General features: G+C 48.1%; 1 protein-coding gene across 5 annotated transcripts; it reads right to left on the bottom strand.

Moving 5' to 3' along the window:
• Nucleotides 1-12027: 12027 nt before the first annotated feature.
• LOC115394462 (collagen alpha-1(XI) chain-like) lies at nt 12028-71008 on the bottom strand. 5 transcript variants are annotated; one of them, XM_030099776.1, is made up of 67 exons: nt 70655-71008; nt 66127-66291; nt 65785-65998; nt 63694-63856; nt 57432-57557; nt 56110-56202; nt 54921-55016; nt 52964-53248; nt 52004-52069; nt 51850-51891; nt 51662-51724; nt 51035-51109; nt 50844-50927; nt 49951-50007; nt 48958-49011; nt 48825-48878; nt 47939-47992; nt 47797-47850; nt 47279-47332; nt 46905-46949; nt 46731-46784; nt 46612-46656; nt 45910-45963; nt 45363-45407; nt 44901-44954; nt 43755-43799; nt 43504-43557; nt 43374-43418; nt 42106-42159; nt 41913-42020; nt 41779-41832; nt 41104-41157; nt 40576-40620; nt 40415-40468; nt 40273-40317; nt 38294-38347; nt 37715-37768; nt 35624-35677; nt 35050-35157; nt 33171-33260; nt 32029-32082; nt 30282-30389; nt 30102-30209; nt 29613-29666; nt 29469-29522; nt 29144-29251; nt 25504-25557; nt 25368-25421; nt 25229-25282; nt 24994-25047; nt 23897-24004; nt 23740-23793; nt 23612-23665; nt 22322-22375; nt 20487-20540; nt 19275-19382; nt 18813-18866; nt 18491-18544; nt 17862-17969; nt 17378-17431; nt 17225-17260; nt 17087-17140; nt 16757-17003; nt 16321-16433; nt 15834-15902; nt 14783-15016; nt 12028-13439 (listed from the first exon to the last, which is right to left on the bottom strand). In XM_030099776.1, exons 1-67 carry the CDS (start codon nt 70767-70769, stop codon nt 13293-13295), a joined length of 5433 nt encoding a protein of 1810 aa, XP_029955636.1. In that variant the 5' UTR covers nt 70770-71008; the 3' UTR covers nt 12028-13292. The 5 variants fall into 5 exon arrangements, with proteins under 5 accessions (XP_029955636.1, XP_029955639.1, XP_029955637.1 ...); XM_030099779.1 differs by lacking the exon at nt 56110-56202 and adding an exon at nt 55222-55407; XM_030099777.1 differs by having other exon boundaries at nt 66127-66288.
• Nucleotides 71009-71320: the final 312 nt, after the last annotated feature.

Raw genomic sequence — 71320 nt, 5'->3', positions numbered from 1 at the left:
AAGCGATGTCCGCCTTTGTAGTAATTATGTCATTTATAAAAATTTTCCCAATACAAGCATTGTAAGTGTTTTCGTTTCTAATAGCTGCACTCTGGATGCTCCAGCTTCCCTCTTTCTCTCCCTCCAGCCTGGCAGCCCGGCTGACAGGCTGCTGATGGACGTGAGTTTTTCCATCCCCACCAGGAAAATGCAGACACGTGTTTTTCATGTCAGTCCTTCACAACGCTGGCAGACCAATATCCAATTTTTTATAAAAAATCTTTCCATTACTCCTTACCCTATTTCCCTTTTCTTCTTTTCTCGGTCTGTTTAGCATTTTGTTCCAAAATTGCATTCCTGGCCTTTCACGGCGCTCATCTGAAAACCCCATTTGCGATTACCGTGCCGTCCCTCCACTGTCATTCCCTCTCCTGCGTTATTCCCTTTTTCATTGCCTTCCTCGCTCCTTCCCTCCCAGCATTAGTTGCTCAGCAACATCAAGTGGTATTTGTTGGTCCTGAGACAGGAAAAGAGTAGAAGAAGAAACGGCACATTCAGCGCGGCGTCTTTTGTTATTCTGCGAAGCTGGTGGCTCTGAAAGCTACCGGAGCGCCGCTCAGGCTGCCGCTCGGCGATTAAACACTCCGCCTGTTAATTTCAAAATGCAATATCTTGAAATAAAAGACTAATTAAAGGCACCCTGTTGAGTTTTTACTTCTATACAGGAGCTGGCAGTTTCCTGCATTGCTTTTTGTTCCATTGTGCACGGATTTACACGCTGAGCTCAGGCGTGTTGCACATTTCTGAGAACGGCTGACGTCAGTCATGGGAACCAGTCAGTAGCAGTAATCCACTGTTAGAGAACAGAAATGCAGGACGGCCAGAGGTGCTGGTGTCATGAAATACTTTATATCAGAAAAGGAAAATAGTTTAAAGGAAAGCGCTTATGAGGAAATCATGTCCACACAGAGCCCCGGTGTGTTCGGTTCTGATGAGTCTCAGTTTGAAGGTGCGACTGGGAATATTCTGTAATTATGGTATACGACTCCTTCTGAACCGTCATTCATTCATCGCTTGCTCTGTGCAGCATCCGTCCAGGTTCATTAACAACACTGGCTGCTAAACAAACGCCGTTATCAGTTCACATTAATTCAGCGTTTCCGGCAGAATGGAGGGAAGGTCCGTCTGCGATCCTTCACAGCGGCCCCGCCCACCGGTGTGGGTTTGCCACGGGGACGCGTGTCCTTCAGCGATGAATACGGGGAGGACTCGCACATAAAACTGTCTTCACATGTCACAGGTGAGGAAGTACAGGTGCAGTAACAAATGACCGCTGAGTGGGAATCTGCCGCGGCGCATTCGGAGGCTCGTTACCGTGCACGCTTGCGGCGCAGAGCCATTCGTTTTATTGATGAAGCAGTGAATGGAGCAACATTTGTCACAGCGAAGCAGATGATCACAAAGCACTTCGATTCAAAATTAGACATTATATACCTCGCGTATACAGAACACACAATAAGCACACCCCTGCGTCTGCGGCGGATTATTCCCGTATCGGGAACTGTGTTCAGATTTGTAATCCTGGCTTCAGACGAGTTATCACTCAGCGTTATCATTTCTGAACCTCTGCACACGGAGTTATTTCTTGAAATGAAATTAGAGAACTTCCAGCAGCGGCACATTGATCCCCGGGTGCAGGTCTAATTACAACGTACAGCGCACCAATTAGCTCGTGCTTATATAATTGGGCCTTGAATCCTGAAAGCTGAGTGGCCTCCTGTGTGCGACTCCGCCTCTGTCTGAACCAAATATAGATCTCTTTATTATCCTCCATAATAAAATAAGCCTTTGCTTATTAGTAACATTTGATGTTTAGGAAAGTTAAGATCTGATTCTGTTTTTTAGATCTGGCACTTCTAAGATTATGCTAATTCAGATGAAGGATTAGAGCAATTAACTGAAAATCAATTCAGAAAGAAATACTTAATACCCGTCCTTTTCCTTGATGGCACTGTAATGATTCTCTCTGCATATATGTCTCGGGGGAATGCAAAGTACTCTTGCTGCTGTTAAAAAGGGATCTTTACAATAAAATAATTATCATAAATTACCGTCACATGCATGTTAAAAGGCTCGCTCTCCAAACAGCTACTCACACTTGTGTGTTAATTAATTTGCTTTTTGTACTCTGCTGCTGAGAAACCTGGCTCGTATTATTTTTCTGGTTCATGGCCACATATCAAAAGACCTCATTTGATGATTTTGTTATTCCATTTTGGGAATGAAAGTGGACCATTACAGTGATTTGAACCGGTTTCCCCAGTGCGCAGTAGAAATCCTGTTCTGTGTCCAGACCAGCAGGAGCGCTCACCAAATACATTTCACTTCTAAAGACTAAAACGATTTCACGATAAAATATAATGTCACCACCAATCAGAGCCCAGGACGAGGATCATGGCTGAAAACCGACAGTTTATTCAAGTCTTGGGAGCTTGAGTCTGAACCAGAGCAAGTCTTTAATACTTCAGTTTTAATGAAAGGCTTTCTTCACATTAATAGGATACGGTGTAAATCATGCATCTCGTGGCTCCGGCGGTTTCGAGGAGCTTTCACACCACTGCCTCGAAGATATTGTCATAACGTGAACTCGCGTTTCACGTTAATGACTGCTGAGATCGAAAGCCAATAAAAAATTCAACTGTTTTCTTGCCGGTTTGAGGCGGCCGAGTTGAAATCTCTGGTAAATCCTCATAAATAATCTGCCGCCGTTACACACACGGGTTTATAATGAAGACGGTTTCATAATTCTGTGTGTGTTCAAATGACGTAATTTCTTCAATTCTTGAGAAGAATCCGTGTCATGATAATTAGGATCCCCTGGTTTCTTGGACCAGGTTGGCTTCATTCGACGTCTAGACCGCCGTGACTCGCTCATTGTGCCACAGGCCGGCTTCATTCATAACAGTCTGCAAAACGACCGCAACAAGTACGAACGGCTCGTAACCCTTCTAATCTCTCCGCTGCTGCCCACCGTTATCTCAGAGGTTTTCTTATGTCAGACACGAAACCTGAGACGCAGAGAGAGAGAGAGAGAGAGAGAGAGAGAGAAAGAAACCCTCCCGAGGTGCCCAGACAAGTAATCTCACTACCTTCTTGCATGACTTTGCAAGTCTTAAGGAAATGTCAGCTTGCTCATGCTGAACCGGAGCAGAATCACAGCGCCTGTGCAGAATAATTCACTTTTTCTGTATCTGAGCTGCTTTCTTTGGTTGGTAGCAGTTAATGGTCCGTTCATATTAGTGTGACGCTGAACTTCCAGAGTAGATCCAGCTCTCGCCTCACATGCAAACTAACACTTCCCTGCTTCCTCCCCAAAACGTGTTTACGAGCCGGTCCTATCAGGCTCGTACCTGCTCCTCCAGCTTTGCTTTAATCGGCGGCTGTTTGCAGCAGATTGAGCCCCGGTTCTCTGGGGGCTGCTGAAAGGCCTTCTGGGAAAACTGAAGAATTAAATAAAGGTTTGAAACACTTTCACACATTTCAGCGCTGTGCCTGACTTCTCGGATGTATGTGTATATTCATACAGGTGATCAGTGGCGATCGATGCCTCGGGCGAGTCGAGGATGGATGTTCAATTAGGATGAATGTCTTTTCTTTTTTCTTTTTTTTTTTTCATCAGGATTACAGATTCACTTCCTTAATCATTGCGTGAGGATTCGGGATCATCACTGCTGAGGGTCAGCAAGGCGAACGCTGCTTGTAACAGCTCGTTATTTTAATCACAGCCGCCATCAGATGGAAATTCTTGGGTTTTTCTGTGACCTCTCTGGTTTGACAAGGAATATAATGAATCTCAAAAGATCGTTATCTTAAGCTGGAAAGCAGAAAGTAATTGAAGGCAGATCACTTGTTGACAACATATCACGAACGGGACGCCGAAGCGTCTCCGTCCGGAGTGGAAGACGCCCGGCTGAGTGAAGCAGTTCAGGAAATGTGTTCTGCCGTTTCTCCCAGTTCTCCCATCAGCAGTGTTTGTTCAATAGCTCATTTTTCTTCAGGAGTCGTTTGATGTAGAGTCCAGCGTTGTGAATAAATGATCCTCCTGGCGAAGCGGCCGAGGCTGACGTATGGGACAGACCTTGTGGCTCCGCCTCTGGTTGGACATACGGAGCGAGGAGCAGCACTCTTAACGTGAAAATGAAAATGGTTTGATTTGTGCAGTGGAGACCTGTTCGCGGGCTCGTTATCATCTCGCCGCTCATTTTAACCCCTACGAGCTCGCGCGATGTCTGAACTCAGCTTCAGAGGAGGAATTCTTCCTCCGGTTTTTAATTGTCTGTCCTAATGAGGCTGTCATAATAGTGTGTGTGTAGAGCTGTAACAGTGTGTAGTGTGTGTCACTGCCATTAGCTTCAGCTGGGTCACGTGGTGCAAACACGTTATTCTGGCCTGTTGATAGCAGCGAAGCATCGGTTGAAAGATAAGGTAAGGTAAAAAATAAAGTAACAGACTGATAACAATATCATATAGGACTAAAGTAATAAATAGTAAGCCCCAGTAGACTCATACCTTCCCTTAACCGTTTCATATTAGTAATCCGTCATTTGCTCATTACAGTAAAGTGTTTATTCCTAACTGGGTGACTGGATGTCCCATTTTTTTGGTTTTCACATCCTAAACTCATGAACTTGTCTGCTTTTCTTTGCTTTTCAAGGTACTGTCAGGCATTTGGTGAAGCTGAATGGCACTTTGCACATGAGAGAGCGCAGCTACTAAACTCCCGGCAAAATGATAAACTAGTATCCTTGTAGAGGAAGAAGATGTTTCATTAAAGCAAAACTTTCAAAAACAAAAATCTTTCAGTCATTTCTTATTTATTTATTTATTTATTTATTTATTTCTGTGTTCAGAAAGAAATCCAGGCCTTTCTGCATGGAGTTTGCATGTTCTACCATTGGGGTAGATGGGTTTTCTTCAGTTGCTCTGGGTTCATCAGACATTCAGGGGGCAGTGGGGGGCTGTTATGTTATTTCCTACAGTGTGTGTGAAGTGAGGTCCGGTTCGTGCGCTCAGTAGAAGCGTGCTGTGATTACTGCTGCGATACAAGCCAACCAGACGTAAAGTTTCCCCAGAATGTGTCATTAAAGCGTCAGTCTGGCTGGCTCACGTTCAACTCCTTCATAATAGTCCATTTATCTCCCTGCAATTGAAGCTTTCTGCTCACCGCAGTCCTTGAGTGTTTTAATTTTGAGCCTCAGTGGGAAATTTTGCTGATTTTAATTCAGAAATGTTCCCTTCCCCGGCCTGCCCTCCTCATTCACTCTGGAATTTATCGTCGATAAATACAGTTCTAGTGGTTTGTGGAAGCCTCTGCCTCTTTACAGCCGTCTTTAATCAACATAAGCAGAGCTGATGAGACTGTTAACTGAGATTCACAATGTGTGAGGAAGCTTGATGTCCCCACTTCTGAACTCGGGGTGGATCTTAAACGCAGGAACAAAGAAATGTTTTATATCCCGGAACATAAACGTCTCCCCGACTCGTTGCCGAGTTTCTGCTCGTCACACAGCGAGCTGCGTCGTACGCCGAACATTAGGTGCTGGGCGTGAGAAGGAGTGAGCCTGAATACGGATGACAGATTAGATTGCATCGCGCCGTTTAATTGTGTTTTGTGGGCTTTTCAAATCACACGAGCAGCCGCTGCGAGGAAATGTACGACACTGCAGTGGCTTAAGCTGGAAAACAACCAACACCGAAACCTTTATGACTACACACACACACACACACACACACACACAAATATGTTCCAGTGTGAGCAGACAGGTTTAGATACGATACACATCCTGCTTTTTCAGCCCCGAGGATTACACCGATGGCGTGAGACGTCGCTGGTTTCATTTCAAATAATAGATTCAGCTGAAATAAAGAAGTGAAATGCCCGGTCAAGTAGAAGTGCACAAAAGACGCCGCTGTGTCTGCTGTCCCCTCAGTCTTATGTAAATTTATGGATCTAAAATGTGTTTTTAATCGGCGGCAGCGGGAGACGGGCCGTCCGGACGCCACAGGTTTGTTATGGTATTTATTCAGAATTTGATTTGAAGGTCACCTATTCAACAAGCCGGCGCAATTTCAGGGACAATGAAAAATAGTAATAGGATCCAGAAATGCTAATAATTTCCACTAGTGTTGAAGATAGAAAAAAAAAAAAAAAAAAACGGAGCTGGCTGTAAAAGGACGGCGGCACTTTGGTGGCACGCCGTTTATTTCTGGATGGAAATGTCAGTCTTCCTGTGTGACATGACTGGAAATAGTGCGGCTGTGAAGGAGTGTGTGGAGGAGATATCATACCCATCACAGGCGGGGGGGGGGGAGAGTGTGTGTGACCTTGTGTAGCGCCGCCCTATCTGGAGAGGCCAAGGAGGAAACGAACCACTGTTACACCTTTAACCAGTTTGAGGGGGAAACACCCGGCCGTGCACCGCCGCGCTCGCTCCTCGCCTTCTGATGAATTATTCACATCAAGAGGAGATAAAATCTATCGGTGATTAAAGCTACCATCAGACTCGGTGGGGGGGGGGGGGGGGGGGGGGGGGGGGGGGGGGGGTGTAATTGTAGTGAAGTAGAGCTGCCAATTCAGAGGAGAATTTTTAAAGACTCTCTGGGGAGCAAGTTTCACTGTGGCACTGCTAGTTTGAAGTTTTTACTTCAACAGAGGAAGTAACTGTAATTTTCATGCTCACTATCCATTTCTTTTAATCATTCATATTTATTTTCATCACAATGAGACTAGAAAAACATGCCTTTAAATCCTACTTAGTTATGAATTTATCATGATTTTAAAAACACAAATCGCTCCAACTGGAGCGCCGCTATTTTAGAGTAAACACTCCTAAAACTCCTCACAGCAGCTCAAATAACACTGCAGAGTGAAAGTGGTCTAATCAGTGAGATGCTGACAGTGAAAGGAAACTTCCTGGCCTTGAGTGTGATGAGAGAAAACAAAGACATGGTGACGTTCTTGGAACCACAACGAGATTCTAGATCTACAAAATTAAGATTATGCATTTTTTGTCTGATTTTCACTGGCAATATATCATAACAGTCTCTGTTTTCCATGTTAAGACTGGATGCGTCAGCACAGAGGCTTGAGTTTTATGCATAAATCCTGACTTTCATCCTACTTTTTTCCTCCATTTCAACACCAACAGCTACGACCATTATTGGTACTGAACACTTTCAAAACACCGGTGACTTCTGCTGATCATTGCACCTGATTGTAGGAGGAATCATAGATTGCTAATGTTGTTTGTCTCGCAAAATCCACACAGAAGCCAGCAGTTGCATTGTGAACAACCCTGCTGTGGCGTGAGAGAACACACGCGCTGTCGGCTGCTGTACAGTGTATTAACTAATCATCTTGCCGCAGCATTTTCAGAAAATGAATAATTTATGGCATCAGTTGTGCAGTCACTCATGTGGAGACAAAGTCCTTTGATAGACTCACATTATTAAATTATTATTAAGACATGAAGTGTTGCTTTAAGATGCAACCCGTCTGCAGAGACTTGCCTTCTTTTGACTGTATTAATTATATATAAACACAGAGAGCCCTCCCTTCATCTTCCTTTACTTTCATTTCCCTCCAACCTGCTCTCCTCCTTTCGAGTGAAGAAATGGCTTTTGAAAAGTCTACCTGTTAAATGTTTTAACAGGTGCTGCCAAGATCTATTCCGCCCTGTCTTCCCCGCCCAGGGAGATTTGCTTCCCTTGTCCTTGGCTGGTAAACACAATCTTCACGCTTGTCCCCTTACCTGCTATTTAAGAGCGCATCGGCTCACTACTTCCCGGGAGATGCACTAAAATTTATTGATGGCGAGGTCAGAGCGCCGGTTGTCCTGTTAGAGATTCATGGCCATACCCGGGCACAATACCCGGCGCGCAGGAAGACAGCGAGCGCAGAGCGGGGGCTCATCTGAACTTATTCAAATGAGAGTGTGTCTTTGAAGCGTTGCACGGGGGGAGCTTTGTTATAGCTCCCGCGGGACCGGCTGTTGACAGTCTCTCAGGTTTTCTAACAAGGCCGGGCCTGGCGTGCGCCTTCGGGCCTTTTCACAATCGCTTGGCGCGCCGCTCTGATCACTCCCTCCGCTTCTGTCTCCCCCACCCCCCCCCCTTTTAATTGTGACCTTGAAGTTCACTCGAGGATTTTAAAAAGGCAAAACACGGAACGGGACCAAATACAGTAGCTCCTGAGTCGTTTTGTCCACTGAATCATTAAAAGTAGTCTGAGTCTGCTGATACCCAGAGTGCACCTGTGCTGCAGCAGCAGATCCAGAGAACTCTGTCCGTCGCTATCGATCACACGGCTGCAGTTTCTCCGCCTCTGGTTATAAATAAGCCACCTGATGATCTTTCTCGCTGATAATAAGCGAGCCCGCGGCTTTCCTGTTGGAGGAAAAGTACAACGCCTTGAGTAATACACACATTTGTTTCCGTGCCAAATGTTAGATGAGCCGATCGATACCACTCTCATTCACTGGTTGGATGGCTCCGACGCACAGACGACTGGAAAACTAAATCCTCCCAACGGCCACGGGAGCGATCTCCAAATACCAGAGAGCCAGCGCTTTGTTAGAAACATTTTAGGTCTCAGAATGAAGAAAAATGCGAAAAGGTCGTCAGAAACAAACAAACACACACTCAATATTCAAACCTATCAGCAAGTTTGAAGTCGCCAGTTAACCTAAGATGTGTGTGTGTGTGTGTGTGTGTGTGTGTGTGTGTGTGTGTGTGTGTTTTAGCCCGAACTGAACATCCCTGTTGTTTTCCATCCTTCTGCTCTCCCTTTGCTCAGCGGCGGCTCTCAGCTTCCTCCCGAAGACGAAAAAAATTCTTAAAACACCAGAGCGAATAAATGTCTGACAAGGGCTGCAAACTTTAAGCAAAATTGGAATTTAATGTGTCTTTAAACACTTCCTCGCCGCCGCACCCACGCTCGCTGTCATCCAGTAACCCTCCTTTCTCTCGTTTGAAATTCCACGGAGAACAAATACGCACTAATTAGTATTCCGCGCTCAAACAAGTGTTTGTGTCACTTCAAAGCACTGACCACCGCTAAGTCTTTTATTTTCTCCTTGAAAGGTGCAGAAGAAATCCTGGTAATAACACCCGACACGTCTGTGCGGAGCGGAGAGAGAGGCGGACGCTGTGTTTTCTTTTATCTCTCCCTCGTTTGAGTGTTGGTCTTTGTAGAGCGCCGGCCAAAGAGAATACTCGCGTGGAACCGCACACACGAGAAAAAAAATAACACAATCAAGTCGCGCGCAGTGACGCTTCCAGCCTGGCGTTGGAGCCCATTAAAAAAGTGGCGTGTTTGCCTCTTGAGATTACTTGAATTCTTAATGGGCGTCTTTAAATATTCAGGACACTCCGGTTATTTAAATGAGGCAATCAAACTTCCCTGAGCTGTTGTGAGAAATCATAGTAATAATCTCACACATTATCATACAAATGTCACTTTGGCTGCATTTGAGTTGGTGGATTTCTTCTGGAGGGTTGATGAGGGGTAGAGCTGTGGACCTGGCTCCTGAGGCGTGAGTTTGACACCCCGGCTGGAGGGAAGTTCTCACACTCTCACAGAGAAAAGCTCTCCGGTAACGACGGCGTTTCTTGTTTCTGCTGCGTCTCCACGTCGGGTCTCGCTCTCGGGGGTCACCTCGGGGGGAGGAGCACGGCCGGCCGTCCAGATTGCCCCTCCAGCGCTGAGGATCAGTGGATGCGAACAGATTACACAGCAATCCGAGGCTCACACGGCGACCCGAGAGCCACAGCGGGCTTTAAGTGGAGCCGAAATACTCATCTGAGACAAGAGAGCAGCAATCAGACTCACCTCACACGCTCCTCAGGGGCACTTTTCTCTTTCTTCTTGGTGTTTTTTTTCCCCTCTCAGGGCTCAAAATTCATTTTTACAGCCTCTTCTCATGTGGACGGCGTGGCATCTCGTCGCACGTGTATTTCAGGTCAGACATTCGGGGGTTTATTCCAGAGCGCTCTCTTCAGCAGGATTAGGTGATTTTCATGTAAAAGTATTTCCCAACTGCGGCTGACTGTGCGGGCAGAACTCCATCTGATTGCAGGAAATTACTTTTTGACCACATCTGACTGACTGCAGATCGACTCAAACCGTCCCCTCCCATTAAGCCATTAGCATTTCCCTTTTCTAATGTCACCTTTGCAAGAGGTAATTTTTGACTATTTGCAATTAGTGATAAAGAGCAGAAGAAAAAAGCCTGAATGTCAGCACACACACACACACACACACACACACACACACACACCACACACACACACACACACACACACACACACACACACACACACACACACACAGCTGGGGTTTAATGTTAGTGGTGGATGTCTGACTGAGTCACACCATGTTTTGTGTTGCTCAATTACCATAATTTTGTTTTCAAGTATAACAGGAATAATGTTCTCCATGATGTCCCGCAAATAAATGCAATTTAGTTGAAAGGGATTTAATTGAATACATTTCCAGGTCTGGGAGCTATCAGCGTCTGGACGGCGGGCTCCGATTGGCCGGCCGGCGGCGGCGGCGGCTCCTCTGGGTCAAATGAGGCGAACGGGCAGACGTGACGTTTAATTCAGCCAACTTTCCCCGCGGCCAGCGGCAATCAGTGTGAACAATGCCGCTGATTGGACGGCGGCTCAGAAACGCGTTTCGGGTGGACTGACCTCAGCCGTCCATAAGGTGTGTTTGTGGTTATGCTTTCAGTGAGATTTTAACTTCGACCGCAAACTCAAAGTTTCCTTTGTCAAAACTGTAAGAAGAAAGTGCCGACCGCGTTCCGCAAACTAAAAATAAACTCTGAGCTCTGATTTACAATTTGTGTATTCCCCAAATCGCAAATATACTTCAAAGATTGATGCCTCTACAAATTCTCTGCGCAGCACATCCAGCTGGGAGCGTCTCTATATGACAGATGGGTTATCGCCAGATGTACACTTCATTTTTACTATTCCTCGACGCCGCACAAACCCGAAGCGGAGCATTAGGCATGCAGGCGGAGTGCTCGGTCAGCACAACCCGCAACTGAGTGGCAATCATTTTAAAGAGCAAACCTGGAAGCAATCCTCCGAAAGGGACCGGGAAGCATCAGCACGCCGACCGGCCGGCCGGGAAGAGGCACGCCTCGCCGCTGTGACACCTACCGGTCAGGCCACGCCCCCTTTTGAGGTCCAGGTAGTTAACGGCGTTACTGTGTTGCCTTGAAAAAGAATGCAGAGATGATCAGGCTGGCGTCTAAAACAACCTGAAATCAGTCGAGATGTTATTATTCATGTGACGCTGTGGAGTAAAACAGTGGATAAATGTCTGTGGAACTCAGATATTTAGGATTTGCCAGGCTTTAAGTAGATTTCTGTTTTCCGTTCAAAGCATTTCTCGCTTGATAAACCTCTGTCCCGGTTTGTAATGTGACAAGTTTCAGCTTTATACGAGAAAAACCTTCAAAAGAAAAAACTATGAAGCAGTTATCTAGAAGAACAGCATCTGAACTGTTGTGTTTTATCTACTCTGCTGTGGAACAGAGAACACATTTTCAAAATTCAAGGACTGATTTACACACAGCTAATACGCCGTCACATGCACAGGCTGCTGCGGTTTCTGCCTCTCCTGGCTGCGACTGCATTGCCTCTCTGGATCTTTATATAACCGATGACAGCGTCAGTCTGGCTGCTGTGTTTCACATTTCAATATGAAGGCAGGTCGCTTATTTTCCCATACACACGATGCCCGAAAAAAAAAAAGAAATAAATCAAAGAAAGAGATGTCTAATTCAAGTTTGCATTCATGCACTCAGAATGAAAGGAAATTACTGTAAAATGGTACTTTATTGGTTTCAAAAGAGATGGAATTGCACCAGCCCAGAATCTTTGAACACATCCTTGATTTAAAGCATTTGACATGTACAGTAGGTCGAGCCGCTCAAACACTATCTTACACAAACCATTGAGACATTCAGTCCACCGTTGTTTAGAATCCAGTTTTTAATATTTAAATGAACTATAAAAAGCACATTAAAACATTTTCTCATTTTAGTTACAAAAATGGGTCACTGCGCGGGCTTCTCATTGCATTCACAGAAGGGTTTGAACAGTGGATGTCTAACAGTTAACATATTTGTCTCTTAAAAAATCCCCACCCAAAATATATAAACTTAATTGCTTGACCAAGGTATATACAGGGCAAAGCATCCTTGCATCTTTAAGGTTATCAAGAAAGTTTGAGGTATACAACCAAAAAAAAAAAAAGCCTGTCAGAAAATGGAACAGAAAAAAAAAAACAAAAAAACAAAAAACAAAACAAATAGAATTAAATAAAGGAAGAATGAATGCCAGGAATGCGTCCTGCCAGCACAGGATCACGACATTAGTGGGAGATGTTTCCGTGTTCGTGCTGATGTGATACTTCCAGCTGTTTCTTTTATGGTCACAAGGGCAAAACAGCAAATAACCTCGAGCTCTGGACTGTCAGTATATACAAAGGGCATCCAGTCTAATTTAGCGACAGAGAATCGTTTGAACGTTCACTTTTATTTGCTTCATGACATGTACACAGTGTGTGTTGGAGGAACACCGGGATTTTTAGATTCAATAATGCATTTCTTTTTTTTTTAACTTACACTGCAAATCTCTTTGAACCAACATTAAAATTAAAAAAAAAAGCCAAAAAGCAGAATCTGATACACATGCAAGTTTTGAAAGTGGATTCAGAAATAACAGTATTGTACAAAATAATAATTACAGTTTCTTTTTTTCTAAATAATTATCAAAATACACCTTCTTTCTTAGCACCTCTTTAGACTTTTTTGTGTGTTTTGAACAAGCACCATTGAAGTTGTTGTCATACAGCACCTGGAGGGTCCAGAGAGGGGATTCGTGCCCCCTTCGCGACCCCGACCCCCCCCTCCTGGCCTCCGATTCACCCTCCTCTGCCACGCCTTCCGATGTCCTTCGCCTCCGCTCCGCACCGTGGTTTAGTCATGTGGTTCGAGCCCCACAAGGGCAACAAGTATTCTCCTGGGTTACACGTACATACATGGACAGACATGGTTGCTACGCCGTCTCTTATTCAAAACTTGCATGTGGCATAGAAAAGGGTGGGGGGGCTAAAAACGGGGCTTGGTGGTACCCAGAACGTCTTAACTGGACTTTCTCTGCTTGGCCCCATCGAGTCCTTTTTTTCTTTTCTTTTCTTTTTTTTTTTTTTTTTTCAGATTCTTGTTTGTTTTTATTTAGCCGAGGAAGCAGACGGGCCCGACTTCAAATCCAAACTTCTGGTTCGGGTCCCCAAAGTCAGTCAACATGACGTCAACGATTGGAACCTGGTCGATTTTCGGAGTATTGATCTCCATCACAGTCTTCCCGTAGCCCTTCCGTGTCTGCGAGAGGGAAAAAAGAAGGAAACCATTAATACAAAAAATCACACTCGCTTGATTTATGACTATATAAACTGTGCTCAGTGCAGCTCCTGCTGAATATTTGGAGATAACTGAGAGAAATTGTGATTTTCAGTGACGTGACACCAGTTGGAATCGCTGCTTGACAGTCGCACTGGTACTTCACATCAGGAGTGGAAGGTCTATTAATAGAGTGCAGAATAATGAAGTACAGAGTGAACGTTTCTGACGTGTGGTGGGTGGAAGTGGGAAAAAAAAATAATACTGTCATTAAATTAATGATTAATGTGGGTAAAATCAACACGATAAAAATAAGTTGGAATGATAGGTTTATTAGGTTTGACAGCTGCAGACCTGACGTTTCTCAGAAAGTGAGATTACGCTGCTGTATGTGAGGATCATAATAACTAGAATAATGGTGAGTTTCACTTTCCATCTCCACTTAAATTCTAAAACACAATTATTTGACATCTAATGAACTCTAAGCAGGAGCTGCAGTTACATGAAACACTCATCTGATTAAGAGGAAGTCATGTAAACACTCATCTCTCATTAGACTGATTCCATCCTAATCAGACAACAATTGAACCGGTATTATATTTAAAATTATATCGAAAGGATTCCTTTTGTTTTTACCTTTGTGCATTCATTGTATTTATACATTTATAACATCCAACAAGCCGCCCTCTGCTTTAGCCTTCTGGCAGATAAATGTGTCTGATTCAGTCTCGGGGTCTGGTTTAAGGTGTCGGCTGTAACCTGCCAGGCGCTGCCTTGTTATTCAGCGGCAGCGATCTGCACTGAAACCGCCGCTGCAGAGATGAGACGCGTCTCAATGACAGCTTCATGTTATGCTCATGAATATCCTCAGTCTCTGGGCTGGACTGACTAAATGAATCTAATCTTCCGCACCGTTTCATTTCATTGATGGACGGCTGTTCGTCTGCTCAGCGAATACGTTTCAGTTTCTATTATCTATACTTCTTTGTTAGACATATTTTAATCCTGCATGTGAAATCCTCTCTCATACTATTAAAGATGAAATAATAGCTGTAAAACTGAAAATCTGCTCCAAAAACTAATCAAAATTATGTAAATAAAAACTAAAACCTAAATTCTTATTGCCTTTCTGCATGAATAAATATCCCAAAGCTGTGTGAACCTGAGATGCAACTTGACTTTTAATCAAATCTGGATTGAATCTGCTAATAATCATTAAATAAAAATCCCAAAGCATTATTTGATGGTTGGATAATTTGCATTTCTTTCACTGCTCTTCCTCTCTCAGCTCATGTGATGGAGCGATGCTGGTCGGCGGCGCTCACCGCGCATCCGTCGGAGATGGCGGCGATGTAGGGGTTGTTGTCGTACGACATCTCCTCGTCGTTGGCCCCCAGGAAGCGCAGCGCCTTGTCGTAGCCGTCGCTGGCGGCGTCGTGCCACGCCACGGACTGGTGGCAGCTGTAGGTGAAGTTTTGCCTGGCTGAGGCTGTCAGTAGTCTGAGGAAGGTCATCTGAACCATGTTGATCGAGTTTCCTTCGGCGTCAACGTAGGAAAACTGGGAGGGAACAGAGAGACGATTTCAGCTTCGTACCAACGAGACAGTTCATCAACATTTAATCCTCGTCAGAATGATGGATTTCCTGATAAATCCCAATAAATTCATTCATTTATGATTTTGTTTATTTTAATCCGTCACTGACTGGCAGTTCAAAGACATGAGATTTTTTAAAAAGGAGCTGCTGATGGATCTCCTCTCCTTCCTGTTGTGTAGAGATTACTGAGACACCTGCGCAGCGCACGGCGCTCCGACTGCAACATCAACTTTCCCTGAACCTCGTCTGAGCGTGTGCATTAAAGGCCGTCTGAGCCGCTGTAGTTCTAATCCCTGGCAGCGGCCTGTCGCCGCCGCGCCTTTGAAGGCGGATCCTCGGTGGGAACGTATACAGCGTGACGGCGTTCTGACGCGGCAGGACAAACGTGTTTCTTATCCCGACTATAGGCCCGATGTGATGTTTACGGGGAGGTTTCGGCGGTTGAAGGGCAGAGCGAGAACAAGTGGAATGCTAAAATCCTGAGGAGGTCTGCTGAGTGCTCTGTGATGTTTTATTGATACTTTCTTTTTTTCATATGTCACTTGAAGGATTTTAAAGTTTGAACAAAAGCCGAAAATGAGGCACTAATTCAGAAGTATGCATATATTGTCACTAAAAGCTGTTCTCAGCTCGGGCTTCGGCTAAAATATGAATAAGCTCCAACTTCTGGGTCATCTTGGATTTCTTTATGGGGAGCAGCTTCGACTCTAATTCTGAGCCGTTTCTCAGTGTGAGCAGCCACAGCGGACATGCACGATGACGGAAGAACATCAGACTTACTATTTTACCACGTTTGAATTCACTGAACCATGAGCCCGGCACTTCTTTGGGCCAGGAGGATATTCTGACCTACGGGAAACAAAACAAGACACGGCAAATTAGCAGCAGATAGTATCTCAGAATTCATGCACAGAACATGGAAAAAGGGTTTGTTGTGTGAAGCGGAGCCTCAAGGGTCGCGTCAAAGCTCTGCAGAAAGTAAACCTGTTTGTTATTTTAATGTCTTGGAAACATCACTTTCACAGACTTCATTGAGTTAAACCGTTCTGTAAGATTCGCCTTTCGGTGGTATTTCAGCTGTCTGCCGAAAAGTGGATATCAGATGCGTACAAGTTTAGTCCTGAGGCAAATCTAAAAGCTTCCTTTAACCGCCGCGGCGTCGGGCTGTGCTGCCTGTCGACGTGAAGCTCCGACATGATGGCTTCATTTTCGACGAGAGGCGCTGATTAGAAATGTGTCTGCAGGGCGGAAATCCAGAGTCACTTACTCCATTGGACTTCTTATCTGGGTAGATGCAGGTTTCACCCCCAGCGGTGAAGTTACAGTAGACTTTGAAAGAATCCCCCGAGCAGCCCTGGTTGGGATCGATCCAGTACTCGCCTGGGGGAAAACAGAGAAGACTCAAACGTCCTGCTGGAGTGACGTCCGTGGAAAATGACACAAAGCTCTGGCACTGATTTCAGTGTGCGGCGCTTCCCTGATGAAATTCTGCTGCTCATTTCACACGGCTGGATAAAGAGGTGCTAATGTGCCTGAAGGAAGGTTCAATTTGTTTCCTCCAAGGAAGCAAAATGTGGCAATTATGAACCCGAAGCAGTCCGTTCTCCACTGACAGCTCTGCCTGCCTGATTGATACACTGTGCCAGATGTTAATAATGAGACTGAAGGCCCACGGGTCACGTTCGAAGGGAACAGCGTCCTACCGTCAGGGAACTCGGGGTGGCAGAGCTGCAGGTCTTTGCAGGTCCTGGCCGGGTTGTTCTGCGTGCCCATGGGGTATTTCATGCGTTCGATGTCCTGCTTGAGGTTGTTGAGCGAGCCGAAGATGTCCTCCATGCCCTCGCCGTAGTCCATGAGGGTTCCGGCGGCGTCGGACTGCACGTCGCTGGAGCGCTTGGTCTTCTTGGGGGACTGGATGGGCAGCGGCTGGATGACCTCGCCCGGCGGGCCCTGCAGGGCATGATGGGAAAAACAGCTTTAGGCTCCGTATGAAGACTCTGACCACACTGTGGATCTGCTGACTGTGAACTCACAGGAGGACCAGGGGGACCAACGGTACCCGTGTCTCCTTTAGGACCAGCGGGACCCTGGAAAAGACGGAGACACACAGATTATCCAAGCTGGATTTGAAGAGGATCAAAACATCTTCAGAAAACTGATCTGTTCCTTACACTTGAACCCTTGGTTCCTTTAGGACCTTGAGGACCCTGGGAAGCACAGACCACAGAAAATCTAAATTATTTCCTAATCAGGGTATAAAACGGCCTTTTTTCTGTCAGCAAGCCTTAAAAACTTCAGTTTAATGGAACGAGTAGAATACTCACGGGCAGACCAGGGGGTCCTGGAGGACCGAGCGGACCTGAAGATCCACCGACACCCTGGAGAAGAAAGAGAGAGAGGAAAGAATCAGAAGTGAAACTCTGAGGAAGAAAGCAACAGGAGCACAGCTCTCTAAAGGAAACCAGCCGGGCTGAGATGAACGGCTGGAAGACTCAGACGAGGGGATATTTATACGACGCTACTTCTTCAAATTAACTTTTTTTTCTTTTTCCATCCAATCAGAAAATGCTAATGGACGGTCCAGGACCACGGGGAGCATTCTGAAGGCCCGGCGTTCTGATGAAACAGGACGTTATGATGTGATTTAGGCAGATCTCCATCCAGAGCTTGGCTTTTTTTGTTCTTCATTGCAGCTTCATCTGCTGATAACGCCATTCTTAATTCAACCAAGTCAACAGCGAGCGACTGTGGCAGGAATGGAGGCGGAGCTCAAGCGGCGAGGGAACGGAGGGAACATCAATCACTTACGCTGTCGCCCTTGCTACCAGGAGAACCCTGGGGCCCCGGCAAACCGCGGTCTCCCTTCTCTCCTTGCTCTCCGGGGGGCCCGATCAGACCAATCAGACCCGGGTGACCCTGTGGAGACGAAACAGATCAGACACAGCGGCGAGTCGCAGCGCCAAGTCTGGAGAAGGCGACGCTGTGAAGTTTCATTACAGATCAAATCCTCGGGGATTATAATATAACTGGAGTCTCTGCTGCAACATTCATAAAAAGAGGCCGACTCAGAGGAGCAGATCGATGACCGAGAGATCGGCGATTTGACAGCATTAAAAAGCCGCAGCATGCCGTCGTGCTGATGGGGGGCGGGAGTCGTTCAGACAGACTGACGCGGCAGCTTGAATATCCTGAGCAAATATGTTTCACCAGCAAATTCGACAATGGCAGCAGAGAACATGATGGATCAGAATAATAGAGGAAATCCAGTCCTGCAGCTGTGGCTGGTTCTCTGAGGCTGTCTGTAAAGGTGCAGCTGAATATATGTCGCAGTCTGAAGCCTGAACCAAATCCTTTTTTTCTTTTTTCACCCCATCTGTTTCAAAGTTGCGGAGTTAAAGCGGCGAGCAATCACACCGAAGAAAGGCAGCCTCACTCACCTTCTCACCCTTCGACCCCGGGTCACCCTTCAGACCAGGAAGACCGGGAGGACCCTGAACGAGACAGACCGAGTCAGAAAATCCATTATGACTTCAGGAAGTGTGAGCAAAGTGGGAGGAAGTGGTGAAGAGACAAAGAAGGAGAATTAGCGATCGAGCTGTTTTATTAAAGCAAAACTGAATGAAAATGGAAATAAAATGTTTAATATCTGAGTTCAGTCAAAAATTAAATTACCAATAGCAGCTCATTCAGAAAAAGATGGAAAAAAAAATAACAGTGAAGCAGGTTAGAAGGATGAGAGCAGGAGATATTCTTACTGACCATGGGGCCTGGCGGTCCGTCCTGTCCTGGAGAGCCGGGCAGGCCTTGTTCTCCCTGTGAAAAGCCGTGGAGTCGCGGTGAGTGTGTGTGTGTGTGTGTGTGTGTGTGTGTGTTACAGCCTGCTGTGTTTTCTCTGCTCTGTCATTGATTTTCTGTGTCCAGCACGATGATTAATCACCCCAACGGGGGAGAAAAGTGTGCTGGAATAAACAAGAGAAACTAAAGTATAAGCTAAATGGGAGTATCGATTATTCCATGAAGTCTATCATCATGCCCGGGCCGTACCTTTCTTTAATGTGTGTGTGTGTGTGTGTGTGTGTGTGTGTGTGTGTGTGTGTGTGTGTGTGTGTGTGTGTGTGTGTGTGTGTGTGTGTGTGTGTGTGTGTGTGTGTGTCTTTTAGCATGCATGTCTCTGTGAGTGATGCTGGCGGTCGGCGCTCTGGGAGGGGTCACATGACTTACGACAGGTCCGGGGATTCCGCGCAGACCCTCGGGACCGGGCTTCCCGGGAGGTCCTTGTGGGCCGACAGGTCCGGTTTTGCCTGACGGGCCCTCGGCGCCGGCCTCGCCCTGCACGGGGGAAAACAGACAATATCAATTTGGAGCGCTTCCTCTGCGCCCCCATGTCGCTGGAAAGAGAGAAAAACGCCACAAATAACAGTCCTCTCCTCACGACTGATAGGAAAAGAAAGTAATTATAGAGCTTTTATCATCAGAGAGCCACAAAAATTAAATTCTCACACCTAAAAGACTCGGCAGTAGATCAGATGTATGGATCAGCACGTCTGGTTTACTGGAATGTTTGACAGTAAATCCTGAAACGCTTCGATTTGAACTCCTCCAGGTGATGAAGACCGCCACAGAGTCGCCGTATCCGACAGCAGAACTCTGGGAAAGTTTCACTCTGAATGTCATCGGGATGCAGAGCGCCTGCAGGGACAAGACGCCGGGTCGGAGCTGAAGAAGCGCTCGGCTGGATTTACGGCGAGCGGCGGCTTCACGGCTGTGAGGTCCTCCGAGTGTTTTAGAGTCGGAGTTCCAGCCTGCAGAGCGATGGACGCTCAGCGTCTGACGCTACGAGGCTTTCTTAACATCGATCCGCTGAAGGAGAAAGTTTCTCTCGCTGCAAATCAGATTTCCGGGTGAGGGGAGGGCTTCCAGCTCGACCCTGATCCCGTCATCAAACTTCTACTAACATGTCCTCCTTCATGTTCTGTATCTGTCCCAGGAAACATTAACTCAGTTTTCGTTCATAAAATAATGATGGCTGTCATTAAAAGTACATAATTATATTAGTATTTGACAGGGTTGATGTTAAAATATCTAAATTTACATCTGTATTCATTGTAGAAAAACAAGGCTTCTGGTTTCAGGATGGACTGAACACGAACAAGAAAAAGTACAAGAGGTGATAATTTACGAGGAAGGTTTGATTTGACTGAGGTTTGATTTTTGCAAATAAAAAATAAAAAAAACAAAGAATGAAGAAGACGGTAATCTGAATTCCTGAGGCTGCGAACAAGAGAAGCTCGGTTTTACTAAAATCGTCCATAAATTTGCATCTAATCCGCCATGGAAATGAAATGGTGTCTGTGGTTTAGAATTCCATGATGTGGGAGGAGGCGAGGTGTGTGTTTGTGTGAGTGTGTGTGTGTGTGTGTGAGATTTCCTTACCTTAGCACCCTTCTCTCCTTGCCTGCCCTCTGTACCTGCAGCTCCCGGGGGTCCCTGAGGAGGACGACACACACACACACACACAGCTTTAACACTCAAACACACCGAACACACCAGAGACACTGTGAGCTGGGGTTTTCGTTTCTCGGTGGGACTGCAGACGTTGGGGTTTCAAACGAGGCGCGGCCGTCCTCCCAGCAGCCTCTGGCGGCTCGCCTCGGCGGCCATATTGGGATCTGATCCCGCCTCGTATCGGAGAAGTGCCTGGCCCGATAGACGCCGGGCGCCGGCCGGCTTTGAACGCTGAAGACAATCCAACGTCATCAGGCGTGCAACACTTCAGTAATGTCAGGATCTGTTTGAGTGACTTCCTGCAGGCTGCCCATGAAGGCATACACACGCACACGCACACACACACACGCACACACACACACATGCTGGCAGGTCGTCTTCACTCCGGTCAGCCGGTCCAAAGACCCACAACAACCTCTTTCAGCTCCGCCTCCAGCCTGCCTCTTCAGACCCTCTGATCCGGCCGCCTGCAGCCTGAGAGCTATTGACCGAGCGCCACAACGCCAGCTCGCCTCCCGTCTCCCAGGTTTCATCTCCTCCTGAAGAGGGCCGCCTCTTGATCGGCACAAAGAAGCGATTGGAGTGCATCTCGACGCGCGGCGGCGTTAGCGGAGTCGACGGGCTGGAGGTGTTCTCCGAGTCAAGGTCGCCGGAACGCGCTCCGATTGTTCCTGCTTCTAACGGCACGAGACTGCTGGGAGGAAAGGTTAAAATAATTAGGATGCGACCTGAACTTAATGATAAGGCCTTTTCCCACGAGGCAAAGCTGAGTTCTGCTGGTAATCAGAAGGCAGAACTGAATTTGTTGCAAAGCTTTGTGGATTTATTAAGAGAGATTTAAGCAGATGAGGTGGTTTAAATGACCACAGCGTATTTAGTTCTACATTCAGAGGAGCGGCGGGTCGGAGACGACCTGGAATCATCTTTTTTTTCTCAGCAGAAAAACCCCAGTGTGATAAAATAGCCCCTTTCCTCACGCTAATCCCCGGGCCGCTGAGGTTGAGCCGACGCTGACGCCGCGCTAAATACTCAGAATCTAAATTTCATCGGCCGCATTAGAAAAGCAATCAGCCCCGGTTTGAAAATGCATGGCGAGCCCTGCTCTCCTGTTAGACCCGGACCGGGTGACGCCCTTTAAGATGCAACGCCACACCGGACATTTTAACCTCTTCTCTTACTTTAAATTTAAGATATTATGGTTGCTTCACAAACACTTTAAACAATATGTTAACATCCATGACCTGCATTCAGCCTGAATGCTGTACAGTAAACATCATTTTCACTACAACCACAGTCCAGGATTAACTGTTTTATCTCCTTTACTTTTCTTTGATGGACATGTCTGGAATCCATCCTGTTTTTTCCATCATAACCTTTTAACAACTTCACCACGTTGGAATTATGTTTTTGTTTTGCTCTGGCTGCCAGTCGGATCAATACTGTGTCAGACTTGTTCTAAATCTCCGGATTCTTCCCGCAAACCGCCGCGACCTAAATGAGTTTGATACCTGCAGATTCTTTTTTCTTTTTTTTTGTGAGCCTTTTTCAATTTCTTGCGAAGTGGGGAAAAAAAAATAATAAAAAAATTGATCCATGATTCTCGCATCCTGACGTTCATCTCTCAGAAGGCTTTTCTTCACTGCAACAGAAACGCTCTGAACCCTGAAAGCCCCTGAAAAGCCCCACTTTGTTTCTAATGAGAATGAATCTCTGCAGCTTTGCAGCGAAGACGCAGCCGGGGAGAATCCTGCTCGCAGACTCACCCTCTTCCCAGGCGGTCCAGGCGGTCCGGCTTCTCCCGACGGGCCTGGAGGTCCCTGAAAACACAACGGACCTGGTCTCAGAAACACTGCAGCCAAGCGGCGGATCAAACATCATCAAGTCAGAACGTTCAGCTGCACATTCAGTCGGTTACAACGTCAGGAAATACATTCAGAGCGTCAGCCCTCTTCTGATGGATGCGTCTCTTCTTCTGTTTCAGGAGAAATGAAATCTCTCTCTCAGTGATTAAAGTCTCTTCTAGAGCAGATGAAACCCAAAATAATTACATGGTTTCAAAAATCCACGGCGTCGATGTCGGCTCTTCCTATCATTGTGAAGCAGAATTCACCAAGCGTTGGATTGTTCACCCACTAATAGGGAACGTGAGCTGGGATTAGACCGTCGTGAGACAGGTTAGTTTTACCCTACTGATGATGTGTTGTTGCAATAGTAATCCTGCTCAGTACGTGAGTTCCAGCTTGAATTGACTTCAGAGGATTCGGTGATTCGCAGCTGATGATGGAGAGAGGAAGTCAGACCATCCTGTCTGGACCGAAGGTATTTCTGCGATCTTGATGAGTAATTCTCTGAAGAAGCTGATTCCACTCAAACTCTAAGTACGTTTCAAACTGCATTATTTCAGCCGCTTCATACGGAACTGTAAGAACGACACAGTTGAAACGAAGCTGAAACCTTCTGGTCGGCGTTTCTGCAGCCAGCAGGGTTTGAAAGGAAATATTTTCACCTGTTTGTCACAGAATATTCTCACACACACTGTCTGAGAAATGTGCTTTGAATCCAGATATAAGACAATCCATTCTTGTCCCACAATGGCAAAATTTGCATGGTTGCAACAGGAAGTGGACAGAAGTCTCTGTAATTCTAAAGAAACGATAAAACTCCCTGTAGTTTATTCATTAAGAGTATCTACGTGTTGTTTCCACATAGATACGACATATTCTACATGTCCAAAACGGCTCGCCCGCGGAGAGAATGAAGACTGTCAGTAAGAGCCTTTTGACGGCCTTGATGAAGGCATTTCACAGGAAGCGACTGTATTACCGTCTGGCTGTTACGTCTAATCATATAAACGGGTCTATAAAGCGGCCGAGAGCAGGAAGTGAGAATCAGGAATCAAACCGCTGCCCTGTAAATTATTTACTCAGAATGAAACAGAAGCATTTACTGAGTGATAAACTAAACAGGAACAACAGTCGTCAGGATCTCCGGATCGTATCGTAAAGTCTGACCGGACCTCGTCGCGCAGTGTGTTCGCTCATCCGTTCACTCACCGGCTGTCCGGCTTCACCGTCCTCCCCCTTCTCCCCCGCCTCGCCGTCCGTGCCCTGAGAAACACGGAGGTTCAGTCGACAGGCTCAAAACCAGCAGCGCCGCAACCTACCAGACGGCCCATACTCACAGCAACACCCGGCTCTCCGGGGGGGCCGGGGTCTCCAGGGAATCCGACGGGACCCTTAGAGAGAAAGAGAGTCGAGTTAGACCTCCTGATGGGGGGTGGGGGGGGGCAGATCTTCCCTTTCAGAGCCGACTCTTTAGAAAAGATTCTCAGAACTCACAGGGTTGCCCTTCGGACCGTCATCTCCGGGGGGTCCTTTGGCACCGGCGGGGCCGGCGGCTCCCGGCGGGCCGGCTTCTCCCTTCTCTCCTCGCTCACCTTTGGGCCCCTGCGGCGACAGAAGCAGACGCACAGTGAGAGGAGAGGCTGCTGGGAGAAATGAGATCTGAGGACAGCGACCACGCCGCAAACAGGAAGTACAAAGAGGCGTGGACGTTTCTCAGCATCAGGAGCCTCGGATGACTCAACAGAAATGACGAACCGCTCCCCACCTGAGGACATAAACGTGCAGGACAGGATTCTTAAATCTTCCAGGAAGTGGAAACACCGCGTTTCTGCTATTCCATCATGCAGCCGGGATGGTCTGGACTTCCTGTCCCGCCGTTTGCGTAACGTGTTAACGCTAATAAGGTTACCGCTTGTGGAGTGGCCAGAGAGAGGAAAATAAAGGAATGGTTCACGACTCTTGGACATTAAATGATCGATATGAAGCAAGTCGACTTCAGAAATGTTGATCAGCGCTTCGGCGTCTGCAGGATGATATAACAGCTTCCGATCAGGCTGCTGTCCTCCTCCGGTGGAAACAGGCCGTCTTCTCAGTCTGCTGCGTCTCACTGGTGATGAACGGGGCTCCGGGGATAACGGAGTCATCAGCGGAGCGGCATCGCTGCGGGTGAAAACAGATCGGGTCTTTTCCTCCTGACTCTTTAAAAACAGAACGAAGTGGCGCCGGCTGCTTCCACGCCAAGCGGCTTCACGGTGGCTGCGATCGTTGCTCCTCAGGGCAGAATCGCCGGGCGGGTCCTCCTGGTAGTTATGTCTTAAGAGTGCGGAGAGGGACGGAGGACGCCGGGCGGCGAGCAGAAGAGCCACGCCGAGCGCAACAACGAGCCTCGATGTGAGGAGCAATTACTCCCCCTGCGATGGAGACGCAGCGTGGCTCTGGAAACACGCCGGCCCCCGGATCGGACCTGGTTGTGTATTCACCTGAGGCCACCGGCTAATGTCGCCGTTTACCCGGGGGTGACCTGCAGACGCTCGCCGCTGACGCTGCTGCCGAGTTAAGATCAGACTTCAACATAAACCCAGCTTACTCACCCCAGTGCCAGGCTCTCCAGGCGGTCCCGGGTTCCCGGCCTCACCTTGCTCGCCCTGTGGTGAGAGAGATGTCAGCGTGTGTTCAGGTGAAGCCTTCAGCCTGACACATGGACAGACTCCTCCGGTAACAAAGCTAAAGCCTCCACTTCCTCCTGATCATCTGACTCAGTGAAATCCGAACGTCTGCCTGGTCGTGCGAGGGAGCAGCGTTTGCGTCCCGCGTTCCCGCTCTCACCTTCTCGCCCACGGACCCCATGGGGCCCACCCCTCCAGGAGGACCTTGCGGACCCTGCGTTGGGACATGAGGGCGGTGATGAGTCAGGGTTTATCGTCCAGGCCGAGCAGAGAGGCAGTGAACAGGAAGTTCTACTCACATCGGCGCCGCTGGGACCCTGAGGACCTCTGGGACCAGGCGGACCAGGAGGACCCTGAGAGAAATGAGCTACAGCGTTAAAACTGGGCACAGCTAAACTAATACAGCAGTCGGAAATAAGCAGGCGAGTTTCTCACCATCGGCCCGACGTCTCCGTTCTCCCCCTTCTCACCTGGAGGTCCAGGAAGCCCCTGAAGACACACGAGGAAAACTCATTTAATCCTCTTTATTCAATTAAAAGAAAACACAGTTATATTAGAGCGTGAGCGTTTCTTCTGTAACCCTTATTCACATCGTCTCATGATGAAAACACACACTGCAGTGATACACTTAAATATTGAATATACCTGGAAGCCACGTTGTGCCGGAACACACCCCTCCTGTCCTCGTTCTGCCTTTTCTCTCGACCAATTATCGGTCCAGTGAAGCATTTAATACATGTATGCAGAGTAAATGAGCCATTTAAAATTCTGGAGCTGGCTCTGCTTTCCTAACACGTCCTGATTGCTACATGTGTTCGAGGAGTCGTTTCATTCAGCAGGTCAAAGGTTCAGGCATGAATTCGTGTGATATGTTATTTCTACTGGTCTGATTCTCTTGCACCCAGGATCTGTTTTTTCTTCCTCCTTCCTGCTTTCTCCTCCCTCCTCTGTGTTTTTCGCTGCGCTCCACCTGCTCCTCTGCCTCCACCTCTCTCCAGAACGCCGCCGACCTTCCAGCAGGAGCTCGTCCAGCTGATCTGTCGTTAGAAAGGTTTTGGCCTCGTTTCTACTCTGAACTCACCCTCCGGCCCCACCACTCGAAAAACAAAAAAACCAAAAAACCAATCCAAAACGTGGATTTGTTTTGCTGCATCCTGAGCGGTAATAAAGCGCCCTTCAGCTTCATGATGTCTGACTGTTCGCTGTGCGCGTGCCTGCAGGTGTTTTCGCCGAGTTAAAAACGGAGCCGATACGAGCCGCTTCCCTCCACGCTGAGAAATATCATCTGTGTAAAGGTCTCCTCTGGGCCGGGATCGTTAGCCACGCTGCTAATTATGCAGCGTAGCAAACGTGCCTGATGAAGAACGGATGCTGGAGCGGGTCATTCCGGGCAATTAATGGAACGGCGACGGGAAGTGAATTACTCCCAATTAAAAGTCCATTGAATAAAATCCCGCGGAGATGGGATGGCACCTTGGAATGACGAGCAGCAGTCTGTGTAATTTCATCAAGACAGTGACCCCCGTCCCCGAAAACTCTCCCAGCATGCCGAGTTCAGGAAGCTGATCACTAATAAATGGATTATTATGATTTTGGAGCTTTCTGCTTCAGTCTGTGCTGAATCTGTAAAAACGCTGGAGGTACAGAGCGGATAGAATAATGTAGATTTGCACAAAGTATTTTCTTTGAGACAATGAGGCAGATGGGCTGCAGGAAACAAAAACAGAAATCATGCCCTCAGCCACGGCCGTCGCTGATGTGACAGAGGCGATGAAACGCCGCTCAGGCCGTGATTCTCTCTGCATCTTCCACACTCGACAAGCCGCGCCGGTGTTTATGAATTCAGCGAGGACGGCTCAGACGACCCCGGAGGTGAGGGAAGACGAACGAACGCCGCCAGCCGGCGGACGTGAGCGGTGTAATCATGGCGGGTCAACGCTTGGTCACCGTGCCGCGCAACACACAGCCAATTACGGTAAAACGCCGCGCCGGACACGTGAGTCTATTGTCTCCGCTGAGGAACGGAGAGCGGCGAGGAGGAAATCTGAATGATGCGTTTTGTCCAGATGGAGGAAAGTCAGATTTCAACAGTTCCTCGGAGCTGCAGTGCAAAAAAATTCAGCAGCTTATAGTTTCACATAAGACTGCCAAAACATTTTATTATCTACAGCGTGTTAAAAAGACACTGAATTTCAGGAAAATGTCAAAAAGAAGAAAAGCTGTGAGCTTCCGTTGCCGGTTTGTGACCTTCACTTCCTCAAGCAGCTTAGCATTAAACACAGACACAAATCTGCAGCGAGAAACGTCAGTATGGACTCCGGATCAGCTTCAAAACCACTCCGTGAACACTTCAGTGCTTCCTGACGCAAACAAGGCAAAGAAAAGCTGCTGCTTCTTCTTTTGGCTTATTTAAAATGAACTGAGTGGTCTGCTAAATTAAAACTGTAATTAATTTCCATTGTTTTGGGGGTGATGGAGGAGCGATTGTTCTCGCTGCTGCTGCCAGCCGCTCTCCTCTGAAGACACCATTGTTGCTGAACAATGTTTACCGGCTTTGGAGCAACTTTCTGTGCCGCCGTCTGGATTACTTTGTCTCAGGGAAACAGATTTTATTGCAGCGAGGCGACAACAAACCATTTCCTGCACTTTGTGGAGCATCTGAATGCTGAGCAGCCTTTATCTGACAAAAAGGACAAAAAGGATTCATATTTTGAAGTCGTTACCACCTGAACTGAGGTCTGTGTCCCATTTCTTACATGGTATTTGCACTTTTTGGAGACAAATTCATGGTTTAATTACTTTTTTTTAAAAATATCATATTCACCTTTGAGCAACATTATACACGGAATATTCTCTCATTTCTGGCAATACGATGAATTATTGTAGATGTGAATGTCTCGTTGTACAGCAGTGAACTGAATGAGCCTGTAAACACGATTCGAGCTGATCAGGATGACGCAGGTATCTGTACTCTTCTGCTTTTTACCGATGTGCTTCAATCTGGCTCCTTTATTTTCTCACTTTCTATGCAGATGATTCAGTGGAATTTCAGGCTGATCGAAATTCAAAAATAAAACTTTACAAGGGATTCTTTGCTTTTGTACAGAGCCCACTCAAGTTATTACCTGCTTCTTCAGGCAATAATTCCCTTTTCTGACTCAATATTCCGATGCAGTGTGTGTGCAAATGTTAATTAAAGTGTGTGTGTGAGACCTCTTCTCAGAACCTCCAACAAAAGAATGCCTCAGAAAATACAGTTTCAATAGAGTTTTGATCTTTTGCTTGAATCCAAAGCAGAATCTGTACTTTTTCTTTTTCTTTTTAACGAAGTAGCTGAATTGTACTTTTATTCAAAGTCTTTTCTTCCACACACAAGTATCTGTACTTCTACTAATAATGTGAGTACTTCTTCCAGCCCTGCCAAAAGTGAGATTTACCGCCGTCCAAAGCCCTGCAGCGGAGCTGTATCGTCTTTATGGCTCATTCATCAGATGCAGCGATGGCACGTTGACAGCACACAACAACGCTTGAACCGTCATATAAAATGAAGCGCACGGTTTCCCCGGAATGTGAATTTACTACACTCGCTGTCGGGGCTGCTTCTCGTGTGGACTCTCGGTTTCTCCGGCTGTATATAGATCAACAAAAAGAAAAGGCTTTTTTCTCAATATCATCTCCATGAAGCCGGGACTCAGGAAGTTCAGGGAAGAGTCGCCATCGCCGAGCAGGTGAAACGCAGAGGTGCATCAAGGACAATGAGAATCTCGCCAGGCAGAAATATACATTTTTTTTCTTCCCCAGACAAGAAATTGCCTGCAAAATCAAATCAGTGCGTCTCTCATGGCAGTGTTGACGTTAACTTTAAATAAGCCGCTGCAGATAAGACCATCAAAAACACTGAAAATGAGCAAATCCTTGAGAGGCGGACCTTATCGGCACGGAGCGTCCCGGCAGGGAAATACGGGACTAAATGTTTGAATCTCGCCTTTCTCAGCATGGTTTAAGGTTTTATATTCTGTACTGAAACTAAATCAAGTTGATGAAAGAGATGAGGTGAAAGGTGAAGGGAGCCGACCTGCAGGCCGATGGGACCAGGGGGTCCAGGGAAGCCTCGGGACCCTTCGTCTCCCTTCTGTCCAAACATCCCCTGCTGACCTCGGGGACCAGGCTCTCCATCAGCTCCCTGTGGATCAACACACACACACACACGTGACCCTCTTACATGTCAGTTTTCAACACGGCGCCGAAACCTTCGTCAATACAAGAGAAAATCCCCTCAGTCCTGACGGCGGGTCTGGAGCTCGGCTCTTCAGTTTATCAGCCGAGGGACCATGATGCACCCTGATAACTCAGCCATTGAAAAACATGACACACTTCCCAGCATGCACGGCGGTACTCACAGCAGGACCCGGGGCGCCGATGGGACCCTGAAGCCCGGCGGGACCAGGAGGCCCCTGAAAACAGACACATGAGGGAGAGACATGAATTACAACATCGTCAGAGTGTTGAGAAGGTGGGAGGAGGATAACGGCTTAATAACCCACCTGCTCTCCTTTGTCAGCTTTGCTTCCTTTCTGACCGGGCTCTCCAACCTCTCCCTGAAACACACACACACACACACACACACACACACACACACACACACACACACACACAGTCAGCGCCTCGTATCGGCTTTACTTTACTCCATTACTGTCAACAAAAGCAGCGAAAATCCTAATCTGAGGACAAACGGCGGCTGTAATCCCGGCAGCGCTGTGTGGACGTGAAGCGAGCAGAGCGGCGTGTTTTCACCGGGTCTTTCCTCCGACGCCTCGCGGCTTCCTTCAGCGGCAGGAGACGAATCCAGCAACAGGATTTCATATTTACATCTCCTCTAATTGCGTTTCCCGGCGCGTCGGGTTATGAAGGCGGATAGAAAACACAGTTCTACGTTTCCTTGAGCGCGTACGCGGAGATGGAGATGGACTGGCGCTCTGGCTCAGTCCTGAATCCTGAATTACAAATGGAGAACCTGAGTGCACCGCACTGACCTTGTCACCGTCCTCTCCAGGCGGTCCCTGGGGCCCGGCGGGTCCGGGCAGACCGACGGGACCCTGGACGCCGTCGCGGCCGGCAGGACCTTGAGGCCCTTTCTCACCCTGGAAGACATTAGGTGTAATTATATCTGGAGGTCAGAGGTCAGAGGAAGGACGGGAGGAGGAACCACGTACAGGGGCGCCCTTCTCTCCGGCGGGGCCTGGGGGGCCCTGCGGGCCCGGTCTGCCCGACAGGCCGATGGGACCAGCTGGACCGGCAGGACCTCGTTCACCCGGAGAACCCTGCACGCAGAAGACAAGTTAAAAAACAGAAAAAAAAAGGCTTTCTATTCCAGGTCTCTGCTCCGTACATCCAGCCTCTGAACACAGAAACATGAGCTGAACTGTAAAGAATCTCACAGAGCTGAAGAACTCTAGAGTCTGAACTCTGCTGTCCTTCCATCAATCGCACTAAACACACATTTAACACAGAAATAAAGGAAACGAAACAGATGAAACGCACTGCCAGTGAGTGTAAAGCAAGCGGCACATAATGAGGAGCAACAAACACTTTCTGAAACAATTATAATAAAATCTATTATTCCTCAACAAAAACAGGGAAAGTAATGACTGTTCAGAAATGATCATTAGGAAAGACTAATGGAGGGAAAGGCTGGGGAAACAGCAAACATCCAATGCCACTTCTTTAACTCGTAATTATTTTAATTCATGCCAAACACTTCAAACACTTTTCAGCCCGACGACGTAAAGTAATGTGTCCAGAGCGTTTAAAACAAACTTCTCCAATCCATTAGAATTGACTTGTGCTGTTGTTTGCTGGAGTTTAATGGCGAACACCGTTAACGATTGTTCCTGTTAATATTGTACAGAAAATGCGGCTCATTAAACTGACATTTACATTTACTGTATAGTCTGTTTAGGGGGGAAACACTTTCCTGAAACTTTTCGCCTCCGACGACGTTTTAATGCACATCGAGAAGACTTTCCTCCCCAGAGAAACGGTACGGTTAGGACGCTTCTCTGAGCCGGAGAGGAAACTAATGACTGCCGTCGCTGAACAGTGATCATCGCTTTAATTGTTCTGTTGGGGATTTGCTGCAAATTTCAATATTTTCAACAAGTATAAATACACGAATGCAACTGAAAATATGACACTTGGCATTTGCTGTGGATTGTTGTGCAATAATAATCCAAAATATTTAACAATAGGGACGTTTTTAGAACCTTTAATTTGATTAACAGGGTGTATATTTGGAGCAAAGTGAAAATGTCTCCTTGTGTTTCTGTGTTTTCTGCCAAGAGGCAGACGAACAATGAGTTTTGATACCTGTACAGTCCGATCGGAGAGGAAACTGCTGCGTGCAGCGGGACAAGATGAAATTCCTCAACGCTTTCATTGGAAAAGTGATAAATAATTCATGGCTGCCACGGCCGTGAGGGCTTAGTCAGCGCCGCTGCGCGACACATATATCCCAGCACTTATTGAAAAACAAATCCATCGACTAAACGAGGTTTATTCTGTGGTTTTGCTATATTGAGGCTACAAGCCGGATGCCCTTGAGCAAAGCAATTAGTAATACTGATGCTCGATAGAATATTTCAGCCGTACGGGTTTATGAAGGGTGATGGGGGTGTGGAGGGGGGGTCTCCGGTTCAGGATGATTGTTTTTCCAATTTCTTGGAAAGGATTCTGATGAATACATGAACAGAAGCTATACATGATGAATATAATAATAATAATAATTCTTTTTTTTTTTTATATATATAGGACCTCTAAAAAAACCCTAAACCCTCCATGTTTCAATCCAAATGAAACGTAAAACATGCCACACGGCCTTCACCCGTGATCATAAATAACATGAATAAAGCTCGCAGAGCGGAGCCATTAGAGGAGAAGCAGTAAATCTCGGTGTGTACTTACAACAGGCCCAGGCGGCCCCTGGGGCCCCTCTCCTCCCTTCAGACCCGCGGGGCCCTGAGGTGAAGAGATAAAGCACGTGAGCTCTTCATCGACACGGCCGTTAAAGCATTTGACACTTCGCATCCACGACCCAGAATCCCGCATCTCAGCACCGGGCGCCGTTATAACCGGGAGCGTCGGCCTCGCTCCGCCTCGCCGCCGCTTCAGCCAGACACCTGAAGAAACGAGCTCGGAGTGCACCGCACCCTCCGGCGCTGCTATAACCACCGCCATCGCTGCTGGCATTTTCATCCCGGCAACCCCAGGATGGATGGGAGGTCAGGAAACGAAGCGCGTGAGGAAGCATTCAGCGTCCCGGAGCGACGTCTCAATTACAATCAGATGCATGTGAGGCGGGGGAGGGGTGCATGCAAATGTTTACTCCATGTGTTTGCTTTCATTTTGCACCAACGGCGCTCTTTTACGTGTGTGTGTGTGTGTGTGTGTGTGTGTGTGTGTTTGTGTGTACAACTCCCTTGTGGGCAACAAAAGAGCACATGGCAGCATGGGTAATGAGTTTCTGCCGGCTCTCGCCGCGCGCTAAAGTAAATTACAAAGACAGAAAACAATCAGCGCGGGCGCCGTCCTGCGGAGTCTCACTGACCTTGAGGCTGGAGGAAGCCAAACGCTCCCCTCTCCTCCGCCGCAGCCATTCCAGACTAATTGCTGACATTTCCCGCTTAATAATTTATTAAATAAAAAATGCATGCAGCAAAAAACAGTAATAAGTTCCTCCCGAAAACGTAGGTGCTGAAATATGCAAAACGGATTCAGGTGAACGCTGTGTGAATGACTCCCTGACCAGCAGCACCAGGTGTGTGTTCCAGTCCCACGATTCATTGCGCTGGTTAAAACAGTGGTGTGGGTGGCGGCGGGCCGGTGCGGCGGCACGCCCGCTCATTTGTAAGACGTCGCTTCGGATTTCCTCGGCGCCGGACTGACGGGTGGGAGTGAATTCCGGCGCCGGCGTCTCTAACGAAGTGAGCGGCTCTGGGCGGACGCCGGTTCATTTGCCGGGTTCCAGCGCTCTGCCACTTCCCACTAGCAGCCGCCTGCAGAGGCTAAACGATGATGAATCGGCGCAGGTGGAATGGAGCTCTTACCGTGGCACCGGGTAGACCTCGCTCTCCGGGGAAGCCGCGGAGGCCGGGCGGACCGTCCTTACCGGAGGATCCCTGAGGTCCGGGGTCGCCCTGCAGACACACACAGTCCGTAGTTTAGTTCATCAAATTAACATGTAAATACGCAAACCGGAGACTCCAAAACACCAGAGACGATCTGAACCAGTGTGTTTATGGTCTGTTCTCACGTGGATGCTCATGGAGAACATGCAGAAAGCCAACAAGACCTCATCAGGAGCCGTTTCCCAGCTGACTGTCGTCTTTAGATCCGATCTCGTCCGGCACACTGCTCGAAATGTCGCCTTTAAAACTTGAATAACTGCAGGCGTGCCGCTGACGCCGGTTTGGCGATTCGGAGCACGCTGCAGCTAAATCTGGTATTTGAGAGACGCTCTCGCTGAGATCCTCGCAATCAGGAGTGGAGAAACGGCCGGCCTGCTTGGAGATGCTCCACCGGCGCCTCCTCTGAGGCCGTGCCGCCCAAATGTGTAGATGCAAGCACTTTTTTCTTTTTTTTTTTTTTTTTCGTATTTTTGGATCAAAATATAAAGTCCACAGCAGAGCCTGCAGCCCGATGAGTTTCATCATGAAATAAAATGCATGTAGACTGAAAAAGCAGAGGATGAGGAGGAATCACGTGCGCTAATGGCTCTGTACGTCTCAGCAGGAGCCGGGCCGCCGCCCTCCCACGGCCGACAGCCACCGCTGCAGCCCATTAGCTGCATTCACACTGAATCATGTATATTTTCCCTGGGTTTCATTTGCACTGCAACCACCTGATCAATAAATAAATAAATAAGGCTCGGCTCAATACACAACCGGTGCAGCTAAAATAAAAAATCGCAAGCAATATCAAAGAGAGATATTCGGCAGATACTTTGTAGAAAGGATGAGATAACTCTAATTAAGGCAGCTTAAAGGCTAAACAGCTTACCAGGTGTGAGCACACATAGCATCAAATGCTCGACTCAGACACCAGAAAGCAGAATAAAAACAACAAGAAAGGGAATTTCTGCAGCTATATGCATAATCCGAGCCTTCAGCTCACCTCAGAGAGCCTTACAGCTGCTCTGCATTCCCCCCACGCCCATCGAATAATACAATAATTATAGGGCGACTTCGTTACCTCCCCGCCTGATTTTGTGCACCACATCTCTAAAACAAGGACGTCTGACTCTACGAGAAGTTCCCGCCGGCTCCCCTCTGCCGTCTTTTGTATTGGCAGGCCGACTTTATCTGCAGACCGGGCGGCGGCGGCGGCGGAGAGGGCTCGAGAGCTGTAAGAGGATTTGGGCTCCGCTGCCAAGACCTCCACACAGCGTCCCCGGCATACTGATGCTCCGGTCTGGGCGGGGCGGGGGGGCAGCGGGGCTCGCAGTTAGCCCACAGACTTGATTAAACTGTCTGCTCGGGGAAGGCAGGGAGCGGAGTGGGGGGGGGGGATGCTGAGCGGTCCCGGGAATCATGGGGTGTTGCTCCGCAGCGGCCCATACTTCTGCAAAATGGCTGCTGTCTGCTGCTAATGGGCGCTGGATTGCCAGGCGGGGGGGGGGGGGGGGGGGGGGGTGTCAGGGATGGATGTGAGCAGCCACTCCCCAAATCTCAGCTACTGTATCTTCAGCCCTCGCTCGCTCCGGCCTCAGAGATTAATGGCGGCGGGCCGGAGTGTGTCATAGATCCAGCCCTGCTTCATTTAGACGTCTGCTGTTCTGTCAAGCTTTGCTAAAAAAACACACATCTGTGGCTCGATCCGCAAAAGCAACTTGTGGAACTTTAATTTACATCTCTACCAAACATCCCAGCAGTGGAACAGACCGTCAGCGAGGCTGGACGCCTCTTCCTGATCACGCCACCTGCTCACCTTGGCTCCCTCTTTGCCGGCGGCGCCTGGAAGACCCTGCTCTCCGGGGGGGCCGGGAGGTCCAGGGTGGCCTCGCTCACCAACGGGACCGGTCTCTCCGGTGGGTCCCTGAGGGCAGCAGACACCAGGATCTTATTCACAGTTTAAACAGGAGCGGCTCCTTCATTAAATCTGACAGAATCAGTATGGATTCCAGGATCGTCCTGGATCGATGCTCTCAGAGAACGCCACGGCTCTTCTTCTCTCTTCTGTTTATTCACATCTGTTTCCGGACGAGGAACCACCGACTCTCCGAAAAGTACAATAAGAAAACCCCTCCAGGCAGATCTGTACTGTTACTGTGGATAAATAACTCGGACCGGATCCAGGTTTATTTTAGCGGCCGACAGTAATTCTTCCTCAAATAACAAACTAATCACGGAGGGTTTTATTCCGCAGTCCTTACCGCTGATGTACTGCTGGCTTCGGGTCGACATGCATTCATAATTTTAATATCATCTGTCAGAGGGATGGATTTGTTCTCCTGCGCTGTTGTTAAATAACACATTTATACTTTAGAGCACGTTCCTCTTACCTGGGGCCCGACAACACCTCCCGGGCCTGGTGGACCCGTTTTTCCTTGGAAACCCTGGAAAAAAAAAAAAAAGAAAAAAAGATTACAAAGCCTTATTTGTGTGGTTTATTGCAACGGTGGAAGAAAGAGCTTATCCATTGAAACCCGAAGTAGAGAAAGCAGGGCGGTTTCTGATAAGAGCGGATTTGGGATTTGTCTTCACAAATGAAGGAACTAGAAGGTTTTATTTTTTAGGTTTTTCTCCCAATCAAGGAGAGATAATGTCAGATGAGTAGAGAAGAACTGAATGATCATAAACAATAAGGGTCAGCAGGCGGTATGTTCTGATGAACAGGATGTTTAGAGTCTGAAGCAAATGAACAAAACAGACATTTCAGAAACTCGGGTGACTTCTAAACTCCCTTCGTGTCATGAGAAAAGTTTGCGCTCCTCTGATGAGCCAAACTTCACTGGCGTCGGGAAATCACGCCGCTCAATATCTGCAGAGCGATGCGGCGGCATCGGTATGCCTCGGCCGCCGCCGTGCAGCTCTACCAGCCTCCGCCGGGTCGCAGTCGGCACGAAGCGACTCCGGGGGGAGGAAAACTTGTTGCCTTAAATTTTACATCGGCGGCGTGCGGCTGATTCCCGCCGCGGCGCCCCCTATGGATATACTTAGGCAGATTTAAACCGGAGAGCGGGACGAGCCAAAAACATATAACTTCAAAACCCAAAGCAGCGACTCCAACAGCGCGGCGCAAATGAGATGAAGTCGTGTCTCCGGGGAGAGGAACAATCCCATCTGCACTGGCTTAAGTCCTTCTCCGAGCGCCGTCCTCAGATATTAACCCCTCGCGGTGCTGACGAATCAGCCATTAAAGGCATCAACACAGCCAGAGAGTGATTACGGAGTATAAAAGATGCGCCTAATGCTGACTCCATAATCTGCTTCAGACACATCGGAGCTCCTTAAAGCAGGATTACTTTCAAAGCAGCGACAATGGAGAACTGATATTAAGCTGAAGACGGTGAACAATCCAGAGACTCGTGACCAAATCTCAGCCAGGCTTTAAAATCAGATCTGGTTTGATCTGTGACTCGTCCAACAGCGGAGTCTGAAGAGTCTTTCAGAAGCCCCATCCTGGCTCTCGATCACGACGTGTTGTGATTTACGGTCAGCCCTGAGGCCGCACTGCCGCCGCCGCCGCACCGGTTCGAATCTTTATTTGCACTTCCTGAAATGCGGCCCGTGCGGCCGGGACGGGACGCCCGCGAGCGTCTTTATCGCCGCGATCCATTCTCATATTGGACGCCGGCGGAGCCCGTTCATCAGCCCATAAATCTGCAGCCGTAAACACCTTAATGAAGACTGTATCGCCGCGGCGAGGGCCGGGCAGGCAGCGGCGTGTGGCGCATCCCGCTATCTACAGGCAGCACGCTTTAATGATGGAGGCGATGATCTGTCGAGCTTTTAGTAGAATTTATTGCCCTCCGAGCCTCGTCAAACGAAGGCGCGGCGGCGCATACCAAGTACGGCGGGATCGGAGGCGAAGGGACCGATCGCAGGTAAGTGTGATCAAACCCAGCAATCCTCGTTCGGTTGTGTTTATGAATGTGAGCGCTGACGTCCCGGGGGAAGCAGCTCCGCCTCAGTGCGTCTGGATTCAGCACAGCTGTCTGTCATTAAGCTCATTTTGGATAAAAGAAACGCGGGAGGCGTTGTTGAACACGGCTTTACGTCGTTCCTCCCGCTTTCAGAGACGCAGGGAAACACGGGGTTAACTGCAGCCGCAGAGACGCCATTGTGAGGAGCTTCACTTCCGTTCTGTTTGTTTAAAATGGTTGATTTGGCGTTTCATCCGTTTGTGTCAGTAAACCATCATTTACTCTGCAGGCGGAGGGGAAGCAGCTCAGGGGACCAGCGAGTCCTGCACGATATTAATGCTGACAGCGGAAAATGAAGAAATTCAAATCAGCCTCTTTGACAGAGACCGTTTTCATTTAGCCGACAAAAACAACAGGAATGATAAATAGGCCTCCTGAACTTTTTAAAAACTTGATTTTCAGTTCTTCTGAATATTTAACGGAGAGCTCAGACCGAACATCACTCACCGTCTCTCCACGCTGACCGGGGTGTCCGGGAAGTCCGTCCTTTCCAGGCGGCCCCTGAAAAGCAGAAGCATGAACAGGTCAGCCTGAATGAAACATCACTTTTACCAGCAATTAGCCGGCACCACGCTGAGTCTCTATAAGGACATTATACAGTAGGAATAAATAACCCTATTTAAAGCACGAGAGCACTAATGAAAAAATAACGGCTTCATTATTTATTTATTTTTTGGTGAACGGCGCAGCGTGGCGGGCGGAGGGCGGTGAATCTCCCCACAATCAATAGGTGGAAATTACCACTTGTCTGCCTGCCGAGACTGGGGAGTGAGAAAATGGGTTCTGCTTCAATAACAGTTAGACTAATGATCTCTGCACAAAATTAGGGATGTATCGCTGCGTATTACTGCACCCCGCGAATTCCTCAAATTGAATCAATTGTGACTCATAATGTTTGCAAACTCGGCTAATTTGCTGTCGAGACGGAACGAGAAGGGAAGGAAGGAAGAGTTCAGACGCAGAACTTCGCAGACGGTGCAGTCTGGGGGGGGGGGGGGGGGGGGGGGGGGGGGGGGTGATACTCACTGGGGGGCCCTTCGGTCCGGGGAAACCCACTGGCCCCTGTGGTCCTTGAGGTCCCTGCAGTCAACAGACAGAAAGCCAGACGGTTAAAACCCCGACCGACCCGGCTGATCCGGAGCTGAGACGCTCTCTGGAAAGGTCACCGCTCCATCAAAGGTCACACAGAGACAGGAAACCACCCACACTCACACGAGGCTGAAAGCATGCACAGGGAGAACATGCAAACTCCAAAACTCTTAACTCAAGAACTAGTGTGAATTTAGTCAACAGCTCGAACACTTATTTAACACAAAGCTTTTCGTCAAATCAATCAGCGAGAGATTTCCTCTAATTTTCCAGAAGCTATTTGAATGAATGATCAGTTGATCCTCACAGAGGACGAAGACGTCTCTTTAGAGATGTCCGTGCAGAAGAAACAGCCTGGTTACTCATCCCAGTGATCTGTTGCTGTCAGTACTCCGGGGAAATGATGATGTCCCAACATCTTATTATAGGAAATTACATATTAAAGAGATTCTTCAAAAAAACTGAAGTTTTGACAAAACCAACGGCATAATGTTGGCATCCTCCCCAAAAAACCGCACATGCTCTACGTGTTCAATTTTTACATTTAATGATGGGGAGAGAGGAACACAGAAAGCAGGGGAGAGGGAACTACAGCAGCTTGTAATGAATAAGAAATGTGAGCTAAACGGTTCGAGTCTGCAGCGAGAGAGAAGAGAGGTCAACAGACGCCGCCGACTCGGCGCCGTTGATGAAACGCTCCCGTCGACGAGCCCATCGGGGAAGTTTGTTTCAGGGAGGATGAAATGAAAGGATCTATTATCTATTCAGGATTAACAAGCTTTTCATTTTTTTTTTCATCAAACAAATCTGGAAATGATTTATTCCACATTTAAACTTTCAGTGATGGTTCATTCCTGCCAGGAGGGAAGAGTTTTCCGCGGCTGCTGGTCGGTTTGTCGGTTAACAGGATAGCTAAAGCGCTGGAGGATGAGTTTTAGTAAACAAATTGTCAGGCCAACAGATAATGAGAAAAGCAAGAAACGACTTAATTGTTTCCAAGGAGTCTCATCAAGTTTTGTCTGTTTGAGAGATTATTTGATCAGATTGAAAAGAGCTTTATCTGTTTTAACATTTCAACTGTGAACGTCAGACTACAGGAACTGAGGGCTGGAGCATTCAGACCGTCTTTAAAGGGGAAACTCGCGGCTTCACAGGTGAATATTCCAAAAACCAAAACAGTATCTGATGGATTCTAACAGAAACTTACATTTTTATTTGTTTCCATTTGATAAACCTGAATTTTTAATAAGAATTGTGGAAGAGTTGATTCTGCCTCGTGGTTTCAGCCAGCAGTGAAAATAACAAACATCCAAGTAAATCGATTCCATTTAACTGTTAAAACTATTTTCCTTTGAAACTTATCTATCAAATAAAAAAATCTTTCTTATCTTAAGAATTTATTTGCAAGTGTAAATGACAGACTGGCATGATGAATAGAAACTAGATCAGATGCTGCAAATTGTATTTAACTGTGACTAAAATTTCATACGGAAACAATAAAAACATTAACGACTCATTTTTATTGCTTTACCGTTTCTTTTCTGCTCTTTCTAGTTGCATTTAACTCCGTGCACAGCGGCAGCAGATCGCACCGCAGGAACCCAAACACAGCCTAATGAAAGGTATTAAATAAGGTGCCACTGCAGGAAAACTGCAGCCAGTTGGTCCCGTCGGGCTGAAAACTCAGTTTTGGGCCATTTTCTTTCTTCATTCTATTTTTTATATAAATATATATCTTAAAAAGGAAGAAAAATTCATAAAGAATCAGCAAAGCATGTGTGTTTTCTGTCTTCTGAAGATTAAAAAAAGGGTTTAAGTAGTTTTAATTTGATGCTGAAGACTGGTATTTTCAAATAAAGCATAAGTTTCCCTGAACATGCGCCGCAGCAGCTCCTGGTTGTGTGTTATAGACTTACCCTCTCCCCGGGGGGGCCTGGAGGGCCGTCATTGCCCGAGGTGCCCTGCAGCAAAACGCCAAACATCAGCATCAGTCCTGCATTTCCACGTTACGTGCATGTTGCATTTGTCCGCAGCCGGGACTGATTCAGATGCTCGTACCTTTGGACCCGGTTTCCCCGTTGGTCCTCGAGCTCCTCGAGCCCCACGAGGACCCTGAAGAAACAATCAAAAAATGCAGGTTAAGAAAAGCCTTCGAGGAAATCATGATAAGTGTCATTAATCCACTGCTTCACTGTGACTGAAGTAAGAAGTGAACATACTGTGGGGCCTCTCTGACCTCTGGGACCGGGCTTCCCGGCGATGCCCTGTTGGACAAACAGACGTCAGCGTGACGGCGAGATCCTCTCTTCAGCATGTCGGCTTGGCTCCAGTAAAATAATCGACTTCAAAGTGTCCACTAAATGATTCTCAAGCGTTTAACAAAGGAAATCATTCATTTCATCCCCTTTATACGTTTAAGATCATTTTTTTAAAAGTCTGTTTTTTTCTGACATTATCTCCATTAACGGCGGTGAATCCAGCGGACCGGGCAAACCTGGGCTGCCTCGATCAAAACGTGAAAAAACAGAAAGCTGAAACTGTGTGAGCTTCTTCAGAGCCACAAATGAGGAAAAGGCCTCGATTGTTTCCACGTCTTTTGTTCTCGTCCCAACATCGATTTTGCTCGCAGGTTTTTTGTTTAGTTTTTTTTGTGCCAAGCCGCCATGGAGAAGCTTTTTTTACAACAGGAATCAATTTTCTTTTGTGGCGGGATATGATGGCACGGCCGTTTTCATACACTCTCTTACCCTGGCTCCCTTCTCGCCGTTGGCTCCGGGAAACCCGGGGAAGCCGCTGGAGCCCTGTGAACAGAGGAGGGAGTTTACCAAGGAGGGGCAGGGCTGGCACAGATGTGCACAACAAACAGGCTCACGAAATGAACACTTTGTTTCTGCAACATTATCAAGTGTACTGATCAGTATCCGACGCAGCGTTCCACAGCAGCGACCGGCCGGCGCGTGGACGGGAAATGAAGAAGCACCTTACCCGCTCTGCAGGACCTCACGCTGCATGAGGGACATTCAATTAAAATTAAATCAATGATTAACCTTTATCTCCGCCAAATGTGAGCTCTTTGCATATCTAATACGTGATAATGCATCTTTGGAACATTTGGAACTTCAGGCCGTTTCATGAGTTCAGACAGGCTGCCATGAAATCAGAGTGAGTTCAACATGAGACCACTGTTGTGGCGGGAGGGGCGTCTGGAGGCTTTTATTATGAAGACACAGCTTTTCTACTCTCCAGAGGTCAACAATCAGGCAACAATGACACCTTAACATGAGTTTTATTGTGATTGAGTTGAAGAAATGTTTTAGTTAGATCTAGAACCTCCCTAAGAAGTGGAAATGTTTTCATTAAACCACCAGAAGCAGGGACACGTTGACACTTTTGGACAGTGAATGGACGTATCGTAGACTCACCTTTGGCCCCTGTCTTCCAGGATAACCCGGCAATCCGGGGACGCCCAGTTTACCCTGAAAAACGTCCCCAACACAAGTTAACAGGAAGTCACGGTTTCCCCAGAGGAAGCTGCGTCAACAGAGATCCCCCATGCCTTTTCTCCGGCTGGACCGAGGGGTCCGGACTCCCCCGTGGGGCCGGCTCGGCCTTTGGGCCCCTCGGGGCCGTCCTCTCCTCGAGGCCCCAGCATGCCGAGCTCCCCCTGCGACCCGAGAAACACTCAGATGAGACCGAAAGCGACGGCGGAGACGGAGGATGTGCCGAGTCGGCAGGTTCTGGGTTCTGACCCGGTCTCCTTTGATCCCCATGTCCCCCTTGAAGCCCGGGAAGCCGTCTTCACCCTGAGGAGAGACAGTTCATCCGGTCAGTCGCTTCACAGCTGGGTGGTTTTCACCAACCGACACTCAGCCTGAGAGAAACTTCTTAGGTTCATTGTGTGAATCACAGGATGGATGCTGCCATCTGCTGGCCGCTCAGCAGAATACACATGTAAACATTCACCTCATGCTCTGAGCAGAAGGAGCTGGAGCTGCACGTGTATTTATGTGATAAACAACCATCATGAAATGAGCATATTTACAATATGCAGAGTGGAGATGAAAGACATTAAGAGGAGAGAATATTAATAAATAAGCAGCGGAATCTGTGGCTGGTCGGGTTCATGATTCAATCCTCCTGCCTTTTTTCACGCCGTCTCTTTCTACTCTGTCTTATGTCCGTGTTTTCAACCCCATCTGATGCATAATGCAGGGCTGAGCATGTCTGCTGCCAACAACCCGCTTCACACACACACACACACACACACACCTGAAGTAAGGCACATCCTTTATTCATAACAAACACCTTCTCCTCAAGGTTTTGGCTTTTGAATTTTTCACTATAAATAATTCAGTATAAGAAATGATATGAATGCCCGTCACTGCGGTGAGAACAACAGCCCTCAATCAAATCATGGGTTTTGTTTTACAGTGGACTAACTGTATTGATCCCAAATAAAAGTCATGCATATTGAGGGAGGAGAGAACTCTCGGTTTGAATTCTGCACGGTGACCCACACACAGTCCGGCACTTCAAAAGCACTTCAGATTGATTGCTGCGGTCTTTGAAACAAGCCGGCTTTACATTCGACAGCGGAGTGAAGGTCACTTGAGAAAGTGTGTGTCTCCGCCGAAGACGGCTATCGACTGACCTCCGCACGCTACGCTCAGCCCACTAACCGCCGCAAACTGAGGAGTCTGAAAAAGCGCAGGTGCAGACGGAGGATCTGTGACATGAAGGCGTTTCCAAGACTTCTTCACATCGCGGATATGAAAAACGATCGTTTCTCCAGACAATCGGGACGAGAATACTTACTGGGAGAGGTGGAAAAACCACCAAAATACGGAGGATCACTGCTTTCATGTTGGGTAAAGTGAAGTTGTTGTAAAAACTGAACGATGCTCCAGAGATAAATTAGCCTTTAATCAAAGTTTAAGCTTCTGTAACATTTTCCTCTCATATTATGACTTTTGGGTCGTTCTGGCTGACCTGAGGTCAGATTTTGAGGTGTGTGTACCTTCTCTCCCTTCGAGCCCTTCAGTCCTCGGACGCCATCAGCTCCCTGTTGGACGGAAACCAGAGATCACTTTCCAAAGTAATCCGAGAAATAACAGAAAGCGTTGTTGAATAGAATAAAAACGTCTTACCTTGACACCGCGGGGTCCAGGATAGCCAATAGGACCCTGCGGACCCGAAGGACCCTGGAGAAACAAAACCGTGCATCATTACTGGAGGACGGAGATTCTGGATGGACAATACCTTCACTCGAGTCATACTTTAATCGTATGTAAAGAGACTCAAACTGGATCCTGGTTTCAGGAACAAAGCTGCTTCTTCTTCATCTGTTCTTGGAGGTTTTAACACTTTAAACATGAATAAATCAGTGAAAAGCACCTACCTGTGCTCCCTTCTCTCCGGGTGGACCCTCCTTACCAGGATGGCCCTGAACAAATCAAATATCAACAGTTTAGCAGTGATTTCAGCTGAATATGGCGCCATAATGTCAACACACCACATCAGAAAGAGAACTTTTCCTACAATTCTATTCAGATTGAATCTTTAATGTAATTTTAATTTTCAACATATAACACATTTTTCTTTTACTTTTTTGCATGAGATTGGATGATAAATGACTAAATATGTTTCATTCCTGATGTTGGGAAACATCGATACCCTTAATATAAGTGTAACATATTAATATTTAACTGATTCCATCACTACAAATTGTATTATCGTGTCTGCCAGTGGTGACAGGAAGCCGTGTGGCGACCGGGGCCTGTTTATGAACTCCTGATCCACGCCCTCACACACACACATACACACACACACACACACACACACACACACACGGAGGCCTCCGCATGTGAACACCTGGCGGAGGCAGAGGGCTGTAAATCAGCCCGAGGGCGGCCCGGCTCTTGAACCTACGCTCCCCTGCCTGTGAGGGCAGAGCGGCACGAGGAGCCACTGCCAGCCTGGAATGACAAATCTCCCCGGCCTGCTTCTGCTGCCGCTGCTGGTGAAAAACGTCTCCGGGGAGATCACGGAGCTCTGCTGGGTTTCGCAGTTCCCAAACCAAATCCGTCAAAAACACTGCGCCTGCATCTCCTCAGCTGGATCCGCTCGGCCCGGACGTCTCAGACACACTCATTAAAACACTCTGAGGATATTTAAGTAGCACACTTTACACTCCAGCTCTAAATCAACAGCGTACGGCAGTTTGTATCCTCACTAGAATCACCGTGTCCCTCCTGAATTCAGTCCTGCTCCAACGAGTTATGTAATTGACTTAATGAGGAAAACGCAGGTAAACGTTGTTTTGGGAGAAAGACAAGCGGCTGCAACACAGTTCAATTACAGCGATCAGAGGAAGGGAGTGTGTAAGAGGTTCTCTGAATTCTGTGAGTAATTATGGAGGAATTATCCTTCATCTACAGTTCTATAAGATGCATCTATATCATGATATCTTCTCCATTGTGGTGCGTGTGTATGTGTGTGTGTAATGTCAATGAGAAACATATAACAATGTGACAGTAGAACTTACAGGAGGCCCATCAGCTCCAGGAAGTCCAGGCAGCCCTGACCTGCCCTGCGGTCCCTGTACGAGGACGAGACGAGACGAGACGCTCAGTTTTATTCACATAGCACTAAATACAACAGTCATTTATATATCAGCTGCAGTCGCCAAAAACTCAAAACCTCCTTAAAAAAAATAAATTAATTAAAAAAAAAAAAAAAAAAAAATTGGCCACAGTTTGAGTTAGAAGACTTAAAGTGATTTGAAGACAGTGGAAGCAGCTGATTCCTGAGTGCTGCTGGAATAAAGCAGGCTCACCATCACTCCATCAAAACTACTTCAGTCTACAACATGCTGTGATTCCCTGCACTCAGGCTTGATTTTTGCATAAAATTATAAAGAAATCTGACGCACAGAAAAAAAAAAACCTCTCAATATATTCCTGAAGGAATAAATTATAAGACTTAAAATATATATAACTCATCATACTTTTTCTCCGGGCGGACCAATGGGACCTTGAGGACCAGGAAGACCCTGCAGGACAGGAGACAGAGAGAAGGAGTCTGTTGGTATAGCAACAAGCATGCTCTGTCACACATCCACACACACACTCATACAAATGCACGTGCACACACACGCACACACACACACACACACACACACTGGATAAACTGAAAGGTTTGTTGGAGCTGTAAATAGTTGAGCTGGTAAAGGAATGTAAAGCTCAAACGTGTGTGTGTGTGTGTGTGTGTGTGTGTGTGTGTGTTGTCAGTAGGCAAACTGGAATTAACATCCAGCCTGCTCGCTGAACTGCATATGCACAAATATTTGTTCGTGTGTTTCCCTTTTGGTCGCCTTCATGTGTGCCACTGAGTGTGTGTGTGTGTGTGTGTGTGTGTGTGTGTGTGTGTGTGTGTGTGTGTGTGTGTGTGTGTGTGTGTGTGTGTGTGTGTGTCTCCACCCTGCAGCGTCACTGCAGATTCAGCTGAGGGTGAATATCTGAGCCTTCCTCTTTGTTTCTGCTCGATCGGTTCACCTGTGTTCCCGGGATGCCCTGCTGACCTGGGGGGCCTGGCTCTCCTTGAGGACCCTGAAGAAAGATAAATAAATAAATAAATAAATAAATAAATAAATAAATAAATAAATCACACTTATGTCAATCAAAACAATCAGATCCGTTTCATCCAAACTAACTGATAAGAGACGTTCAATGAATCAGAACTATGACTCAAACGGCGACGTCTACAGTGGAAAGATAACATGATGATGTGAGGCACGATGAGGAAGGTGGACGCAGTCGTAGTTCTTAAAGACGCGTTTTCCTGGAACGACGCCTCAGACGGCGAAGCATCTGCAGCATCAGCAGCTGCTGTGTTGTTCTGGATGTTGATGTGCGGCACAATGTGGAGAAAGCCTCCCTCGCAGGCAGACGGAGCTCCAGAGAGGAAATGGGTTCAGGCGTTCTGACAGACGCTCTGCTGAGAGTCGCGTGCTGAATCGACCTGATGGTCTTCAAACCCGCTGATTACAGGGAAAACACTGAAAGTCAAACGAGGCTGATTGTGTTTTCTGCAGCAGCTTAGCGCTCGGCGCTGCCGTTCACTCTGACACACGAACGACCTTTGAACTCCTGCGTCCCGGCGGTCCTCCCCTCCACAGACCGGATGAAGACCTACGACCTGAACCCCCACAGAGCGGCGTTTAATCCCTGCCTCCCGAGGCGGCGGCGTGTTCGTACCATGTTTCCTTTGGGACCTGGAGGGCCGTCGACTCCAGCGACGCCCTGCGGAGACGAGGTCAGGGTGAGATCCAGACGCTGTGAAGCAATCCATACATCTGACTGATAGAGGCACTCACCGGGGATCCCGGGGGGCCTGGAGGACCACGGGGCCCCAGCAGACCTCGAGGGCCCTGGGATGAGGAGCAGAGAGCAATCACTGCGTTAACTCAGAGGAGGCGGATCCTGTCCCCGGTGGAGACTGCCGAGCGCTCGACAGACAAACAGGAAGCTGATGGTTTCACGACACTTACACTCTCTCCAGCCAGTCCTCGGGGTCCAATCTCTCCATCCTCGCCCTGAGGAAGACGAGGCAGAAGAGTCAGAGCTGTTCAAGCTGTTCAACGTAAACAAACAGCCCTCTGCAGCGGACGCTGGCGTGCTGCGTTCAGCATCAACTATCAGCCGGTAATCAAGAGCTCTGGAGAGTCAGGGCTTAATCTGAAGCAAAGCAAACACTGCTGAGGGTGGTAGCAGCCTGGGGGGGGGTCAGAGGAAGAGCAGGTTAAACACAAACTCTCCTCCCCCCACTTCACCGTCTCCACCCAGCTGGCCCGGCCTCAGGGCCGAGGATCTGCGATGCGCCACTTCTCACATTCTAAGAGTTTTTTAAAGAGGAAGCACTTACTCTCTGTCCGTCCTCTCCGGGGGCGCCCGCTGGTCCCATCGGCCCCGGCTCGCCCTGAGGACGAGCGGCGAATCAGAGAGAGAGAGAGAGGGAAAAGACGCATTTCTTTATTGAAACGGATCAAAACTTCACTTTCAAGCTCAGGTTTTTAACGCCGTCCTGCATGATGCACAGTCAAACCAAACACTCTGCTCCCGAACCCCTGACCGGGTCACCGACACGGGTTCAGAGAAACCAGGCGAAGACGCAGCGTCTCCGTTCTACAGAGCAGTTACCTGGCGAGCCGCTGTCACTGCAGCCTCCCCAGCAGTTTGATTAACGCAGCTTTATTAGTGAGAGAAAGGAACCAATTACTACTTCCTGCAGGATTCATTCTGGGGCGGCTCTGGAGGAGTTCACTATCAGGAAGTTCACTTGCTTTAAATGGGAGCTGCTCAGACATTGTAAAGAGCCGCTCTTCACAAATAAATATGCTGGACGGGCGGCGGCGGCGGCGGCGGTGGCGGTCGTCTCCTCACCCTGTGTCCCTTTTCGCCGGGCAGCCCGGGAAGCCCGTCGAAGCCTCGGTCACCCTGCAAACGAACCAGAGCGGCAGATTTATTCATGACGGCCCCACGCTCCCGCTCGGCGGCGGCGTGCGACCGGGAGACGCGTCTGCACCTTGGAGCCGGGCTCTCCGGGCATCCCGCGGGCGCCGTCGGCTCCGGCGCGACCCTGAAAGAGAGCACACACACAAAAACACACAAACAGTGTGAAAGCAGTTAATACATTCTGGAAAAACCCAGCATGTTGAAGATAATTAGATTTTTTTTTCTCTATTTGTTTGTTTTCCTGCTCCCTTGTAATCCTATTACTCTCTCTTTGTTTAGTATATTGCTCGTAAACCTCTTTGTGACTTTGTCTAGAGAGCCGCTAAGTCTCATTATCAGGCGCCGTTTTGGTCGTCAGACTGTGGCGTTTCGAAGAAAGTGTTGCATTAAACGCTCCGGCTGCTGGTTCTATCCTCTCTCTCCCGGTACAGGTCGGGTTATTGGATCGGACAAAGTCCCATCATTCCTGCGCACAGAGCCATCTTTCATGCTATGTTAAGCGCTGTGGGTGTCAAAGAGAATAGTTAGAATGTGCAATTTGTGCAAAACAAAAAGTGCAAGAAAATAGTAATCTGATACAACAACCTATCAGTAATCCGTACAGCTGAAAGTAAATTAAACAGTAAAGTCCTGTTTGTGCTCTGCACTGGTTCAGTATTCATTTGGGTCAATATCTCCGACCCTGCGGATCGATTTCTAGCTGTGCCCCACATCTCCGCTCATTTCCCCCGTTTTGGCATTTTCAGACGGATTAGCGGCCGCGGCCATGGATCCCGGGATCGCGGGCCGTGAAGCACGTGTCCGGCTTTTGTTTGTTGAGGTGGAAGTAAGGAGCTCAGCATCCGAGGAGCGGCCACAAGCACAAACACACACTCACACACTCTCACACACACACGCTCACTCACACACACACACAGAGGACAGCGTGGCTGCTGGGGGTAAATGAGTTCACTCACCCTCTTGCCAGCCTTGCCAGGCTGACCTGGAGGCCCCTGGATGCCACGCGGACCCTGTTCAGACACACGGGGGCCGGTTAGTCACAAACCTGACCTTTGACCCGAGTCACAGCAGCGCCGGCCGTTCACTCACCTGAGGACCGGGGTCTCCGCCCTCACCCTTCAGCCCACCGGCGCCCGGAGGGCCCTGCAGAGGGGGAGCAGAGCAAACGAGACCACATCTGCTTTCAGCACAAACAACTCAGGATGGAGAAAATAACGCGACCCGAACAGCAGATGGCGTCATTTAGCTTCCTATTTCCTTTCACTGCAGCTGCACGATTGATCAGGAAACATGAGTTTGTTGTGAATATGGAATGAAAAACAAGGAGTGAGCATGATCTTCTGCTTGAGTGGCTGGAATCTTCCTTTCAGCTCCAAATCAACCTCTGGAGGGTGAAATTACACATGCAGTGTGTTTGTAAAAGTGTGAGGCCTGATTGTTGTTTAAGGGATTTGAGGCGTGTGTTACCATCCGTCTGCCGACAAGACACTTCTTCCACTTTAAATCACAGACGGGAAACTCTGCAAAGAGCGACTGGAAGCCGGTTTTTAACGTATGTCGACACATCTACTGAATAGCGTGTAAATAGTGTCTGCTTGCAGGAAATAAAGGCGGCAGTGTGTATTTAGCTCACACACTGTTCCATTTATCCGTGTGTGGCCAATACTGGATCAATACGTCTATATTATGATCGGCACACAGGGCCATCCGCCGGGGTAGATCTGTGTCTTTTCCTCGTGTGAAGCCGAGGGTCATGTAGCAACAAGCCCGAGAAAAGAAAAGTAAAGAGAGGGGAAGAGGCTGGAGGAGGCTGGGGGGAGGGGGAGGGGGAGGGGGAGGGGGAGGGGAGGGGGGGGAGAACATCAGAACCTGCTTCTCTTTGTAGGCAGTGACAGATGCATTGATTTAGTTTTGAGTCCTCAAAATCCTGCACTGTCTGCATGATGGGTGAAACACAAAGGCCTCTGACAGTCTGAATGCAAGCAAACGCAAGAAACTATAAAAGAGAGATAGGACAATTAAAAAAACAAAAACATCTTGTCCGAAGAGGAACCGGCATGATTCCTCAGAGCCAGGACTCACCACTGGCCCCGATCGTCCCGTCAGGCCCATGGGCCCCGGCGGTCCCCTCATCGCCAGCTGCAGGGCACAAACACCGACAACACCAGGGTCAAATTCCACTCCGTCAAAACTCTACTGTACATCCGTCTGCACCGAGACGCGTCGGCACACGTCCGAATGTCTTCTTCATGTCGGCTGACCGCGGTTTGATTTGATCCTCCTGTCGCTGATATCCATACAGATAAAGCAACATGACAATATGGTGTGATGTGTTTGAAAAGGAATAATGGAAATGAAGGAATGAAACTTACTGAAAGATTTATACATGCTGCATGTGTGTATTTGTTCTCTTTGCTTAAATCATTCATATTTCTTTTCATTTCTGTGTTCTTTGACCGTGCAGCCGCTTCATCAAACATCACTGTGCACCTGCTCTGTGAGGCTGATGCTTGAGGGAAATGTATGAATTTGCAGCTGACGCCATCTTGGATCACTCAGTGTGATAAACATAAGAAACTGTGCCATGGGGAAAAAAAAAAAAAAACATCTTTAAAGTCCTTTTTTTTTTTTTTTTTTTTTTAAAAATCCTTTTCTGGAGCTGCTCAGCTCCTCTTGAACACAAAGACATTTATTTCCTGCACCTGTCCGCTGAGCCCACCCGCAGCCGGGAGCCACTGAAGTATTTTTAACAGTCTCTCCGGTCTGTCCATCTGTTCAGAGAGGTCATTTTATGTTGTTGCTCTTCAGGCTGCTCGACACGTCTCTTTTTAGCCGTGCAAGGCCGCCGAAATGCAACGACCCCCCCCCAGAACGCCGCGCCTGCCTCCTTTCCCCTACAGCGGTGCGTAAAGAGCCGGACGGCGGGGGGGGGCTGTCAGCCCTCCAGTGGTGTGTTTACGTCCGCTTTAACTCACTCTGGCCTGGGAGAGGATGGCCTGAGCCTGGGCCTCCTGCGCCGACACCACCGGACCCTTCTCACCGTCGCCTCCGAAGCGGAACTGTTGGACACACACACACACACACACACACACACACGGCTCATCGTCTCAAAATCTGAATTCTGATCAGGAAATACACGTCAGAAGCCCACTGGACGGATACTTACAGGCAGCATCAACATGGTACCAGGAGGTCCCGGCAAACCGTCAGCACCGGGCAGACCAGGGCGGCCGGGAGGACCCTGAACGACCAGACAGAAAAAGGTCACCGAGGTCAAACCGACAGCCAGGAAGTGAGGCGATAACCCGATAATTCATGTTTCCCTTTGAGCTTCGTCAGTCATTACGATCAGGACATTTATAAATGAGTCTAAATCGGCAAAACTAGTAAATGGATTCAATATCCAGCGAGCTTCATGTTCCTGTCCCGTCAACGACAAAACGATTCGAACCAGGTCCTGGACACTCATGGTCTCAGAAACTTTAATGCATGAGTTAAAGAAAAAGTCCTAAAACAAAATGACAATGGTGATGAGAAACTAGACATCGAAATCTGACCTTTTTATGGCTTTCAATGAGAAATGAAGCTCACTTTCGGATAATAGAAAAGAAAAAACAACAAATGATCCATATATGAGGAAAATAAACAATATGATTAAATATATTATCCTAAACTTAGACTCTGTTCAGGGTCTGGAACGTGACCATACCGTCAGAGCAGTGGCCATTTCTTAAAGCAGGAACATGACTGGATCTGCAGACTCGTAACTGCTGAGGAAAAATGAATGGCTCACCCTGTCACCAGGATCTCCAGAAGGGCCTGGGGGTCCCAGTAGACCTGAAGGTCCCGGAAGACCCTAAAAAAGACAGAAGTACACTTGTCACTGTTGCCTAATTCATTCCATTTTGTATGTGGAGGTGCACAAATAGAGACTAAATTCAACATGTAGATATTTATTATTGGTTTTTTTAATGCACTCACAGCAGGACCGGGGGGGCCTGGGGGTCCTTCAATCAGCATCCCCTTCAAAAAGACACACATTAGTGTGTTTAACACGTTCACACACTCATAAGAGACGCATTTTCTCTTGCACTTCTTGATTTTTTAAAAGACATTTCAGATGTTTGGAGCTTACAGGCTCGATCACGGCCGGCTCGCCTTTCTCTCCCTTCTGGCCGAAGACTCCGGCGGCGCCGGCGACCTGCTCGCACACAGCAAGAGAAGAGAGGGGGGGGGCGTCATCGTCACACAGCAGCAACACGCCACCGGAGGAAACAGCACTGATGGAGAGGAAGGGCCAGCCGAAGGAAGACATTCTCAACACCAAGTCAGCTGCTACTACTGCCGCTACCGGAGGCTACACCGCGTGGCACGACGGGCGGCCGGTTAGTCCCGGGAGGAGGAATCAACCTCTACATGCTTGAGATGGAGCAATGCTGTCAGGGCATCGCCACTGAGGAGTGTGGCTCTAAATGAAAGGTGACGTTCTCACGCTGAACGATGACTGATGCAGATGTGTGAACGGCCTGTGTCTTAAGGAGGAGGAGGGGGAGGAGGAGGAGGAGGAAGAGGGGGGGTTATGGAGGAGGTGGTGCTTGGTGAAGGGGTGGGTGGGCTGGAAGGCACTAAAAAGGGCCAATAAAACCAGTGTCTTCACATGCTGACAATGCCCAAAGGCACGCAGGCAGTGAGCGGTGTGGCGGTTTGCTGCGTTCATCGTCGATGAGTGAGGAGATTAACGAAGAGTGAGAGAGCCCCAGTGGAGGCAGGGCGAGGTGTGATGACAGACGGGTGGATGGGAGGGGCAGCAGGGCCGGAAGCGCCGTGTGCAGAACTCGTTCTGTGTTTGTACACACACTGACACACTCGTCTGTTAGATTACAAGAAGAACTGGGAGGCGGAACGCAGACGCATGCATCGGTTCTAACTCCTGTCGACTCTCCGGCAGCGAGCCGCTCACAGCTCCACACTCGTCGGGTCAATGACGCATTCCCCATGCCAAGCAGCCCGGTAGAGCGCCATGCCGATCCCCAGGACGCATGCCGCTCATGCACACACACACCCTGCGGCCGCCGGTCCAGGGTGCCATACTTACGGTACTCTCGGACACGTCGGTCTCGGCCGCCACCCCGGGCCCCACCTCATCCTCGTAGGCCGCCCCGGGTCTGGGCGGCGCCGTGCCGTACTCATCGTACGCCCCGTAATCATACAACCTGCCGTCCACCTCGCCCAGGTCGTACTCCTTTAGGTCATACTCCTTAAAGTCGTACGCCTCGGCGCCGGCGTCCGGGCCGCCCGGCGTCTGCGGCACAGCGGTGGGCTCCGGAGCCACGGCGGGCGCCTCGGTGACAAAGCCACCAACAACTTCCTCCTCCACAGCCTTTCGGGAGTTAGGAGAGCGAGGGGAGGGAGCGGCGAGCAACCAGAGGAAGAGGACTGTTAGTCAAGCAACAGAGGCAAGGATCTACTGTTGATGTTATTAAAGCCAAAATTAATTCATAAATTTGAAATAACAGCGACAACACTTTACTTATTTGATGTGCCACAGTGCTCATGAATTTTCTTAGAATTTATATACAAGTGTCAGAAAACGCCGCACACAGAATAAATAAAGTGTTATCGTAATGATTTTATAAAACAATCGCAAAAATTTGGTGATCCTGAACGTGAGGGCGGTCCCGACGCTGCAGGATCTCAGCCTTCTCTTATTTACTGAAGACACATCATGAACGGTTAAAAACAGACGAGAAAAGATTCTAAGAACGTTGCCGCAGCAGCAGATTGTATCAACACCAAATCAATCGCTCGGTTGTAGCATCTGTGCAAAAAGATTCCCGTCATCAAAGCTTCCTGATTGGCAAATGGGTTTTAAATGTTTTGGCGCCGCCGGTGAATTTCCCTGGTGCGCTCGGTATTTGGCACAAGCGCTACAACCGCAATCACTTGGCACCGTGGCTGGATTTCATTCCAAATGGTGATCATTCTGGATTTAGCTTCACAGGCCGACAAAGTACATGCAATTACGTTACTGGCAGCTCTCCATTTTGCCAAATTTCACATTTCAAGAGCAGATTTTTTTTTTTTTTTTTTTTTTGCATGATCGCATTGTCTCCGCGGAACGCAGCACAGAGACGATGCAGAGCCGGCTGCGAGGAGGCCGGAGCCCCGTTTGTCACCGTTCTTTTCAAGGTGATTATCAAGAACTAGCGATCAAACTCAGGCTCGCGATGGGACGGACAGCAGGGCAGTGTTTCAACACATTCTGCAGGATTGGATCGGATCAGTCAGATTCTAATCCTGGATAAGGCTGCGGCTTGTGTCAACTCTCCGTGTGAGGGTGATTTCATTAAAAAAGAAAAAAATCACTTTCAGGAGAAAGACTGCTGAAGAAACAGAACAGCATGACCGGCAGAACAGCAACTGAAGCCAGATCAAGACGGTAAATATCAAGCAAAATACAAAGAAATGTAAAAAAAAAAAAAAAAAAAAAAAAACCTCTTCCTGTTGCATTCAGCATGTTTTTACAGAGGTTAGTGCCAGTCTGCAGCATCAGGCCTCAGTGTTGGTGGGCCAGATTGGAGCCTCTTTTGAGCTAGTTTTGGCCCACAGGCCTAATGTTGGACACATAAGAAGCTGACTCCTGCTTCCTCACTGGGTCACTGGTTCATCACAGGGCCACGTCCATAACCTCTTACAAGAACATGCAAACTCCACAGCAGAAGACCCACAATCCGGGGACTTTCTCTCGTGACCTGAGACCTCAGAGCTTGAGAACCGACAGAATCAGCAGCCTTAACCAGGAGTGAAAGTCACGGTATGGAGCAGTTTTCTGAACGTCTGCAGTGTTTCAACAAGTCCTGCCGCCCACAGCTTCTGCCACACGCCGACACTTCGTCAGGTCAAAAGACGCCGATTCACTCGAATCGTGTCTTTTTCATAGCATACCAGGCACTTCGCTGGGGAAACTCTTCCTGGATCACGTTTCCCAAAAGAACATTTAATAATAACAGAGTTGTTTTTTCAAAGCAGAGGAGGATGAAATGAGAAATTACCTGGCCGGGTCCACTGGTGGGAAAGGAGGACTGAGACTGAGTATCATCTACAGTTCCGTAGTCAGTGTCTGTATTGTAATCTCCTACATTGTTTAGCTGAGTCATGTTGAAAAAAGGAAAGAAGAGTCAGGGTTAAAAACAGAGGCGGCGTTCTCGGGGTCCTGTCGAGCTGACTACACACTCTGCTACGTCTACAGAGGAGGTTAGGGAGCGCTACGTCGGCCATCACAGATCTTCCTGGCAGCAGTCGGGACAGGAAGATCTTGATGCGATCTTTTCTTTTCTTGAGGTGACGGTTTACCCTAAAATCGCCTCGGGGTCGTGCCGGCGCTGTGGCCTGGTAGCCAGGCGTCTGCCGCTTCTTCTTAGGCACAAACTTTTTAGCTGGCGATTTTTTGGCAGCCAAGAGCTTAAAGGGCCTGGTCTGACTTTTACTGAGGGACTTTCTGGTCCTCTTCGTTTTCACGGAGACACTACGTTTCTTTCTCTGGAAGAGGGGGACGGCGGCAGAAAACACCAAGACACACATGGAACAAGGAGGAGAGGAGCCGGCTGTGCAGAGTCTCCCCCGACTCAACCGCCACAAACACAGCAGCGTCTGATCATGTGACAGCTGGGCAGAGAGAGACTGTGCAACAATCCAGGACCGACACACACACAGGACGGATTTTAAAATGTATCAACACACACACACACACACACACACACACTAAATCTGGACACAGGTGCAAAAACAAACAGACAGATTTGCCTTTCAGCAGCTCTTTACAGCTATTGCTGTACAGTTTTAAAGACATGCTGGAATGCAAACATAAAAACAAACACTTGAAGTGGAAGGGAGCGGACCCATTAACAAACACAGAGAAGTGACACACTGTGTGTGTTTATACGCACACTCTGAGCCGATGAGGCAAAGATCTGATCTAACCTGGAGCGCTGTATTATCAAGCATTTAAATTCGACATTGATCCTGAACACTAAACATCAATCAGAGCAGCAGTGTGCATGTAAACAGGTCAGCAGGACACACACGCACACACACACACACACACACACACACAACACAACACACAACACACACACACACACACACACAACACACAGAATAAACTGAGGGATGGGATGGATGACTGACAAAAAAGAGACGTTACAGGAAAACAAAAACTCCTCTTTTCCTTTTTTCATTTACCTGTGGTTCAGAGTAATCGTCGGTGGGAATGACGTCTGTCGCTCCCTCAGAGTAATCATAGAACTGAGAGTAATATAAATCATCAGTATTGTACTGGAGGGGTTGAGAGAGAGAGAGAGAGAGAGAGAGAGAGAATATTCAGTGTTAGCAGCAGCAGCAAAGGATGCAGAGCATAAAGATGATAAACACAACCATCTTCAGCATCCTGAATATTACTGCGTTGGTAAATATCAGCAGAAAAACAACAAACAATCTTCACGTTATTTCCATCATCGCTCCACACGCTGGAACGCTGATACAATAATTAAAGCAGCGTTTAGCGTTCTAATTATACACATAGCATCATATCGAATGTCAGACCATATAATGCTATCATCTATAATTAGTACATATATCTGGATGGAACTGATCAGATTTGTTGATGATGGTTACATAAAAGGTCATCAATGACTTTAAATACTGAAAAAAGCAATGCAAACTTAGAGCAAGATAAAATGATGGCAAAATAAAGATGCAGAAAATTTGTTTTTGGGTCTTAAACTGCAGAAAAGAAAAGCAACAGAAAATATTAGCAAAACTACTGTGCAAAACTGTGTCACTGAGAGGCATGTAAATTACACACTCCTGGATTAAATAAGCCTTAGAGGGGGAAGTTTTCTTTAAATTATTCAGCATGTTGCTCGTTATATAATAAATACAGCATGTATGCAGTATAGCACAGAGTGCATGGAAGAGCTTAAAACTTCAAAACCTCCTGCAGCAACTTTGCACACGAAGCCACGCTCAAATGATCAGAAATAACTGGTAATGACGTTAAGGCCGGTCTGCATTACCAATTATTAAACTAATTAAACACAGCTGGGTTAAGCTCTGTCTCAGGACCAATGTCTAAATTGCTCCATGAATGAGTCACTTGTACCACATAATCACCACTGGGACGATTTGTGGACAATGGAGAGAGGAGGCGCCGCCGATATGTTAAAACACAAGTTAAAACAGCATCTGATAAAGCTGCAAAGCAGAACGAGGAGCGTGGAGACACTGACGGTCCTCCTGTCAGCTGTTTTAATAAAGGTAGATGAAAATTCCTTCAATTTGATGGTCAGACCAGTGTGGATGAGTCAGTAGTGTCTAATCCTCAGGCATTTTGAATGTGTTCAATGTTTTTCAATAATTTCACAGAAGTATTTTCACTTCTGTCCATCCATCCATCCATCCATCCATCTCCTCTGCTGTGAATCTGTCTCATCTTTGATTCGCCTGCACTGCTCGACGGACACAGCGTGCGATCTCCTCCCCTCCCGACCCCCGGGTCAGCTGACCTCCTCCGCCGGCTCCTGGGCCTGCAGCGACTGGCTGTGGGGGGTGTCGCAGTCGGGGCTGTAGTGCTCGCAGTAGTCGTAGGCCGCTTTGGGGTCGGCCACGATGAGGAGCTGCTGGATGTCGCCCTGCAGGAAACAGAGGAGAAGAACACTCCATCAGCCCAGAAGCGCCGACTCATCTCAGAAATCCACCACTTTAATTTCTATTTCTTCTGTGCAGCAAGTTGATCAAACCAGGTTATTATCAGGGATGCAGGGGGAGCGGGGGGGGGGTCAGGTCTCATCTTGCTCTCACACCAATAAATGAATATCTAAAGTCACAGACACAGTTTTCCTGGGTGCCCATACACTTAACGGTGTCTGGCAGACTGTGTGTGATTAAGCAGAAATCAGACGAGGAGGCAGAGAGGAAACCAGGATGAGACGCTGAGAACATTATCATTATCCGCTCCGGCTTTTTTCCTCAGGAAATCAAATAAATGGCTGTAAAAACACAAACAGCAAACACCTGGCATGGCCACCAGTGGTCAGGAGCGTTAGAAGACTTTATACTGTCAGAAATAAACACAGACAGCAATGACATGATGTAGAACATGCTTTCCAGTTGAAATGAGTTAGAATATATGAAACAAACATATGTTTTTCTTTTATCTTACATTTCAGCGACAATGCTTGAAAATAAGTCAACGTGAATCCTCTGGATTTAGCCGAAAGGAGCAGGAGAGTCCAATGAAATGGCAAACATTTGGAGCTGCTGAGGTCGGTTCAAACAAAGACAGAAGCCCCAGTGTTCATCTTTCGCCTGAAATCCACCGAAACGGTGAAAAGAGAAGAATAAACCCTCAGCGGCGGTTTGGGAGAGTGTTCTCTTCTCTTCTCGCTCGGTCCAGAACGCTGCAGAGCTCCGTGTCTTCCCGGCTCTGTCTGTAACGTCCAGCTCTCACTGCCGGCTCTTCTCTGAGCCCCGACGCTCGTCCGGAGGACAGCTGAGGTAAAATCCCGACGCGCTTCCAGCAGTGACTCTATACATCCAACGGCAGAACGGAGGATTGGCAGGGGACCAGGGGAGAGATGGAGCAAGCTGAAACTCGCCAGGAGAATGTGTGTGTGTGTGTGTGTGTGTGTGTGTGTGTGTGTGTGCATTGTCCCTGGGTTAAAATGTATCTCGAACATGTAGCACACTATAAACAGCCATGAGCTGAGGCTTGTCTCACACAATGTGGCTGTTAAAACTTTCTCTGTGCAGCCGTCCGTCAACACGTTGCTGCACAGCCTCGGCTTGACTCCGACTCCTCCCCGGTTGGACGGACGAGTGTTTCAGAGACGCCCCTCCCTTCCTGTCGGAGTACATGTCTGACAATAAAACCCGACATTGCTCATTTGTGAAATAAACACAGTGCAGATGCATAATCCAACTGTGAAAAGCACGGCAAGCCTCAGACTGCCAAACACCTGTTATGAGTGAAGTTTATATTAACTGGGTCACACACACATTTCGGCTCATACCAAGCAATTAGACGGCAGGTGCAAGATGTCATTTCTGCAGTCTGAGGACAGGCTTCACGGCGGGATTAGGGGACGATGCGGTGGCTAGACCTGACTGGCATCCTGCAGGGTGTCCGTGCACGTGAGCGCACCGGCTCCTCAAACGCTCTAAGCATCAGTTCCAGCGGTGGGACACCGACCGGGAAACAGAAGCTTTGTCAAAGACGCAGGGGGAAACAGTACTTCAGGCTGGAGAACACGGATTTGACGGGTCAGTACGGTGTGTTTAACTGAATCACTGAGTGTGACAACAGGTGGTGGGAAGCTTCAGACCAGGGGCGAGACGAAAACTTGCCGTGTTTTAGTAAAATAGTACTTATTTATACCCCTGTCAGATGAATATGCCTCATATATAAATTCATTAAACGACTTTAAAAACTGTCTAAATAAAAGCAAACAGGTGATCCTGTGAGGACATACAAACGGAAAGCCGGGTCTGCTGTGTGTCGGTGTGCCGGAGGAGGAAGATCAAGCGCCGCCCTGAGCCGAGCTGACATGTATTACCTCATGTGTCGCCCCGAGACCAACAGCCAGTGCTTGAGCCCCGCCTCGAGTCAGCTCTAATCAGTCCGGGGCTGAGAGCCGCCCGTCTCCTCGCAGGCAGACTGCAGAGACATGGCGTCCAGCCGTGCCCCCCCCCCGCCCCCCCACCCGGACCAGATCGGCACAGCTACAGAACATCTGCTCCAGCTGAGCGCCGGGAGAATGCAAATATATGTTTGTGACTTTTGAACAATCTTATCCAGCATGCAAAGCGAGAAAGAAGGGGGGATCTCCAGGCAGACGGGGATCTGGAGAGGGCAGCTGGCCGGGGAAAAGATGTTTTGTGCTGAGATCCACCTGGGGAGAGTTACACCAGCGCCTGCGTTTCATTGAGCAGCGCTTTGGAGGGGGGCGTAAAAACCTCTGGTATCTGGGAGCGAAGCCAGAGCCCTAAAATATGCTCCTCCTTTTCTATAGCTTAGCAGAGAAGCTGTGCCGATGACTGCGGGGTCAGAGGTCAGCGGGGCTGGAAGACAGACGCAGTGTCGAGATCAGCAGCTCCGACTGGTGAATCCTCCGCTGACAACCAACGTCTCTGCTGTTGATCTGTAATATGTGATTTAGAGTGTTTTTAGGTTTTAGCGACTTCTCAACATCATACATCCAGTATCCCTCCACCTCCAGGGCCTCCGAGCCTGGAATCAAACCATCAAACCTCCAGCTGTGAAGGAACAGTGCTAACCACTACAGCAAAAAACAGGAAACACATCTGATGTGAAACATTCAATAATAATGATCATAATTCTGACACCACTGAAATTGAGCCATAAATCAATTATCTATAAATAATCTGCCTTCACTCCATCTTGACCACAAACCACCAAAGACTATAAATAACCTTGGAAGAGGTCAAAGGTCACAGCCAGTAAAAGTGTTGGATTTCTGCAGAGACGATCCAAGTTTTAAATCATCTTTAAGAAGCCTCAGTTTTTTTTTTCCTTTCCTTCTGATTGGAATCCTGCTGCACGCTGTAATTACAGGGCGAGAGAAGCATGGCATCGAAAATCAGAGCCCGGCAGACGCCGGCACGAATCCTCCGACATACCTTTGCCCAGGGCAGCATACCTTCACTCCTACCACAGTCGGCGGTAATTGCACAGCCGTGTGCAACAATTACAACAACATGGTCGCCGCTCGCCGGCAATCTGTGCAACTGCAATCAGCCAAAACGGCAAAAAAACAAGGAAGAAACCAAAAGATTCCAGCAATAAATGCAGGATTAATGGAAAAATGTCACATTAAAGACAAAAAAATGGTTAAAGTTTTGCAATATTTTCTGATTTGGGGTCAACGACACACCGGATCAGAGCAGAGTCTGGAAGATTTTGGGGACGAGAAGCCTAAACGAGACGCTCAATATTCGCATGGAAAAGTCGTGTTGGTGCACGTTCAGATCCTGCACGTCTCCCTGCACCCACACAGCTGAGCGGGTTGTCATTTAGGTCTGCAGGACTCTGATCGTGACTCACTCCTCTGAATCAGGTGTGCTGCAGCAGGGTGGCATCGGCCAGGCTTCACACTCACATCCTCCGACGTGGTGAGAGAAAGAAATAAAGTCGATCATGTAGAGATGCAAACAAAAGGCTGGATGCACAGCCGCTGGGTCGTCACGCAGCTCAGCTCACATGGGAATAATATATGGTGGTATTTCAACCAGCTGAGAAAACAAAAGGTTAAAATCAATCCAAGGCCCAAAAGATGAAACTGTTTGGCAGCAGACAGGAGAATAAAAAACTTTCAGATCCTGTTAACACTGGCTCATTATCCATAAATCACTGCAGTTACATAATCCGCCGAGGCGTCAGCTCGAGTTCAAGCATTCTAATGATTCGAAACATAAAGAGCCAAAAAGCTTTACTTCACTTCCACCTGAGCTCAAAAAAACAGAACCTGAATTACAGCGTTATTCCTCCTCTTTTCTCTTCCTCACAGGTGTGTCTCATCCTGGCTCATTCCTCGCCACTCGTCCTCCCCCCTGCCACCCTGCGCTTGGTTTACATTTCTTCGGTCCCTGCTGCAATCACACTTCAGCCAAATTACTCCGGGGGTCACGTTTAGAGTAGCTTTTCAAACAGTTTTTGTTCTCGTGTTTAGTGTCCACAGCTGGCAGCGTTTACAGCCGAGTTCCTTCAAAATCAGGACAATCCTGACAACTGCAGGGAAATCGCTGGATGAGGAAGGAAACTAGATTCTTTCAGCGACGATGAAACATAGATCGAATTACACAAGTTCAGCAGAAAGTGGGATTTTTTTTCTTTTCAGGTAAGAAAACACCAGAGGGTGAAGATAATAAGGGTGGAAGGAAAATAATCTGTGATCAAATGAAACAAACATCACAACAAGCATGCACGGAGAATAAAAGCTCACTTAGCTCACTTCAATCCTATCATGATCAAGAACCAACTGAACTGCTGCACATAGGTTTAGCACCAGAGATCATGTTCCCGTCCGCATATCATTTGGGAACCGACTGTAAATGTGTGCGCTGGATTCAGACAGGTAATGTCCGCCGGGCATGAATAGAAAGCCTCATGGCTTTGGCACAGCGGAGAGGCCTGGAGGTGGGGAGGGTGCGGAGGGAGGGGGAGGCGGTGGCGCGCAGGCAGGGGAGGAGACGAGGAAATAAGGAAGGCCTGACGGGCCGAAGAAAGACTCTCATTCATTCAGCCCAGATCCCCGAGCGGCGGTGGTCTCTTCCAACCTGGGGCAGGTAGGGCATGAATAGACGTCTATGAAAAATGCAGGTCAGGCTGTAAAAATAAATTCCAGAGAAACCAAATAGGTGCAATGTTTGATTATTCCTGTATAAGATCGGTAAATTGCTTAAAGGGGAAGTAAAACTTCTTAGAATCAACAGGTGCTAAAAAAGGAAACTTGCTTTAAATTGATTGAATTTTTTTTTTAACCTAATCCAATGGAAATTCCTAAAAATCTTCAGACTAATCAAAAATCAACCTTCATCTCTTCCTGTAGGCACTGGCATGAACACAGAGGGCCGAGGTATGCAGTGGCCTGTATGAAAATCCCAGCATCCCTCTCTGTGGGCAGCAGAGACAGAGAACAGACAGCAGAGCTGTTCCAAACCCGCACAGGAAAGACCCTGTGAGCCGGCTTCATGGCTCCTATTTTCAGCTCCGCGGCCTCTTACTGGACACACTGCTGGATACATACATGGTTTCAGGACCTCTTTAGGAATTCATTCAGAACTTACTGGATATGTGACATTAAAACTCCGAAAAACACAAGCTATACTTGATCAATATACTGAAGCTTTGTCTAAGTCCAAGTGGCCTCAGAAGATCGGACTGATGCAGGTACAAAGAGGGAAATGCAGCAGCGTGTCCCCGGGGCGATGACGAGGCGTCCAGAAACATGGCTTTCAGAGGGGAGAGAAAGCCTCCATCCTTCAGCTGCAGGGTGGGAATAATGAGCAGCCACTCCTGCAGCACTTAAACAAACCGGCACTCTTTCACAGGCAAACACAACTCCAGCATAGCCTCTGGGTGAACTCTGCATCTCGCCAGTGATGGCCTTGAATGCAGTGACGGTTCGGTCATTGTCATTATTTACAGCGGCCTGACCCACGGCCAGCGCCGACCCATCAGCCCCGGGGCGAACGGCGTCTCAAAGCCGGCAGCAACAAATCCAAGACGCCAGAATTCAGCCGTACCGTTAACATTCAGGATTTGACGGAGCTGAGCTAACTTCTCCAATATCTGCAACAATTCAATCATGAGGCTCCTAAAAACAAAGATGGTACTTTACACTCTTCTATACTGCCATAGAAAGACGCGACAGCGCGAGAGAAAAGTCCAAAAAGGTTTCTCAGATGTGGGTCAGAAGTACGGTCTCTGCATGAAGACGTCATTTACATCAAAAGAAGAGCAGAGTTTTCTGTACGCTCTGGTTTCTATCAGCTCCACATTCCTTTTTAGTGGAGTAAACCGAGTCAAGAGCTGTGTCAATCGGACTTAAACTAATCCCCTTCAGACAAAGCACATGGAGCAGCATTTGACATAAATCTGAAAGGGACAAATGGATAATAATATAATACATTTTAAATGAGCAGGATGGAAATGTAGAATAAAATCAGAGCATCTATGGCTTGTAATTTCATCAAACTGTAATCACAGGTCAGCAATCGGCGCGACGCTTCATTCCTCGGATGACTGACCTGGAAAACCTCCTCGTCCAGGATCCTGGTGCCGAACACGGTGATGCCGTCGGTGCTGATGGAGGCGCGCTCGCTCCGCAGCAGAGGCTTGGTGATCTTCTTCTTGCAGTCTACGATGACGGTGACGGTCTTCTGCTCCACGCTGACGGCGACGCGGTGCCACCTGGTGAGAGGCAGAACAGAGAGCATGCTGGGAGATCTTCTCACGGTGCATCAGTAATAAAACACATAACAGAAACGTGTGCAAAAAGCAGAAATTACAGTTCCGTGACAGGTTTTGATGGACGACCGCCGCAGATGTAAAGGGTTAACCGAGGTCGCACGTGAGTCTGACACCTCCCTCGCTTATGGAGCGTTTGCCACTGCACTTAAAGGCTATTGCATACCAGGCAGCAGCGGACCACATTCTTACCCCCACACTCTGGCCCTGTTTAACACGGGATTACACTCATTAAACTCCAAACTTAATCCTCCTTCTGGGTTACTCGGCATGACAGACGTGGTGAACATTGTAGAAAGTGTGTGTCAGGATCCAGGAAGGCCGGCCCTGCCAGGGCAGGAGACACACAGTCAAAACATTGTTCCGAGGTGGAAGAAGAGAGCTGGCAACACTGCAGCCCGAGACGCAATACGAAAACCACCGATCATGGATATTATTATAAACAAATCGCACACGTTGAAGTCCTGGCAATTGATGAATTGTGTTGTCAGAGGAAGGGAAAGTGTGTTCAGAGATATTTGAACGCATCCAGATCGTAGCGATGCATTCCAGGCCAGGTCAATGAAGCTTAGAGGGAAAATAAACGTGCTACATTATCTGAGCTTACAAAGCATTACTTGTCACCTCGTGTGGCAGACAAGCGAACTGAAGCACTAAAAGAGCAGGAAGAGGGTGAACGAATAAAGAAAGCATTGACAGATATGTCTGTGGAGTTTATAATGTTAAATAAAAGTGGCATGCAATGCATCAGCTCACTATTAATCCTTCATTTAAAGAGAGAACAATGTCCGTCGTCCTCACGACGCCTCTCGTTTCAAGCTGTGTGCTTCTGAGCAGCCATGAATACATCCACAGGGACTGCAGACTGTACACAGCCGGAGCTTTGCTGGTTGGAGGTTCAATCGAGGCTTGAGGACTTGGAATGCGTCCAGATCAACAAGTGTTAAAAATCCCCCATGGAAAGCGCTGTTCCTCCGACCGCGGCTCAGGGAGGCTGCATACCGGACGGAGCAGCCTACCAGGCTAAGACAAGACAAAACCGGCCGGGGGAGGCTTTCTGGGAAAAACCGCTCGGGTAGCGGAGGTACTGTTGACACGAGACTCTCGAAGGATTTCACAGCCTTTCTTCGATCATGATAATAGTGTGCGCCCTAAATCTCATTTTAAGCCTATTTTGGGTCACGAAACATTGTGACCTGGTTCAGACTTTCTTTAAAAGTTCCAAAAACAAACACAGCATATCTGGCAAGTCAAGACTTCTCATCACAACTGGAAAAATATTCACAAATTCACCCAAAACTGCCTTCCTCTACAGCCTGGGTGCTTGTGTATCCCCTTGTTGCTTGAGCATGTTAGAAAACTCCAGGATTTCTGAACCTGAGAGCAGATAATCGGGTTCATGCTAGAAGGTTAGCTGCACAGTCCCTGGTTGGGTGAGGTAATCCAAGGGGGTAAAAAGCAGGTTTGGGACTGCCTCCATCCCCTCCTTCCTCCCCCCCACCCCTCCAAAACACCCCCCCCCCCCCCCCCCCCCCCCCAAACCCCCCCGCTCTAAAATAACAGAGGCAGTGAGTTCATGGATGAGGTCAGGTTGCTCATAGCAGCCCTGCTGTGCCCCAATAATCCAGTGTCTCCCCGTCTCTGACCTGTCTCCGTGTCCGCGGACCCCTGACGAGGCGGATAATCCGGTGATGAGCACCTGTGGCGCAGCGAGGGAAAGATCCGGGCTGTTTTCTTGCTTTTATTGAGACGAGCGAGGTTTTTTTTTTTTTTGGGGGGGATCAAATCATCATAGACCAGCCACGGTTCCTTCCTCTGCATGCCACACGCTGCTCATCTGAACCTGTGGTACCGGTCGAGATTTGACGTACTTTCCATCGGCCAGGTTGAGCGAGCGGAACAGGGGGTAGTCCTCCGGGGCCGGCCTCCCAGTCTGATCCTCATACAGGAAGACGGGCGAGCGTCCCACCTCCACGCCCAGCTGCTGGACGCCCTGCTCGTTGTAAATGGACAGTAGGAAGGACTGGAGGCCAGACTTGGGGCGCACTGTGGTCAGGATGGAGAAGTCCTCAGGAAAAACACCACCTGGGGGGACGAGAAGGTGAACCCAGGTCAGACTGGAAGTGACTGAGGACACGAAACCTTGAGAAGAACGTATTTAGTCAGAGGATACGGTGAAGCAGTCGTGAAAAAACACAGAAAAGTGCTCTTACCGGGGAACAGCTGCGTGGTGGGGGCGCTGATCTGGACCTGCTTGGACACCCTGTACGCTGAGTCTGGGTCGGACGCTCTTCGGTGTGCACAGAGACCGGGCGTTCTCGTCACTCCTTCGGGGTAATTTTGAAATGCTAATACTTTTAGGACATCCACTGGGTCTGCTATTCAAAGAGCAAACGAAACATGAGTTAAATCAGCGCGTTAGAAACGTTTGGAGGACAGCATATAGAGCCGCTTATTGCATAAACCAACATCACATGTTCGCCTGACTGCTTTTCTTCACAGACAGAGAAAAAAGAGACAGTATGTTAAAGCAAAGACTGATTTCCCATGTGGTCTCAAGATGCTGGGAAGAAAAAAAAAAACCAAAACAATAACAGATGACAGGACTTGGGTTTAACAGTAGCTGTTTGCTTGAGGTCCTGCTCGGCTAAACACACACCTCTGCCTGATTAAAATGACTGCACATCACCCCACTGCTTAATTAATGTTATAAGAGCTGAAACGATTATATGAATGGCAGGTCCAGATTGGGGAAGTCCCCCGTGTACTTAAACGGTTAAGCTGGAATATGCTAGCATGCCCAGGCTCCAAAACCAAAGACTATAATGAACAGTGTGCCATCTGAGGTCTGGCTCTTTAACACCTGGATAGGTTTACCTTGATAAGCCTCTTCAATCTGATGTAGTTTACATAAAGGGGCCTGTGTGGGTGCCCATGGGAAAACGTTATAATTATGGCTTCTAAGCAGAGCAGCCTCTCAGCGTAGAGCGTCAGCCGAGCAGGAGCAGGATTTGAATCAAGTTGTACCACCCATGCGCCGACGAAATAAATAAATCTTTTAGTTTAATGAACTGACAGTTTATAATCAAAGAGCTACACTAAAAAAAAATCATGCATCCAGTAGGAATTTGGGGCTTTTTTCAATTCAGAGTACAGCAATATCTGGCAGGAGCGAGGAGCACAATGGCAGTCTGTTAGATGTAATAACACTAATCTGTTTTCGTGAGGGCAAAAAGCATGCCAAGGTGCCTGACAGCATCAGTGGGCCTTTTCTGATGGCTCTAAAGCCATTGTTTTGGTTGGCATGTAGAGGTCAAATAACTCCTCTATTTATTTAACATCCTGATACAAAGGGAAAAAAAAAATCAAATCTGATGTTGATCTCAACACTTTCTGGTCAACGTTCCTGCTAAAGCGAGGAAAAGAAAACTGAAACCCTCATTGATTTTGTTGAGAAAAGTATGTGAGTTGGGGACAGACTCCTGATTGAACATATGAATCCAATAAAGCTGCTGCAAACACATGGTTTACATGGAATCCTTAAAGTTATTCAAAGACTTATTCAAACATAACTGGAAAATATTCTTTCACTTTAGCGAATATGTGACACAGAAAGATCTCATGATAATAGAGAACAAGCACGATGACATTTAAAAGATAATTTTAGGTAAAATGAGAGCAGATCTGGATCAATTCACAGTGAAATGAAACCTTAAGAATTCATTGATCAACCGTGTCCCAAGAAAACTGACATTAAATTGTCAAGACAAGACAGAATAAAGCACCACAAGCCAGCAGATCCACATTTTAACACAAAATCCAGAAGATTAGGAGCAAAGATTTTACAAAAGCCTCATAAAAAATGAAGCGGAGAGCAAAATAATCTGGCATTCTGCAGGAATATCATCCCTGAGGACAACGTGAGCGCTTCTGCGGCTCATGAGGATGAACCGGCTACTTGTCTTGGAGCGAGAACTGAGGAGCTCATTGTGAGTTCCCGCAGAGCTGCTTTCAGTCCAAACTCCGGGACTCATACGTTCCAGATGTGGCAGTTTGGCCAGGCTGCGACCCTCACACCGAGGTGCCGAGAAAACGTCAACACCGGCCGACCCATTCCGGCGGGCCAGATGAGCGCGTGCACGTTCTAGAGGAGCGCATCTTTTAGAGGGGCCCGTGTTTGTCCTAAACAAACAGGCCGAGAGGCTAACGGACGGGCTGCCTTTCGGGAATCGTTCCTTGAACGAAGTGGCTGGGCGTGAAGGGGGGGGGTGGAGCATTGTCTCACATTAGCATACAACGCAGAGCGGGTCACGTGACGCGATCTGGGTCATGTTCGCAGGTGTACATCAGCGTAAACTACATGTTCGGAGAGAAGCTCACGCCATTGTTAGCACGGAGCTGCGTCTGAGCTCGTCCTTTATTACAGAGCGCGGAGGACTGCAGCGGCCCGGCGTGACAAATCCGCCTCAGCTTCACACAAGGATGAAAATCCAGTGGAAATGGGAGCAGGACCTTTTCACCTGCAGCTCCCTGAGACTCTAATAACATCTTCAGTCAGAGTGTGTCTCTCCATACATCCCCCCTCGCTCCCACTCTCCCTCTCTCCTTCCACCACGCTGCCGGCTAAAACAAGACGGCTTTATGCTGGTGTCATACCAAGGAAACTTCACCGAGACCTACCCAGTTTTTCAAAGCATTTTTCCCCCCTCTGCTCGACCCCACCTTGTTTTTCCTCTCATTAACTCTTTCAGATCCCTCCATATGGGATATAGAGCGCGCTATCGCACACAGCTTCAACCTGCCTCCAAAACCCAACGGCTCATTTAGGAACAGCTGGGGCGAAAATGTCAGAAAGACGACCGTTAATTAACAATTCCAGCAAAAGTTCACAACAAGTCAGTGTTTAGAGGACACTCTGTCAATGATCCAGGGATCAGTGACAGCTTCTGCGGACGGAGGTCCAGCGAGGAGCTGATGAGCGGATCGTCCCGGCGGAGCTCACGAAGGAGAGAGGACTCTGAAAAAGCGAGCTTTGTCTGCTGGAATGCACATCTGAGCCTGCGCCCCGGGGGCTGAGAAAACGTGTCTGTACAGTGCTGGATGCAGAGGGCACCCTGCAGAAATAGCTGCAGCTGCCATACGGAGTTCAGGAGAAGCCTGGAACATCCACGCTGCAGCCGATTACTTTAATTTTTGGGACTTGGAAAATGGGAAGATTGGGGCAATGTAAAGGAAAATCGATCAGAAATGAATAAAAAAAATGAAGAAAACATGTGTTAAATTTGAGCCAGCTGTACTTATTTTGAATTTAGAAGTTTAAATCACAAGTATTTGAATAAACAATGCAAATATCTGATTTAACACTCCATAACTTAATGGATATTTCGTTTTTCTTCTAAGAAAAGGAAGCTGAGAACAATGCCAGTGTGGATATCCAAAATCCTGCACGGTACCTGCTGGCAACAGTAAATCCTTCAGAGTTGTCTATATGCCAGAGTGTCAGGCCTGTGTAACCCTTAACCCTGTGACTTGTGGCTATTATAGCTGCGGGCCGGGCCCGTGCGCAGGCCCGCTCTTTGAAGGCCCTGAAATCATAGGGAAGTGCAACAAGCACCATCATCAAATAACGGCTCGGCACTTAGAGGGGAAGCATTCCCACCACTCATACAGCACGGCCTTGTCCTGCAGCCCACCAAACATCTAAGTGCAAAGTTGGAAGTGCAAAGTTGTGAGTTGGTGGTGGTGGTGGTGGCGGAGGGGGGAGGAGGAGGAGGAGGAGGAGGAGGAGGAGGAGGGGGCTGCACAGTTCAGCTTTTGGGCTTTGGTGTGGACCAGGGCAGTCTGGAGATAGGGTGAACCTGCCTGACCGCTTTTAGCCGCCAGACGCACCGGGGCTTCGCGCTCCGCACCGACAGCGGATTTACTGTCACTGTGCAACTTCAGAATATCCTGCTGCCTTCTGGGAGTCTACAGGCTTCAGTCTGTCACTGATCTCTTTCATGAGGGAGCTCCTGACCAAGTGCGTACTGACAATCAGGCTTATGAAACTAAACCACTTCACAACTAAACACAAAGAAAAACACAGGATAAAGACCTAAACGAGTGTCTCAATGAGCTGAGCATTCACATGTTCAGCAACAAGCCCGACCCAGAGTCCAGAGTCACCTGGCCGAGGAGAGCCACCCTGCTCACACCGGACCACCTTTCATACTTTCAGCCTGAGTGGATCTTAAAAAAAAAAAAAAAAGAAAAAAAAAAAGCGGTGAATGCTGCTCTATTTCCTGATCTTTATAAGCACATGCCAGCGGCTTAGGATGAATTTAATTAGGCGCAGTGTTTCATCTTCGGAGCAGACGCTTCCCATTCATGCGTAAAAGCAGCCCGCGGTGAACGGCGCGCACAGGAATATGGAGTTTAAAGTCACTAAAAAGCAAAAGCGATCCTGAATGCAGGAGACGTTTATGTCGTTTTAACAATATTTAATTTACTGCAGCTGCGCCTCAAGGTTAGTTTCGTGTTTAATGGTTCCCATATTTGGGTGAATTATGCGCCTGTGCGGAGTTTAATCTCCGGGATTTATCGTGCAAATCAGGGAGAATAGATGTAAACATAAGGCTGCCGTGTCCAGGTAAGCTTCCCAGCCCCAATCTCCATCATCAGGGAGAGATTTCCCATCCGGTGTGCGCGCTCCGTCCACTTTCGGCCAAACAAAGTTCATTTTTTTGGTCCCTGAAGTCTTACCTGCTCTGACACTAGCAGCCTGCAGGACCAGGGTTAAAGTGATGAATGCTGTTACAGAGGAATCCATAAGCCACCGTTTCGTTTTCCACCTTGTGGACCACCTTTGCATCTCCATCGTGCCGGGCGCCCACAAGTGTACCAAAACTTCTGGGCGGCTTCAGGTGGTTTTATTCAGCGACGTCCCTTCCACAATCCCAAGCGATGAAGGAAAACGGTCCTACAAAAAAGCCATATGTGAGGAGTTGAAGCCTCTTCTCTCTGCCGCAACGAGGCCCCGGTCCTCCTTCCCAGCGCCCAGCCTTCACAGTGAAGGTAGTCGGGCTTTAACCAAATACGCGCAGCGCGCAGTCGGTACACTCGGCGCGTCCGCGGACAGGAGGGCTGGGCGAGCTGCGCAAACCGCAGCCACGATTACAGGGAACTGACAAGGGAACCAGCCCCCGATTAGCAAATCACGGGGCTGGAAATTCTCCTGCGGGTCCACCCATCAGCTCTGCTCTGCGCCTGCAAGTCTCTCCAGAGTGCACCTGAGGAAAGAAGGGGAGAAGAGGGTGAATAAAGCTATGAGAGCGTGAATGAACTGGCTGGCCACTGGTGGACTGGCACGCTTCACTGCTAATAGAGAGTTATATCTGAAAAGTTATGCTTATGTGAAACTACTGTAGC

Source organism: Salarias fasciatus, chromosome 9, assembly GCF_902148845.1.
Source record: "Salarias fasciatus chromosome 9, fSalaFa1.1, whole genome shotgun sequence".
In the NCBI taxonomy this organism is placed as follows: Eukaryota; Metazoa; Chordata; class Actinopteri; order Blenniiformes; family Blenniidae; genus Salarias; species Salarias fasciatus.
Note: the sequence above shows the minus strand (reverse complement) of the source record. Positions and strands in the feature narration are given on the sequence as shown.

What these genes read in the sequence shown, in the direction of transcription:
- LOC115394462 (XM_030099779.1), bottom strand. Translation starts at nt 70,769, where the DNA reads ATGGAGATGCAAAGGTGGTCCACAAGGTGGAAAACGAAACGGTGGCTT. An exon ending in CAGGCCCCCCCGGGGAGAGG is followed by an intron (nt 38,348 to 40,272) that starts GTAAGTCTATAA and finishes TGTTGACTGCAG; the next exon opens with GGACCTCAAGGACCACAGGG. An exon ending in ACGGTCCGAAGGGCAACCCT is followed by an intron (nt 23,794 to 23,896) that starts GTGAGTTCTGAG and finishes TTTCTCTCTAAG; the next exon opens with GGTCCCGTCGGATTCCCTGG.